This window comes from Electrophorus electricus, chromosome 8 (assembly GCF_013358815.1).
Source record: "Electrophorus electricus isolate fEleEle1 chromosome 8, fEleEle1.pri, whole genome shotgun sequence".
Classification (NCBI taxonomy): domain Eukaryota; kingdom Metazoa; phylum Chordata; class Actinopteri; order Gymnotiformes; family Gymnotidae; genus Electrophorus; species Electrophorus electricus.
Genome location: NC_049542.1, coordinates 26,252,613 through 26,322,198, shown reverse-complemented (window position 1 = coordinate 26,322,198; position 69,586 = coordinate 26,252,613). Strand labels below are relative to the sequence as shown.

Genomic DNA, 69,586 nt, shown 5'->3' with positions numbered 1-69,586 from the left:
AATACTCCTTTCCCCAAATGCAATGGGCAAGCACCTGGTCTTTTCAGGGCTTTGTGCAAATGAGGTTGCTAAATAAATACAGGTGAGTTCTCTGAGCCTTTTGTCTTTCTGTGAGTTACTGTTGTGCCTGTAGGATTAGTCTTGATCCAACCTAACCACAGCATCAAGCAGAGACTGCACTCCCGAGGCCAAGTGTAGCTCATGGCGAGGGAGACACTGAGAGACTGCACAACTGAGCCACCATGTCAGCTGACAGTGGTGGAAGGGGCACATCAGCAGTTAGCATCTCATCACTGTGAATGAAAAGGTCGGGAGTCAGTGGGCTCCTTTTGCCAGAATCCTGTGTAATTTCCCAGCCTGCCACTCCACCCTCGGGCATGATATTTAACTCCTGTTCAGGGACTCTTCCCTTCTCAGTGACACTGATGAATTTGTATTGTTAAAAAGTGTTATGAAAATGTCATGAATATGGAATAAGGTACAACTTACCCGTTCTGGCATTTCAACATACAGTCTGTTTCTAAAATTACAGTCAATGTTTTAAATTAAGTTTTTTTACAAGATTTTATTTAGCCTGGAATTATTCTGATTAATTTGCTTTAAGACAATATTCCTAAACTTAGGAATTCATTCCTAAACTCAGAGAGTTATGCACCAAATAAAACTGTAGAAGTGGAATTCCTCCCCATACTGTTACCAGGCTTTAGTTCTGAACCCCTGGTAGGAGACTCTCAGCACCGCTTACTCACTCTGAGCCTTTTGACAGCTCAGCACGTAACATGGCAGACAGGCACAGACACGAAGGATGAGCCGAGAGCAAAAACTGGCCCCTCCACACGCAAGCATTCCTCTCCACCTGTAGTCCCTGCTAGCTGGGGCGCAGGGAGGGTCACCGCATGCCTGGGATGTTCCAGTGGTGGAGGATTGGAAGCCTGTCAGAACCTGCCCGGCCTACTCCTGTATACCTGTTTGGAGGGGGGCTGTGAGGAGCTGCGGAAGGAATGTGCCACTGTAGACACACCATAAAGGGATCCTGGATTTGGGAGTATCCTGGAGGAAGTTATGAATTTGTTTTTAAATTTACCTTGAAAACATATTCTGGATCATATTAATTTCATTATTTCATTATTTAAATTAACTGTTTAATTGATTTTATATAATTAAATTATTATTACCCCTAATAAGCATGCCAATGGTGAAAGTGTCCAGGACAAACTCCCTCAGGCTCAAAAGGAGGACCTGAATCAAAAGGGAAACCCATCCTCCTTTGGTTAACACTGCCTACATTACATACAGTCTACATCACACACTGCCTACATCACATATGTTCTACATCACACATTGCCTACATCACAATAGGTCTACATCACACAATGTCTACATCACACACTGTCTACATCACACAGTGCCTACATCACATATGTTCTACATCACACAGTGCCTACATCACATATGTTCTACATCACACATTGCCTACATCACAATAGGTCTACATCACACAATGTCTACATCACACACTGTCTACATCACACATTGCCTACATCACACACTGTCTACATCACACAGTGCCTACATCACAATAGGTCTACATAAGACATTGCCTACATCACACACTGCCTACATCACATATGTCATGTCTGGCCTACATCACTTATGAAAGCAGCTGTGTAGGTTGCAAACTGTGTCTCATCTTCATGCATTGTTTTTGCCTTCTATCAAACTCTGTCTTTATGACAGAGACACAGGTGGCTTAATATTTCTCACAGGGTGATGAAGACAAGGTAAAGTGAGAAAACTGCCCTGGAAATGGAATAGTTATATGATAGTACTTGGTAGTTGGTATTATTAAAATGTTTCGTTGGATACAGAGCCTGTTGGGGTTTATTAATTTTGCATAGCTTGCCACTTTATGATATGATAGGAAGTAAGTCACCAGGAAGATTTATCAAACTTCCCCATGAATTAGCATGGTGTTCCAGGATGTATTTGACTCTCTGTACTCATTTAAATATGTGAGTCAGTCCTAAGTGTCTTAGCTGAAACATGTTTGCATGGAGGTGTGTTCCTACAACACAGATATGTCTCAATTAAAAAGCAGGAAGTGAAGACTGGCCTTCTCACGCTCCCACACATGCTGTATGGTCCAACAATGAGTATGACCTTAGTACCATGAGAAGTGAGACTGGTAGCTTCACACTATAAAGGTAAACTGGTATCAGAAGCTCTCTCACAGATGTAAGCTTACAACTCACAAATACATGTATGGCTTTAACAAGTTATGACACATTCCTCAAATAAATGCAGAGCAATTTCTACATGTTTCATAACATTTAGAAATAAATTCAAAATAGCAACATATTTTACTAACAAAATAAAATCCATAAATAAGTAGGAAAACACTCATACATATCTGTACATTCATATCTGTATATTGTTGAATTATAAATATGTAGCAAAGTCAAAGGACAAAACATATATATATATATATATAAATTTTTTTTTTTGTGTGTGTGTGTGTGTGTGTGTGTGTGTGTGTGTGTCTATGTGTCTGTGTATAGATTTGTTCAGATTTCTCAGATGTATAAATACATTTGAGATGTGTAAATCTGATCAAATGTTAAATGGCTGCTCAGACAACACTCTGCATTGCTGCTCACAGGATACTGGTATAGATCTCTTCAGCTGTTTGGTGAGTACCTCAACACTGAGCTAACAGTCAATGCATTTTTTAAGTTTGTAAAATAGGATGAAGTGTTCTTCTATAAGTCTGTTTGTTAATACTGTTTTACATTAATAAACTGGGCTTTCGGATTCATTTGGGTTCCTATGAGTCATGTCAGGTTATCTGGATTTTCCTCTATTATAATGAATGCAAATGCATAAATCAAAGTTTTAATTTACCTTCCATTCAAAGCAGTGAATGCAGAATGAAGTAGCCTCTGACCTCCTGACACCCAGAGGACGTGTGAGGAAAGTCCTGCTTTTTAACACCACAAAAGACATCAGGATAAAATTCTCACCCTGCTATTCTGGGTCTCACACACAGCAGATTTCCTTTCATATAACCCCAGGCTGGACATCTCCACCCAAGCTGGGATGAAACACCACTTGAGGTCTAATGGCACATACACTAAATTCAGATGTATGCACTCACACAGACACACATGCACACACATACATGCACACGCACACACACACATGCACACACAATACACCACACACACACATACACACACACACACACACACACACACTCACACACACAGTGTGTTGAAGAGTAATGTAATGCGTCCTGGTTCTGTTCGAGGAAATAAAGAATATATAGTATGGTGCAGATTGCGATTGGCCTGTAATGTGTACATTTCAAACCAATTCATAAAGAAGCATTCTGCTTTAGCCAGATAGGCTTGTACCTCCTTCTCTCAGGAGGAATTATACCTTAACAATGGACTGCGCAGATGGTTTTCCTTCCTTATGATGGGGGCTAAATAAGAAACTCAACACCATGGCCACATTTCTCACAATGATAAAATTTCCACCTGAGTAGCCTGCAATGTACATTCACGCGACATCTTTCTAGGAAGCATGTATACAGTCACTGGCAAATTCACTGGTACAGCTGTGTTACAGCTGCATGTTCGACTTATACGGCTCCACACCATATGCACAGTACACCTGCTAAAATCTGTTTTATTTATTGTTGATCACTTTCTGAGCAGAAACTACAAGTGGCGCAGTCCCTTCACACAGCCCTAACATTTCCTCACTAATGATTGTCAGTGTTAAGCTTCTATATGTTTATCAGGTAAAGTAGTGTTGCTGAGGGGTTTTAAATGTTCCTGTTGGATTCAGTGTGGTCTGCTACCCAAAGTATCCATGCAACAGCTGTCATGTGGTCAGAAACTGACCATAATGAATGGCTATAGGATAGTTAATAAACTGATTGTGGCAAGAGATGGTTTAGAGTCTAACTGTTAGCCTCAGAGGCAGGTGTTACATATAAAGAATCTGGTAAGAGTACATAGGTGAAGGTTTCCTTTACACTGTGATGCTGTTTGATAGAACAGGAATGAGAACATGAAGCATTATTACAGAAAACCAACGCTGTTATACAAGGTTGTTTCCAATAGTTACATTTGACTGGTCACAGGGAAGCAGAACTGCAGTGGCTTTATGTGTTTGTCAGAGAAGGTGGGCAGTTTCAGGATGGTGGTGTTTATATGAGGAGAATAGTTTCACAGTGGTGGTACCTGTCTGAGGAGGAGAGTGGTTTAATGAAGGGTGTGTTTGTCTAAGGAGGAGAGCGGTTTAATGGTGGTGGTGTTTGTCTGAGGAGGAGAGCAGTTTCACGGGGGTGGTGTTTGCCTGAGGAGAACAGTGGTTTCACAGTGGTGGTGTTTGCATGTTGAGGTCTGCCACAGGGCACAAGGGCAGCTCATGTTCTCCTCACTTTCAATCCCATCATCCCTCTACCACAACACGGTACTGCAGGGGTTAAATTCACCTTCACCAATTTGTCACTTAACCCATGAGAAACAGACCTAGCCGTGCACAGTGGCGTATGTTGGCTGTAAACATAAATTGTGGTTGTTCATGAGGATTAGTGTATCACTGCTTGTCCAATGTACCTTTTATTCCTAATTTAAGGTTCATACATTTAACTCTGTCCCACAGTTCACTAGTGGGTGTATACCTGAAGCAAAATTATGCAAGTTTACGCATTTAAATGTGTAACATATTCAGCTGTCATACTCCACAGAACACAGCAATGAGAAGATCCTCAGGCTATAGCGGCTCAACTTCTAACACAGCACCTGCTAGACTGGATTTCATTCTGATCTGAAGACATATGTAGCAGTCTTCTCTGGAACTACAAATACATATAATAAATATATGTTTAGCAGTTAAAAATTGACTAGATTTCACTGAAGCATTAACACAGAAGAGGGTCTTTATCATTCAGAATAACAATAAGAGCAGGCTATTTTTGCGCATTCTCTACACAAATATAATTTGACCAAAACAAGCTAAAGTTTTTTTTTTCCTTTCGTATTATTAGTATTATTTTTTTATTCATTTGTATGTATTACTAGAGTTGGAACAGAGTGTTTTGCGCCTAGAATAGGCTATAAGCTTCCGGGCTCGTCGCCGACAGCTTAATAGTTCCATCTAGTGGTTAAAGTTGCGTTTAAGCACTTCCATAACAGCCATGTTCTAGATCCGTAGCTTAATATGCGATTCTTCACGGTTAAGGGAATATTATCCCCAGGCATTTAGGTCGCCTTAGCCTTCAGAAGGCGATCACCCACGCATGAAACTGCCATGACATCAGTCCTTCGTTGTTTGCAATGTCTTATTATTTAGTACCGAATTGCAGTATCTGGATTCCGATTTAAAACAAGCAAGAAAATTACATTTACCTCAAAGGTTTTTATGTCTATTTCGTTTGGACATGGATACGGAAGACCGTTTACACTAAGATGACTAGAGGAGAAGAAAGGCTCTTTTCTCATGTTTTTGCACAACAGTACCCTGTTTGAAGTTCCTTTTTAATTTCAAAGAAATGACTTAAACTAATTTCTTGGCATATTGAGTTATCATTTGGAAATGTATCAATGTTTGAGAATAATGATTAGAAAGGTATTTTCTCAAAGCTTTGAACTGGGCTATTATGTTGAAATGTTCATTATTTTGCCTAAATTAATCTCTATTCATTTATTTCAAAATATTGACTTTTATTGTGTCAACGATTTTACTTTTTTTTTTTTTCATTTCATAAAATGGCTATTTTAGACTCAATATTACAGTCGGCTTATCATTTTTATTATCTACAATATTAGCAGATCTACAGGCAAGGAAACCGTTTGTGGTCATATCGTATTCATGCCATCAAAATGACTAACAGTGGTCTGAAGGACAAACAGCATCTATGCAGACAAAAAAACTGTAGGTGGACATAAACCATTAATCAAGCTTTGGTCAACAATCTATTCGACCGTTCACAATATCACAAAGTTTTTATGAAAAGATCAATGAAAAAATACAATATTTATACGTTTAAATTTTTAAAAAATCAAGAAAATGTTACTTTTTTGTATTCATTATTATAAATGATAAATGTCTATTTTGCTGATAGTAACTGATATTTATTCTTATTTCGAGTAAATGTGCTTCCATGACTCACCAACCAACATGGGCTGTGTGTGAAATAGCAAACGTCAAACTTGACGTGTACTGATTCTGCCCAAAAGTATCAAGCAGTGCGCAGTAAGCGAGGGACACACCGCGCATCCACCTGCACTGCGTCCTTACGCATTGAGACCCTTGTGTTCCGCGGAAGACCACACACGTGACGCAGTTCAGGCTAACTGAAGTCGATTAAAGCGCGTCATTTGGCAGCCTCTGTGACGTCATCACGCAGAAAATAAACCCGCTGTGACAGTCTGTTTACGTAATGCTTGCAATGGCCAATATTTCTCTCAGAATAACTAAACGTACGTAACTAGATAAACTTTAATAAGCAGTGGTGTTAGGTACTTAACTTGTAATTGGAAGGTTGCTGGTTCAAACCCCACTGCTGCCAAGTTGCCACTATTGGGCCCCTGAACAAGACCCTTATTACTCAAGCTGTACTTGGTCATAATTGTAAGTTGCTTTGGATAAAAGTGTCAGATAAATGTAAACAAGCTAAATTAACTTTCTTGCTGATTTGTAAACCTTTTCTGAACATGCGTCTTCCACACCATTGATAATTCTCCACAAAATAAATAAATAAAATATGGAATATAATAGCACTCACATCCATAGGTGAAGTCTGACATATTCCCATTGATTTTATGCTCTTGGCTAATCAGCCAGACAGCAGGCTCAACTTACCAAAAAGCTTTGACAAGATGCAATGATTTTAGGGAAAACTTTCATATTCTTCCTGTGAATATGAGTGATATACACTCATATTCAAGTGGCCACATGTTATACACACATGTTATAAACATATTTTGGCTATGATTTTGTGGCAATTTAGCCATGCTAAAATGGCAAAACCTGTCGGAAGGAACCTGTAAATTGTTTTAGAATGTATATATCACGCATTTTGAATCTTGCATTATAAATATTAAAAACTATAATGAATAAAAACTAAAATAAATAAAAACTAAAACAATTTACTCAATTTTTCCTTTAGTTTTACACGTCTTTATAATTTTATCTCTGATAAAGCCACACACTATTAACTTGTGAAATTAAAGAGTATTAAATGATTGTCAAAAGCAAATATGTCTGTTCTCTAAATCTCAGTTCTCTTTAATTTGATTTAATTTAATGTAGTGTAGTTTATGTTTTTACTGAGCCCTGTGTCGATCTTTTTTATTTTATTTTTGCTTTGTTTTGTGCATTCAGTGTGCTAACAAAATTTACAGTAATAATATTTTTTTAAATGTGACTTCATCTTACCATGGAGCAAAGTTTAAGTTACAGTGAAAATGGAAGGGTACTGATAAATACTGATGTACAATATGTTCATGCTTCTATGTTCAGTAAACTTGAATTAATGGTGTCCTCTGGGCCTGTGTCTGAAACATTCTGTTTCTATGGAAACCATGTGTACTACACTGCAATTTTTACTACCTTTGCATGTTTACTAGTTACTCCCCAGTAATTCTCTTTATATATTTTATTTACAGTAACGAAACCTTTATGTCATTAGTATACTTATGCTTATTTCCTTTTACAAAATTAAGGTTTAAGATAATGTTGAGTGGCTCGTGTCTTTCTCACCACATTGTTACCTCACTGTCTGTGATGGGCCCTGAAAGGTGTGACATTTTGTCATAATATTAGTTATTTACTGCATACTGAGGTGGAGTATGCAGGACAAAGTATACAAGTATACCATTTCAAACATGATCATGCGCTTAAGAAAGACAACAACAAAAAAAGACACCCACGCTGTAAGAATAAGCAAACCTGTATCTGAAGGAGTATTCAATTTGTTATCAATAATTCAATGTTTTAAGGAGTTGTTACATACTTCTCACTGTGCTATAAGAGGCATCAGCCAGATTTAGCATGCAGTATCATTTAAAAATTACAAATGTACACATACTTTATCCATGCATCGTGGATTTTCTAAGTGGCTAGGGCAGAGGTATTCCGAACACAGTCCTCCACGTCCCAGATCCTACTGGTTTTCCACCCTCCCTTTGCCTACAACGCAGACGTGACGACAAAGTGGCCGACCAGTTACATTAATCATTTAATCAACTTCCAAGTGATTACAAAACCCAGGAGCGGATTTGGATTTGGATTTGAACGGCGCTGGGGTCGGGGAAGGGAATACTAGTCGGGTGTGGGAACTACAGCATAAGGATTGTTGATACCCACACAGCTGTCACAGGAGCAGACACACGGGACTGTAAACTTTACACTGCCGACTGGTTTCCTCTTCGTAAGCGTAGGTGCGTGTTTTTATTTTTAATTTTTTTTGCATTTTTTTAGCTCTGTCTTTTCAATTTAAGCAACTTCACGCTGTCTTTTATGCATATATATATATATATATATATATATATATATATATATATATATATATAGAGAGAGAGAGAGAGAGAGAGAGAGAGAGAGAGAGAGAGAGAGAGAGAGAGAGAGGTAATCTTGTCATTTAGATGCTAAATCTGGCTAGTCTGTTAACCTAACAGCTGTCTAACAAGATATGTATCTTAGGTTAGTTAGCTAGCTATTTGCTGTCTATTTGCTTCTGTTCATTTGTCTACCTAACCTAGCGTCAGCTACTTAAACTATCAAAGTTTTTCCAGATGTATTTGTGACATGAAAAGGACGCTGAGATTTTAAAATATATGATCGCTAGCAACACTCCCAAATTAGTGACCTATCTGACTAGCTAGCTAGCTCGACGTCAGCTGTTTAGGACGTCGACGCGATGGTCCCATCTGCTTGAGAAGTTGAGCTAACCATGTTATCTAGCTGTAGTCGCAAACCTTTCATTACAGTTTCATATTTTATATTAAAAAGGCTGTTTGATATACGTCTGTCGCAAACGCTGTCAAAACTGCTAACGCTAGCTGTCCAGCTACTTCTGTTCAAGTATTTACACGCAACAAAAGCCATGCTTTCCAGTAATATGCACTAACAATATGGAGGCCTTATATACGATGGCTGTTCCACTTGGTCGACGTCTTGATATCAAGTTGAAAAGTGATTTTCTGTCTTGCTTCTATATGTAAGTATGGCTACTTGCCCAAGGTAATCCATACGCGCTAACTGCCATCAGAATCCTTGCCTTTAATTTTACTCGAGAATTAAAGATTCCCGAATAAAGGCAAAATGTTACTTCATACCTACTACTACGTGTCAGGGAGAGTATCAAGATGGTTATTTATTTATGTGGTTTTTCTACCAACGATCAGATTTTTTTCCACAAAATCAAAACAAACCAACCCAGTTTTTCTTTTTATCGTCAGCTGTGAATGACTGTAGGAAAAGCAATGCTTTGGTATTTCATTAAGACAGAGAAAGTGCAAACAGCTGTGCACTCTGTACAGGAGGCCGAGTTAAGATGGCTGGTTGAAATATGCCATTAGCAGCCACAGCCTAACTATGTGCTGTGTGTGATAGAAGGGATGTATTGAGAGCAACCTGAAAATGTATAACCTTCGAGACTAGTCCTTCCCAATCCACCCAAATTACACACCTGCTTACTCACAGATTAAGCCTGCTTTGTCCAGCACTACAGCAAGCCCATGCCGGTGTTTTTGACAGCCTGTCACTGTAGTTGTCACACACCCTTTAAATTGTGTGTGGTGTCAAATGGCATGTCTACTCTCTTCCAGAGTCAGCATGGCTCGCGGACACCAGAAGATTCAGTCTCAGCAAAAAAACGCCAAGAAGCAGGCAGAAATCAAGAAGTCTAAGGGCCACGACCAGAAGACGGCAGCGAAAGCCGCCCTGGTGTTCACCTGTGGAGTCTGCAGGGTTAGTTTCAAATGGAGCACTTCATTTTTAACTTAATCTCTCAAACGAAGGTTACTTTTCATTTGATTTGACAGGATACTCCAAAAGTTAATTATGTCATTGACTGACTCACACAGACCACCTAACGAGAGTAGAAATATTGGTAGCACATGCCTAGATCCTCTATTTGGTGCTATTAAAGGGAAATGCCACCAATAGGCACACTTAGATTTCTAATTACTGCAGCTGTACTCTGTACAGCTCAGAGGATGTCTGTAAACCTGGTGTTGTGTTCTTCATAGTATCTGATCAAACACACCAGCTATGAAGTTATAGGCTAAACGTTGTTTGCATATTGTCAGCATTTCTGAGGAAACGAGTCATTAATGTAAAGGGTTAAAGAGCACATCAGATGACACTTTGCAGTGTTTGCCCCACCTCTACTGTACCCTGTTCAGTTCCTTGGCTAGTTAAGAAGCTCTTTGTATAAGGGTATTTTCACACAAGTTTTTTCTGAGGCCAGAACCACTTGCTCTCAGAGTTCAGTATGTTTGTTCAAGTGTGAAATCTGTGTTCAAGACTGGGCATGGATCAGAGAACTGATCTCTGATCAGGACTGGAGTTCACTTCAAGTGAATGGTTTGTGTGTAGAGCCGGTTGCATATAAGGTTGTGTGAATGGTTTATTTTGGAACATGACCTCTTTTTTGTATCACTTCACTTTTCAAGTTTCAAGGTGCTTGGTGTGGTACCGTGTATCCCAAAAAATGCTGTTCTTCACCGCTTGAATGTTTGTGTCCAAGGAACATAACAAAAAGTGTTAAATGGATAAACCTAGTGACTAACATTTTGCAAACCTGCTGAGAGAAAAATGAAAAGAGAAAGGTATGGAGTTATGCAATCAATCCATACTTCAGGTGGAATTCTTCTGTATGAATGCAAACCAGTAATAATGACCTCCTCCCACAACTGAGCTCAGAATCAGTCCTGTGTGCATACTCAAATAATCAGGACAAGTGTGCCATATTCCATAAATTTGGTGTGTTGGAGCTAAAATGTGTAGTGTGGGCAAAACCTACATGAATCTATATGGATTTTCAGATTGTTTATATTGCTAGTAAAATGGGCAGATCAAAAGCATCTGCAGATACTGATACATTTACACCATTTGGTAGATACTCTTATCCAGGCCAATTTACAAACATTCTTTGTAGAATGCATCCTAGCCAGTACAGTAGGTTAGAGTCAAGATACCAATGAACTGGAATTCTGGTGAAATACAGAGATCAATGCTGATGCCTAGAAGTGCAAAACACAGTCAACAATCAACAGCAGTCAGTGGAATAAACAATACCCTGCAGTAAGTACTAGATTCGGTTAGTCAACATAGATGCAGGATCAGTGGTCATTTAAATATTCCACAAATAGATGAGACTTCAGTGTGTGTGTGAAGACTGCAAGGGATTGTGCTGTCCAGACAGCCAGTGGAAGTTCGTTCCACCCTCTGGGAGCAGGACAGAGAATGGTCTCCATGCTTGGTTTCCTATAGTGATGATTATAAACCAATTTGGGGGAGAAAAAAAATAGGATGTCTGCCTGCAGAGCCAATATTTGGTAGCTGGAGATCAGCCTATTAGTATGGTCAACCAGCTGTTCTCCAAACTTAGTTGTGTTACAAAGTGTCCATTGGATTGATGTCCATAAGTTTCTTTATTTCAAGAACCTTGGGAATATGCGGCATATTTCTGGTGTGGTTCTTGTCAGTCCTGTACTGCTCCTTTCTTGAGAGTCTTTTATTGTCCATTATCTCTGTGTCCACGTGCAACATCTCCAGCTGCTGCTGGTATGCTACACCAGGGCATCTCTATTTCCCTCCAAATCCATTACCCCGGTTTTCTCACCCCATGCCAGTCAGCCTGCCACACCCACCTACAGGCTGTAATTTAAATGCTACCAGTTCACCTTCCTTGTATAGAATGGTTTTCTAACTCAAAATCCAAAATCTTTTCTACTTGTTTTTATTTTTAACAAATATTATGTTTTTGATGTTTCCAAAGTGATTTTGGGAAGGGGGTGAAAGACTAAAATTGAAAAATCATCCTTTAAATTCGCTTGTTTTTTGTTTAAAGGCTACTCTGTTCAGGTTGATACGATTTTTTCCACAGTTAGTTCTCAGTACATCTGGTGTGTCCTCCTTTGACCAGTTTGCTGCTGTAATAGCAGAGATCAGTCCGTGTTTAGATATGAACTATCATCATTTCCCTGTAGTGTTGTCACAGAACATTTACAGTCTTTTAAAGATTCCCTTATAAATCTGTGACAGCTGCCCTTGTATGCAGGTGATGGCAGGAATGCAGGCTTTCCCAGAATGCATTTTGTTTATCAGCAAACATCATGCGCCTTAGGTGACGTTTTGAACTGGTAGAGCATTGCCATATCACGTTGTCTGGGTTCCTGTGTTTAACAGTCAGAACGTCTTTGTGCATTAAGGTTTAAAGGCTCTAAAGAAATGTAGCCTGAACCTTAAAATGATAACATTTTAGATTAATGAATTAAAAATATTCTGCATTCTTAAAGCTAGACTGGCTACAGCTCCTAAGATGGCTGCTGAAGGAGAAACATTGAAAAGCCACACCTGTTTAAGATGCTGGCCACTTGGAAGAACTCTTCATGAGTATTATCAGATATACTTGTGTGTAGGGCTTCTGCCACTGTGACATGCTGACATACTGTTACCACTAAAAATGGACAGAATCCCAGCCTCACGATGACTCCTGCTCCTGTTTTTTACCCATGTGGCATATTTGGTGGTGGTGGTGGTGGTGGTGGTGGCGGTGGTGGTCTTTTGATGTTAAACAATGTATCAACATTTAAGGCACCATGGAGATGCATACAAAGTTTACAGAGTTGAGCAAAAAACAACAACAAAATCTTTTTTTTACACTAGGACATGTTCATAATCCATTTTCCAGACAAACAAAAAGATACAAAATTGCTAACAATCTTGGCTTTTCTGGCTACATGTAATGGCAGTAGATGTTTTTATTAATTATTATTCATTAATGTGTTTATTTAAATAACTGTTACTTTAGTATGTACTCTGTAAAGGGAAAAAGCTCTTGAACATGTGCAGGTCAATATTCAAATTTATAACGCAATTTAAACAAGCTATTTGTTTTTAAAATAAATGACTATTTACAAGCTGAAAATTGTAAGTGGTATTGCCCTGTAATAGTGAGAAGTCTTAATTTACTCAAATACCCTGTAATTAGTATAAAAAGACAAATGATGTTACTGATCATTAGAGCATAAATTTGATCCCTGTAGTTTACTGCATGTAAAGGACTGGATCAGACATGCCTAAGTATTTTACAGATGAGATCTTAGAGTTTATAAACCCTGTGATAGCTGTTCTTTAACAGCCTGGGAAGTTTCACTTGTTAGGCATGTAGAATACTGAAGATACCTTTTATACTTGAGGTGGACCAATCAGTGCAGCTTACCTTTAACAGATTTATCAAAGCCCAATAAATAATACACTGTAAATCAGAGATTTAAAATCAGTGCATAAGCACACAATTCTTCCCTTTTATGTTCAAAGTAATTACTGTCATTATGAATTGGTTATTTTTGTTTTCCCAATAGGGAAAAGGCCAATTTAAAAAGATCCCACTCATTAGGTGGCTAATTTCAAGCCTTAAGTTGCTTTTCCACAGCATGGTACTGGCTCAACATGAGTTTTCTCACTTTTTATACCAGAAAAAAATGTATCCAAATAAGTTGTTAATTACATAAGCTATTGTAACACAATACAGAATGGCAACAAAAACTCTAGAGCACTGCTGAACATAAACATTAGCACATAACTATGGCACTAACTAGGAAATGTTACCTTCAACATGTCTCACACAGTATGACGTAGTGTAGTGACTATTCTCTCTGACCAGTCAGTAATCTGCAGTGTTTTCACATATCGCCTGATCTTGAGCAGAACCTCAATTGAGGTGATGCCAAAAAAAAGCACCTGGTACTATACACAACCTGATGGAAAACCAAAAATGTTGAGTAGAGTCAAGCTGAGCTGGACCATTCAGTGGAAAAGGGCCATTAATCTCAAGCTCTTTACAGTCACCGTTACTGTTGGAACCTGTTGGAGTTTTGATGTCTACAAAATTAGATGTTCTGCGTAGGATAATCACTTCACAGCTCTGTTCACTGCAGCAGCTGCAATCACAAACTCCAAAAATATAAACCTGCCAAAATCTCTGAAACAGTCTCCCTTAAACTCTCTTGCATTCTGATGCCCCCAGACACTGTGTAACAAACTGATGTTGTTGTTTCTCACCACAGTCACAAATGCCCGATCCCAAAACCTTCAAGCAGCATTTTGAGAGCAAGCACCCAAAGAGCCCCCTCCCCCCTGAGCTGGAAGGCGTAGAGGCCTAGATGGAGCGCAACAGCCACCGACCCCCACCGTGGAGCGAAGACTGTGGACACTGACCTCGCACCCTGCCCCAATCCCCTCCACTGGTACACTGTTTCAGAATGACTCCTGCCCCAGCAAAAACATCAGATCAATGTATTACCTCAATCTACTTGCAGTTTCACACATGGTCATATTGGGATTTCTTTCTCTTCTTCTGGTGTAGACAGAGGTGACTATAAATGATTGAAATGGTAAATGGTTCAATGTTTTAGGTTTTTTACCCATCTAACCACAGTACTTTATCAATTATTGTACAGTGGGTTTAATAAAAGTACATGTGTGATTTGGTGGTAATGATATAGTTATTTGCTCTGTTGGTTTTGCATAAACAACCTGTGGTAAAGACTGTTTGGTAACAGAGTTTCTGTAATCATGACAGCTATTGGAAAATGTTTATAGGTTGTTTCTCTCCAATCGCTGTATGTAGCCAGGGATAACTGTAATTCTTTATGCTGCAGAAGTTTTAATTATTCACTGAAATGATTTCAGAGATATTTCCTCAATATTTAAAATAATATTCATGCTTCTGTGCCCTGATTTCTGCACCAATGTAATATAACATTTTAATAAAGTTTAACTTTGTTTAAGAATCTGCTCTATTTTTCCCTTTAGGTAGGCTATAGGAAAATGCATTTATTTTTTTCTACCTTAGTGAGAACCCAGCCAATGGACTGCCTTTCAATCCCTTATCATTTAAAATGGTGTGACGCTTAACTGGGTTCACACATTTGTCTACAGGACTTGGGAACAGGAGGCTCAGATTTTTCTGGGACAGCGTTGCTGTGCAGCGTTTCCTTGGCAATAGCCCAGTAGGACATGTTTCATCTACAGTATATGGTCTCTTTCCCCCCCATTTGATCTAGTTGAGTTTCCCAAAAACAGAATACATTTGTCAGAAGTGATGAATAAGATGTTAATTGTTGGGGGGGGGGGTTGTTTGTTTTTGTTTTCTGAGTAAACATTTGTGTAAATGTAAAATAATCATCAGGAACAGTCTAGTACTCTGCTTGCTTTCCTTAGCTGATAAATGTTATATTTAATTTGTCCACAAGGTGGCAGGAATCCAGTTGCTTGCAATTCTGGCACATGCAGAAAGCAGCAGAAGCAGATACCACACAGAGAGCTTTAATATTTTTCTTTCAGGAAAAAAAGGCTCTGATCTATAGCGTGTTTCTAATGTGGCATCTTGGCCTGCATACACATTCGTGCCAGTTCATGCCAGTCTTCCTTGAATTACTGGAATTACAAGCCTGACATTGAGACGAGACATATACAGACTTGCTCATGTCACTGTGCAGACTTAGCCAGTCTACAAATCAGTCCTGAATGGCCCACTCATAGCTTTTGGTTCCACATACCTGTTCTTAATATTCCCATTCCTGTTCTTAATATTCGCTCTTACAGATTTATGGCAGAATCAAGTTCACTTTGGAATGTTTGCATATTTCCAGTTTGATATCCTGGTCCCAGCGGTGCCATAGAAATAAGACTTTAAAATGAATGTAATTTTCAGAAATTGTATTAGTAGGCTAATTAACATACTTGTTACTTCTTCCTTTTTTAGCAGCTGTGTCTCACCAAAAGGAAAAATGGGCTGTGTGTGATTTTATGTTGGGAAATATATAAAACAACTGGGAATTAAAGACAATCAGATGCACTGATGTGCAGTGTTCCTGAACAGGGATGGTAATGCCACAATGGATTTAAATTCTGTCTCAGTAGTTGTAAAATCACATGCAAAAAAGACAAAAGAAAATGATCATGCATGCCTACTTCTGCAGGTAACAAATGTGAGAGTTTAAATTCTGGGGCAAAGTTCTTTATTTTCATCTGTAACAAACAGAATTTTCTGTTTTCAAAATTTTTCTTGTGCTTTTCAACATGATTTTACATATGTGGCAGAGCCATAGACAAGCTGCTAGCATACTAAAGGTTGAAGCCATTGTCTTGGAATAGAGATTTCCCACACAGTCTCTCCGAGTACCATCTTGACACATGGTGTGATGAAATCCTTGCCTTGCAGTCTCGATATCCAAGCAAGACCATTCTGCTAGCTGTAAATGACCTCTAAGCCAACAAATGTATATTGATTCTCTCCTATTCTTAGGAATATGGTTGTGTAATTTTTAGATATGAACATGAACATAATTGCCTCCTTCCCTTGAGCTAAATCTATCCTATAGGAGCCGAGGATCTTCATTTTAACACAATTCTAAAAGTTAAGCTCTGATGTAATATATTTACATAACTCATGACAGAATCAGTGGCATTTCAGCTATGAGCAAATAAAATGATTTGTAAATTAAAATAAATTTGAAATGTTAGGGACATTTAGGGACATGTATGTAGTTCAGAGTGTGCATAGTCTGGAAGGAATCAAATCAGTATCTCTTCAGATAATTTGTATATACAAGTGTGGAAAAATCTTTTCTAGGCTATGCATTTGTTTACCCTTTTTTCATGTAATTACACAGGTAATGTGCTGTACATTATGTTATAGTTTTGACTGGAAGGAAAGCGATATATTAATTCTATTGATAATAAAGCAGTATGTGTAAAATGGGTTATTTCATCAACAATTTGGTCCACAGAGAGAACATGTGACCGTTAAAAAATAGAACACGTCCGCTCCCATGGAGCCTGTGTGGAAGATAATAGAAGCATATCTCAGTGTCCTCTGCTGTAAGTGCTGTACTCTTACTGAGTGCCTCCAGCATAGCAGTCTATCTGACTTGTGCTTTCTCTCCTTGGTTATTATTTACAGTAAAAGGTTTATTTTACTGGTTGTATTGTAATCCATTTGGTAAAATGAGAGCTGCCTTCATTACACTGGAACAACAGAGACAAACACAATCGAGTCTTTGCTGAAGCTGGAAATATGTGGGTTGATGACAATTTACACTGGGCAACAATACTGTACATTTTTATGTCCCGCTATGGGGAATAGGTGGACCTTTATAGTATTTTTACACTGGTTTTGAATGTTTTTAGAATTTTTCACGTATGGTTTCTAAGTGACTGAGCAAATAACTGTCATATTAAGTATATATTACTTATTCATAACTTGAGAGAGCTTATTAGATTCTAATTACTGCAGTACATCTGTGACATGCAATGTTTTCTTCAAATATGAAATTATTTTTGAACAAAGACCGAGGATCAGTTCATGCTAAAAAAATGTCATATTGCATAAGGATAACCTGTAATGGTGCTTTGCATAAATTACAATGTCAGTATCTTCTCAGACAGACTGTATCACATCAGAACCTTCCCATCCATGTCATACGTAAAGGAAATTACCTGTGTGGCTGGCCAGCAGCCCTGTGGGACTGGAAGGAAGAGGCTCCTGTTTTTAGAATGTTTTCAGACCACGCAACATCCTTGTTGAAGACAGAGAGAAAGAGAGAGCGAGAGCTACTGTGTCAGCTGGGCTGAATCATATTTTACTCCCCTTCCTTTAGCAAACCTACTCTTTCCTTCCTGCAGATCACTCACTCTATGTGACGAAGAGCCACAATGAGCCAGCCGTGCTTGTATCAGATTTATGGTGTATGCTTGTTTAAAGTTACCGCTTTGTGCTATACTACAATTTCTGTTGCAATCATACTGCTTATACGCACGCACGCACACACAGACACAAAAGGAAAACCGGGCGGATCTTTCAATCTGGTAATGTGTGTCATGGACAGTTAGTTCATTCATATATGCATATTTAGAAATGAATCACGTCCCGCAACATTCAGTGCCCTAGAAAAGTTCTGCGGGGTTACAATTGTACGGTCTTGTCTCTGAAATCCCGCTTTATTGGTCCCAACACTTGAAACATGACGGTCAAGTAAAACAATCGCTGGCTCTTGCGATGCACCCTATTCATCGCCACTCGGTAAAGAAATATGTCGATGTAATATGTTACATTATTAATAAATTAAGGGCGGTATAAATGAGAATCCCGTGGTCGTGACGGACGCTTCTCGAGTAATCGAACGCGCGCCAATCAACAGAAGCGTTGCCATGGTAAGCTTTGACGTCAGTACTCCCAACCCACTCCCTGCTCCAAGAAGTTGTGAGTGGGTGGGAAACCCCGTGGATCTCCGCGGGTCGAGTACTGGCAACTGTGTCAGCTGTGCAGCAGGAACGGCAAGTGACACCCGGCTGAAGGTTGGCAAGTTGTCTCAATTTCAACTATTTTCAGCGCAACGGGGAGGGGGGTCTTTTGTTTCTCACTGCCTTCGTTTACCCAGGTTGTTTGTAGCTGGAACGGCGTCCGCGCATTCTGTATAACACTTATAGTGTTCGGCATGCCAGTGATGGACCCGGAGCTTTTGTGTGAACCTGCCTTTGCGTATCCGAACAATAACGTTATCTAGCTCGCTGTCGGAGAGAGAAAACGTTCAGGGCATTCATTCGTTCGTTTTCCCGGTTTGGTTTTGAAGGGTTTGTTGCTTTGTGATTCGTCAGTTTCATTGTAATTCAAGTGCAAATTGGTAGCTAGCGGTTAGGAACTTGCAAGACAACGGAAGGATGCGTGTGTCTTTCAAACTAAACCTCTCACATAACGGACAGCAAACTGATAGGAATTAGCTTGCTAGGTTAGTTAGCTTACCTAGTATTTTCACATAGTTGACGTATAATATCTAGTTTAACTGGAGGATCAGCATTGTTTCCGTCTGAGTATTTCTCGTCTGTGACAGTATCTTAACTAATTAACGTAAGGTTAGCTAATGCTAGCTAGCCTAGCTTACCTCTCTAGTAACCCAATGGATTTGCCCACACATTTCGACAATTGTTTCATTTTCACACTTGTCCGTTTGCTATCTAGTTCGAATGCCTGTTCATTCGATTGTTATTACGACGAAAAAAATGTTCTTCAACAATTTGGTTATCTAGCAGAAAGAGATAAGATAGCTGGTTGGATGGACCAGGTAGAGCGCCCCCGACCTACTTAAAATGGAGACGAGCCTGTGCCCGTTGGTTTCGGTTTGCAAAGCGTTAATTTCCGGCTCCGCCCTGCCCTCGGGGTCACTTGCGCTCTCGATCACGCAGGTAACGCGTGGGCTGGGCGTGGCAGGCGACGTCATACCCGCATATTCCTGCGCGCCATTTTACCCTTGGTTTTGACGCGCGGTGCTTTAGCTAATTAATTAGTTTTTGGATTTTTTTGGCAGCAATAGTTGTTATTCTTAATTGAGATAGTAGATGGAATTTGATATCGCCGATATACACGGTTTTCTACGTAGGACCCTGTCCTTAACCGCGAAAACAAACTTACCCTAATGGAGGATGCCGCCGCTATAGAATAATTTTGAAGTGGGATTTTTCTTATTAATCGCAGTCTTTATTTTCGTAGGTTGGAGTCCTCGGCCTCGGTCTGGCCCAATTTATTAGTAATTCTCATCTTGATCAAATTTCTACAAATTTTTATAATGTCCGAAAAACCTAGCCTACGTAATTGTTTGCTGATACTCTAATGGTTTAAAAATAAATGGTTGGACTTCCGTGTTTTTATTTAAATTAGATGGTCTCCGTGTCGGCCATCGCAAGCTGTGGCGGCCTATGTAGTTTGCATAAGCAAGCACAAAGGCGTGTTCGTGCTGCCGACAAGCAGTCGGAGTTCAGTGCGAATTAAGTCATTTTCCCAATGCAAGCTTTACTTCATGTGCTGTAGCACCAACTCTTGGCTTCCCTATGTGCTATACCGCCCCCTTGAACCCTCTTCACTTTACTGTATTGAGGAACTATTGACAGTTATCAGAGCTTGTAGTGAATGGTTTGTCCTTCAAGATTTGAAAACTGGGATAACTTCTTACAATCATGTGCCAAAGGAAACACACAATGTGTAATACATTGCTCAGACATTATTTCTGAGACTAAATTTCATGGATAATTTATATATGTGTTTTGTGTTATCATGGCTTCCATCCAGTAAACATTTTGTGTGTGCCTGTTCACTCATCTATTCAGAAAGCGAGCAGATATGGAGAAGAATCAGGACGTTCAGAAGGCTAAGCTGGCGGAGCAGGCGGAACGTTACGATGACATGGCCGCCTGCATGAAGACAGTGACGGAGGTTGGTGATGAGCTGACAGACGAGGAGAGGAACCTGCTCTCTGTGGCCTACAAGAACGTGGTGGGTGCACGCCGCTCAGCCTGGAGGGTCATCTCCAGCATTGAGCAGAAATCAGAGGCCAGTGACAAGAAGCAGATGGCCAAGGAATACCGTGAGAAGATTGAGGGCGAGCTGCAGTCCATCTGCAACGATGTGCTGGTGAGTGTGGGACACTGCTGAGATCCTGCCAGTGGGGTCACAGCCAGGCAATATGCTTTGCCTTCAGTTCTATTTTCAAGTACCAAATCTCAAGTATTCGTTGAAATGAGTATTGATTCTGAGTTTGCTGTTGTAGTTGCTGTATGTTTATGTGCACATGTTTTGTTCTCCTAATCTCTCATTTTCCAGCACTGCAATTGTTATCTGAGTACTTTAGTATTGAGTCTCATACCAGGCATCATGTCCAACTGATAAGTTAATCACTCTGGATAGAAGCTTCTGCCAAATGCTGTACATATAATTCAGTCTTGGTATCAGTACATCTAAACGGATGACTGTAGTGCATTGCTGTAACCAGGGTGGGACTGTATGTTGTGAGTCTGTTGTCATTGCAATGTGAAGCATTTCAGATACTGTGACTGTTTCACGGTCACCTGAGTTATCTGGACCAAAGTCTTTGTGTAGTGAACTATTTTCACTCTGGAGAGCTACTTTCTGTGGCTGGTAGTGAGTCCTGTCCTTCACCAACCCTGAGCACAGACCAGAGCCAAATCCCCAGCAGAGCTTGTTGCCTCCTAAAAGCCACTAAGGCCAGTCTTCCGCTGTAGCTGCACTGGACCCCAGGCACAATGATGTACCATCCACCTAGGCCAAATGTTGGGACCTGTGGATTATAACCCATCCTGCCTGTTGAGATTGGAGATACAAGGAGACAAACATTTGAACATAGAAGAATAAATCTTCTATAAATAATAAACCAAATTATAGAGAAAATGGTACTATCTGTTGCAAAGAAGGGCCATATGGCTATCTATCCATGTGATAAAACAGGGGGTGTGTGTGCACGTGTGTATATATAAACGATTCCGTCGTTGCTGGCTTACAGAGACCATGCTAATGGTTTCTGTCAGCTAACCATATGCCAGATTTGATACCTTTTACATTAAAATGCTCATTTTTACAGTATTTACAGTTGCCTTACTTATTTGTGTACACATAAAAATAATTACTTTTAAGTCATTTTAATATTGTAGAACGTGTAACTCAAGTACTAAAATCAATTAATGGGAGTAGACTAGTTTTTCTGTGTAAGCAGAAAAAAGTTGTTAAATATTGTATAATACATAGAAGAAACTGTTGAAGAATCAGTGTGCCAGATACCAGATTTATTTGCTTTTTACCAAAAAGGTTTTTTTGTTGTTGTTGCAAGGGCTCGATTAATTATTCAATCTTTTATGTATTTTAATAATCATTGAGAAAAAAGATAAAAGAAATAGCGGTGCGTTGTTCTGTTCTGTGGGCTTCCTGATGGGCGGTGTGTGTGATTACAACATGCATAGCCGCCTGCAGTTTTGTTCTGAGCAGTACAGCCGTGCCACCAGCATCACCTCTCTCTTACATAAGCATGCAGGTAATGCCCACCTGAGGTCTGAGGTAAGCCAGTACAGAGAAATCAGCACCACTCACATTGGTGGGCTAAGAACTGATTGTGTGTGTGGGCACGCGAATGTGACTGAGCTTTAAGCTTCCTACAGCAGCAGTCTACGAAGCCTGTGTGTTTACAGAGTCTTTTGTAGTTTGTGTAGAGTGCCATCTCTGTACATCATAACAGATGTAATAAAAACTGTTTGCGCATGTACCCAGTTGAGGTTTATTCACTTCATAGATGGGCCGTAAAAATGGTTTCTTGTGATGTCCTGATTACTTGAATCGGGAATGTATTAAAGTCCTTTGGCAATTCACAGCTTTTGTTTCACACTGCGCATACAGCAAACTATTCTATTTTGTTGTGCATGTGTTTGTGTCCCACAAACAAAAGAGCATTAGCAATGGCCCTTTATTGTTGTTTGTTAGTCCAACCCACTGTGTTATCTGAGTTCAGTGCCCGCCGATTTGTTGTGTGAGGGCTACGGTGGAGGATGGTGGGTGAAAGCTCAAGTACAAATGGAACAGTGATGCCACCTTCCCCCTCAGTCTTTTTCAAAAGCGGGGGCAGAACCTCACGCAAGCCTGCCCTCATAGTGGAGGAGCAGGTGTGGTCTGTGGCTGGTATGCTCCGAAAGGACTACAGAGAGGACTCTGCAAAAGCAGGTTCCAAGGGCTAAAATGTGTGTCTGTGTGCAGCATCTCCTGGATAAGTTCCTGATCCGCAACACATCTCCAGCAGAGAGCAGAGTGTTCTACCTGAAAATGAAGGGAGACTACTATCGTTACCTGGCAGAGGTTGCCACGGGTGAAGCAAAGACCAGTGAGTATCTGGTGGTGCAGTTTCCTTTCCTTCCTCTGATCACCAGACATTACACGTGATACTTCAGAAGATTGAGAGCAATCAGGACACGCACGGCTGTGTTCACTGGATTTTTCAGCATAGTTACTTTATGCTTGTTGTCATACCAGTAAACACTGGTGCTGGCTGGCAAGTGTTGGCTCGTTTCTTGGGTGGGGAGGGACAGGAGTAGGGTTACCGACATTATACAAGTTTCAAATGGCTGAGTCATTCGTTTTGCGCTATTGTGCAACAATAATGTACAATAATGTAATAGTGTGAGTTTGGAAGTGGAGCCTGTGAGGGTGCTGCAGCTGTGCATGTGTTAAAGCAGTAGACAGCCGCCCTCCACTCCTCTTGTAGGGTTTCCGGTGCCCTGGGTAGCTAACTCTGATACACATGGGTGAACACACACCCACACCTACACACACAGACATGTTGTGTCATAGTTTTCTGCTGGTTGAGTCGGCGTTATTGTAACATGTCTTAGCTTGTGCATCCACACCCAAGGCTGAGGGAACAAGGGGTCAAGTGGCTAGACGGGGGTGTTGGTGTATTTAGTGAGCGGGAACAGCCTTTTGGTGGGACAACTGCCACCTTGAGCTGCAGTGTTCCACTGTGTATTAATGGGCCTGTTTATGCCCAGTCTGATCTGCTCGAGGAAAGGTGGTGTTCACTGGGTTCTAAAACTCTGCTTATCTGACCTGGTTTCTCAGCTCTGCACAGCACCCACATATGATTAAGTATTATGTAAATGTGAGTTAGAGGGAATGAGAGAGATTAGACATCTGCTGAGTCAAATGCTCAGTTCGACAGATACTGGATCTTGAAATGTACGATCTTTAATCGTATGTTACCTGGTTTGCTTGTAAAAGAGATAAAAATGGTCATATAAACAGCTTCTACTATGCATTTCAAATCCAAAGCCGCAGGTAGGCAGGTTCTTACGAGAAGTGTGGTCTTGTCACCAGTATCACCAGTCGCAGCAGTCAGATTAGGAGTGTTTATTCCGACAGCAGTTGAGAAAATGTGCGATTACCCTGGTGTAAATGGCCCCGGGTGCTGTATCTCCCTCTCAGGAGGTAACAGCAGAGATGTGGTCAGGCTGTGTCCAGTGCAGTCATTTGATTGGTTAGCGAGTTAACTCTGGGCTCATTTTAAGGTAGCACCTAATTCAGTTGGGCTCTGAGTACCTTTAATCCAGCTAGTTTGGTCATCTGTGAATTCATCTTTGTTGGATAAGGTATGTCATAATTTCTTTTACTTTTTGATGCATTATTGCTGCAGTTCTGATAAAGGCTAGAATGTTTTTGCTGCAGCATCCAAGTCATCTAGTTTTATGATAGACTGCGGTCAGACATGTTCAGCTTTCTAATTCAGTCTCACTGCCGGTGTGACCATCTCGTACATGGGGAACCCAATAGAATCACGCGACTGGTGTCTGAAGCCTTTTCTGTATTGTAAAGATCAGTATGCTTCACTTCATCAGTGATGACTCCCGATCTGAAGCAAACCTTCAGCACTTTGTCACTTTTGATTTTGAGAAGCACTAGTGATATCCTAAATATATATATTTTTTAAAAACTGTGTACAACACCAATATAAATATATTTCAGTATAGATCAGCTATTCCTAGATAAGTTGTTGTTTTAGAGCAAATTATGCAAATGTTTTAGTTTTATAAGGCAATACTGGTTGTTGGCCAATATATATGTGTGCATTCAAAAATCTGACTGTAATGCAAGTTCATTAAGTGCCTTTTTTATGTTAGACCAGAGGGAGATGCACAGCCTTCCATTCTAGGTCTGCTAGTGTGCATCCACACATTGGCTTGTTGTGGATCTGTGCTGAAGGGCTTTGTCCCTGTGTGGGTAAAGCTCAGAGACTGAAAGAACTGATGGTGTGATGTTAAAAGGCAAAAGAGGGACAAGGCGTTTCTCCATTTCTGAGGAACTGGCACTCCCGCACGGCACATGTTAACGTCTGAGATGTATATAACACACAAACTCATCTTATGAGCTCATGCCACAGTACAGGATGTGTTCTCACCTATGTAAATGCTAACCATAGAGCCACTGAACCACGCTCAGTAGGCCTCGTACAAGGTGGAGGAATTTGAAAAGGTTCAGGACAAAGACACAGAAGCGTGTCTTTAGGTTAAGAAAGGCCATGAAAGAACCAAGCTCCCAGAGCATGTTGTTTAACCCATATCCTGGGTTGGGTGTTGATGCAGTGAGACAGCCCTGTTGGTCTACTTTCGCTGTACCAGAGTGTGAAGTGGTACAGCTACTCTAACAAACCGACAAGGTTATGAGGAGCTTGAAGTGCTTGGGTTTATGGATGTGGGGGGAGGGGTATGTTTCTGAGCATTACAGTGTAGGAATTCATGCATGAATAGAGGCAAACCAATGAGTCATAGGACAGGAAACCACAACACACCAACCCTACATCCTCCACAAAACCCAGTGATGGATTGGTGTAGGGTAACTACATATGACCTTGAAGTCTCTAGAATGTTTTCTTTACAATAACACCAACTCGTTTGGCTTGTTAAGTTACTTTTCTGCAACAATCTAAAGCAAATTGTCAACATGTGTCTGTTAGATCAGCGTGCCCCAAGTCAGTGGTCTGAGTGACATTTATAACTCGTGTCTTGTCTTAAAGAATTAATCAGTCATATTTGCTGTTTGGAGATTGTCTTTAGGATTTCTTTGATCTTTCTTCTTTATGATTTTCTCCCCAGATATCATTTCACAATCCCGGGAAGCTTACCAGGCTGCCTTTGACATCAGCAGGGAAGAAATGCAGCCCACTCACCCAATTCGCCTCGGTCTTGCACTCAACTTCTCTGTCTTTTACTATGAAATCCAGAACTCACCCGTACAGGCCTGCGAGCTCGCCAAGAAGGTAAGGGGGTCCCACACTCTGCCACAAGGCCAGGGCTCGGGTCGGTCACCATTCTGGTTATGCTTGCACAGTTATAGTGGCACACTGTCTCTTTAATTTTACGGCTTTCTGGGTGTAAAACTTACATTTCTGTTTGGGTTGTTTTTATTTTTGTTTTTTTGTTGTTTTGTTTTTTTCCCTTCAGGCTTTCGATGATGCGATTGCTGAGCTGGACCAGCTAACTGAAGACTCGTACAAAGACAGCACTCTGATCATGCAGCTACTGAGAGACAATCTCACAGTGAGTGGGGATTTTGGGGGGTTTTTGTTTTCTGTTTTTGTTGGGGGTTTTTTTTGTTTGTTTGTTTTTTTTTATCCTTTTGCGCTTCTGCTTCCTTGCGTGTGGCTTGGCGGAATATATTGGTCTGTGTTTGTGTGAGGTGGCGTGCGTGTGTGTGTGAAGCTGTTTCTCTCGCTCGTTTGCAGCTGTGGACCTCGGACAATCCTGGAGAAGCCGAAGAAACAGAAGAGGGCAAGGAAAACTAACGTGACTGCCCATCGCTCCGGTCGGCTCTTCAGGAGCGCGGAGAGACCCACTCTCTTCTACTCTTCACCAGCCTCTGCCATGTGTGTGTATGGAGGTGTGTTTGTGTGTTAGTGTGTGCTTGAAGGGTATGTACGTGTTGTGTTTTGCAGGGCAGGGCATGGGGAAGGGGTCAATCTGGAGAACTCATCGGTCCTCTAGAACAAAATAGAGGCAAGGGTGGATTATAGAGAATCGGTTGTATGTGTGCTTCATACCTTCATGAAAACATTAGAGTCTGGTTGATGCATCTGTTTACCAACAAGCCAACATGAAACTATACGTGTGTGTGAGAGAGCCAGAGAGCGAGCGCAATGGAGAGCTTGTTTAGGGGAAGTGTTTAGAAATTGGGCCGGCATGGGCTTTATACTTCAACTTTGTTCTTTCTTAAGTCAAAGGAAATACACCAAACTTCTGTGTAGGAGAGGATGTCTCTGGCGAAGGACAGAGACGGATGAGTTTTGCTCCCCTTTCCCCTGGTTTGTTTCTCTATATGGTGCCCAACACCTTTCTCCCTCCTGCCATGGGGTACAAGGTTAAAGCACATCTGACATTGAGAGCCTGAGGCATTTTGCTTAAACTGCAACTCTGATCTTTTTCAGCAGAGCAGTACGTTTTTCATGGGCTTGCTTATGTAGTTACTGTTTAGGTTTTTGTTTTTTGGTCTTTTTATACTCAGCTAGAATGCATGTGGCTAATGACAGTTAACCAGGGTAAATGGAGGTTGTTGCTACAGTTGTCTTAATTTTCATACGGAACACCGAGCATAATTGTTCATTCTTACTGGGGTGGGACATAATTTCAGTGAAATAAAAAAATGTTAAAAAAAAAAAAAAAAAAAAAAAAAAAAAGAATGTTCAGCGTCTTCTGTTCTCTTCGTTTCACTGGGTTTTTAATGAACCTTGAGCATTTTCCAGAATTCAGTAAAGCACATGGCACGTTATGTAATTTATACATAATGCAGAATTCTGTAATGTATACATTTTGAATTTGCTATTTAAGCATATTGGCTGGCATAGGGCATTGAAAACAAAAGTTTTAAAATGCTGTACTATTAATAGCAAAAAAATGTTAGAAATGGCTTCTCCTCTGCCTGTGGGTTTGTAGCAGTACATACACCTGATTTGACTTTTTGGAAGCACTTAATAAGATGTCATGTATATTACAAAATGGGAAATGCCCCAGAAGAGACTTGAGTGTTAAGTTAACCCAAGGTTGTATTTAATCTTTATCTGGCTGTGTGCTATCCATTAATTAATTACAGGATCTATATTTGCAAACAAGTTTCTGTGGGAAGAGGCCAGTAGCCTTCTGAGGGTTGTCACCCTTTTGCCACACCCCCCTCCCCCAACAAGAACAGGAAGTGGGTGGTATGATCTCAGAGGAATGGTAGCTGCAATCAGTTACTAAGCATGTGCAAAGACTTATGAGCCTTGCACTAGTTTTAGCACTATGAGTAGTATTCCCTCTAGATTGGGGGCTTAGGAGTCAGGTCATATTTGAGGGTAGTTCAGTAAAAGGCCTTATTTGAGAAGTTAACTGCTGTTCCGTTGTGGGTTTTTAAGACGTCAGCTGCTCAGCCAGTGTGGGTTTTTGTACGTTAGGTGTTCTGATAGCATAACCTTTTGGGGGTTCTAAAATAAGATTTTTTATATAAATCTTGGTCATTTAGTTTGAATGGGACTCCTACATATGCATTTTGCACTAAATACATACAGATAGTGTCTGCTGCTAATCAAAAATAAGTGAATGTCAGAACATCCCTTTTAAAATGTTTGCCGCTATGTTCGGGTGAGTCTGCAGTCCCCTAAGCAATATATCTCCGTCTCCTAGCAGACAAGTAGTATCCAGCTACTCTAACTGGAATGCCTCACATGGTGGGGTGAGCTATGAGTGCTTAGAGCCAGGAAGGAGCAGAACATTCTGAATGATTCACAAACCTGACGTGAAGAGCGATTAAACTAAACTGGGTTTGGTGCCAATTGTGAATTGCATTTGAAAGTGCTTTAGGCTTAATCTGGGACTAGGAAACGAACCCAAAGAGTTCCTGATGAAATTTTTAATAAAGGAAAAATCATTTGTAATCCCCATAGCTGTTATGATGGAATGTTTCTGCCTTTTTTGGTATTGTTAAAAGGTCTGCTCATTTACTCGCCTTCCCAGACACATGCATCATTCTTGGTTTAGCATTGAATAATCCTCGATCATTCCAACTGCAGAATAGTTCATTTCACCAAAATAATTCCTGCTGTTGTTTCTCACCGGCTATGTTCTGTTCCTGTATGTCTCTGAAGATTAAACCCTGTTAAGACATGCAAGTGTCCTGATAGGTGGGCTTGTCTACCTGTTCTGAATATCATTTTTCTGAGACATCTTGCACACACTATTAATGGACAGATTCAGGCACACAGTAATCCATGTACTCAGGTGTGGCACCCTAAATAGACAACATTCATTATTGTAAACAGTGAGTCAGAAAGTGGCTGATTGTGACGGAGTATTTGACATGACTCAGAAGAAATGCATGTATTTTTACAAGTCTTGACTAATACTCAGTCTATTAGTCCTCTGTTCTTTTTTGCTAAGTCTGTGCCTCCCCCTAATGGTGAACACGGTGGGATAAATAAATCATTGGACATGATGGAAAGACCTGTGTTGCTACACCAAAGAAACACAACGCCATGGACACTCTAGTCATGAAGGTCAATGATTTAAACCTCTGTTCACTACCGGCGGACGTGTCACCCATCCAAGAAGAAAACTTGTGATCACTGATTTACACTAACTTTAAATTATACCTCTTAAACAAAAGTGGAACTTCTCGGCATGTTAAAGTAACTTATTTTGGTTATTATAGACAATAAAGAAACAGTAAGGTGTTCTTCGGTTACAAGGCTGAATACTAGAAGTTCACTTCACTTCAGGGATCTTTCACATATTGGACAAAAAAAAATAATTGTCTTTTCATTGTAACAGGAAAGCAGATATTTAACATCTATACGGCATGCAATGTAAGGTGAAGAGAGGTCTCAAAAAAAAAACATCGTTATGTCTGCGTCAGCGTTACGATAGACTGAAGATCAAACACTAGGGAAATAATATTCTTACAGTTCCACCAACATTTTGTGCAACTCATACCAGCGCTTTTGCCTCCATGGTATACTTTGACAGGGGATCATATTAATTGTTTAGATCTCTGATTTAATTGGCACGGAATCGTTTCACTTTTTGGACTGTGACACACACACACACATAAAAATTGGGATACACTCCCAGTGCTAACGAGAACTATGTTCGGATAGTTTACGTTCAAACGTTCCAGCGTTAATTTAATTAGAAATTATAAGATTATACGCTATGTATCCTGTAGACCTGCTGGTAACGACGTGGCTATGTCATACCATTAGGCAACATGTTACCTTCTCAGTATCCTCCAATCGGCCTACAGTATGTGAGAAAATATTCAGAACGTATCTCGCCATCATTTATTAAAAAACTAGTAACTATGTCAATAACGCGTAATCATAAATTAATTTTCAACTTTCTATAACTAAGCAAGAATTATTATACCATAAGCACATTTATGAACATAGCTCGTTTACAGTTAAACAAACGTCAGATCGCTCTACACGTTATTTTGAGCATGTTGTGAATTAATGTCCCGGGTAGCACTGAAAATTGTTTACAGACACAAGCATAGTGAAATTCTGTGTTTACGCACCAGTGAATGAATGTGCTTGTGCGTGTATATGCAAGCATAAGATATCATACGCAAATGAAAGTAGTAGGCTATTTATGTAAAAATGTTTAAATAGCCTAATAATAACTGGCAAGGTGTTACATTGTAGTCTCCAATAAATTTGTGCAAGGCATGTGACTTCATATCACCGTTTTATAATCCCATGTGATTAAGACAGATGGTTTCCTTCTTGGAGAGAGAGGGGACCCCTGTCTGCTGTCTCTTATGACACCACATCTTGACCCTGTTACAGTCTCGCCCACTGCAGGACTAGAGCCAGGATTGAGATAGAAGCAGGCCAAGCCAAGTTCCAGTTCCTTGGTGAACTCTGAGGGCTACCCCTGAGAAGTCATGACACTTTATTGTGTCTTGTTTGGTACGATAGACACCATACAATGACCCAGAGGAAGTAACCTGGCAGAGATTATAAAGTCTTTAAGAAACACCACTGGGACAAAATCACTTCTCTCTAAATGCTCAAAACCATCACCAGTTCCCTGCATAAGCTTGAAAAAGGCAGTAACGACTTTACTGAAAATGGGGGCAAAAAAGGTTTTCAAATTTGTTTCATATCATGAGATATCTCCCAATCAATCTATAATAATCAAATATAACCCTGACTTTGTGTTATGAATCAGAATTGTGTCTCCTTTCTTACACAATAACATTTTTCACATATGCTGCCTTTCATGCACTTACAACTTTGTACACATGTAGACCTTACATTTCATGATGTATGATACCCAAAATCATCACATGCAACACCTATGGAAATTAAGCTTCTTCCTGTAATCTACAGATCATAGATCAGATGTAAACCTACCACTATAAGCTTCCCACTACAAACATAAAGTAGTTATGATTTTAAAAAATCTTAACAATTTGAATTATGCTAAAAAAAACATTTTCTTTACATTTTTACTGCTATAAACCCTGTTTAATTACCCATAGTACATATGTCATTTTAAAATAGAAAATTATCACAATCTACCCAAATTAAAAGGGCATAAACTGATAAGAATTAGATTATACAATTCTGCAGTTTTATGAGCTTGTATATTGACTCAGTCATATCTTTTGGAAAGTCAAATCATTTGTTTGGTACTGCTGTTGTGCTGTTATCTTTTCAAGTATATTAATAGTTTGCATACGTGACGTTAATTTCAAGTTTCGATAAACTAAACTAGGAAACTCTACAGTTTTTAGTGTTCACATCCATGTAGAATCCCATTTTCAAAACTCAAATCAAATTAAATAAAAATGTATTTACATAGACAGATGTCACAAAGCAGCTTTACAAATGTCCAAGTCCAAGCCCTCAGTGAGCAAGACAATGGTGACAGTGGCAAGGAAAAACTCCCTAGAGCACGAGGAAGAATCCTGGAGAGGAACCAGGACTCAAAGGCAGGGGCTATCCTCCACTCAGCTGAGGATGGCTTTTGAAGTTAACCATGAACACACCAGTTAAATTCAATCTACTCATGGTTGAAAGACTTTGATCACTGGAAATTTAACCGGTTGTTCTGGAACCAATAACTCTATGTATGTCAGACTGAGTTAAATCAACTCAGAGTTTAAAGTTAAGCTTAAGGTTTTTTAAACCCGCTTTCTGGAATACACCCTGATGTCGCTTTTTGTAATATTGTGATAGGAACCAAAGGGCTACTGAAGTTCTAGCCTGAATGAACTAGATTTTGGGCCTTTGTTTGTATCCATGAATAAGTAGCCCTATATGCTGGATATTGTATGTTAATTTTGTTTTTTTTTTTGTGCTGTCTTTTAGGGTTTTTTTGTTTGGTTTTTTGTGGGGGGGGATTTATTATTTTTATTTTCTATGGTCCTTTATGATTAAGTTTAAACTTTCCTTCTTTGTGGGTGTATCTATCAGTCAGTAAAACTATTTTTTAATTAAGTACAACATGTAAGAGTGCCTTGGGGAGTGAAGTTAAATCTCACTTAAACACCTAGAAAGAAGAAAACAGTTGAATATTGTTCCCTGTGTCTTGTCTGATATGCAGTCACTTTGATCTGTGACTCTTTGGAAATTACTTCTTCTTTGATCAAATCAGATACCATCAAACAAATGTGTAATGTGATAAGTAATCAGAAAGATATTTTCCCCTGAGCAATTTCTGGAAAGGATGTGACCCAGTGCATAATTTAAGATAAACTCTTGAAACTCAGGACCCAGAGCCAAATAAATGAAATAGCATTGTCTCTTGACTATCTCACACCAAGAAAATAGTAAACAAATTGTAAATAAATGCGTTCTTTTAAGTGAATGAAAGATAAAATGTTTGTATTAGCTTAAGTAGGTTGTGGCCCATAAACTAAAAATATTTTGTTATAGATTACTGATTTCCTTATAAATGTTTCAGCCTAATCCAAAATATTGCTATGTTAAAGGAATGTAATTTGATTACTTTCCATTATTTGCTGATTATTGTATGAACTGTTTTTTTTCTGGTTGAAGGTCTCTCCCTTTCTTCTCCAAACAAAAGCAACATACATATGTCCAAACATCTCTGATTTAGTCTCATCAGACCAATGGGCAGACTTCCAAAACTCATCCCCATGTTTTAAATGTTCTTGGGCATTCAGTCTTGTTTTGATTTGTTGCTGTATGAGTTTTTCTTGGGCAATGACCTCAAAGTGCAGCATCATGAAGAGCCCTCATAACAATCTTCCTTGAACCTTCCTTTTCTCTCCAGAGTCTGGTACCTGGCATTTGTGACCACACAGCATGATGATTACTTGTTACATAGAATGTAAGAGTGGTTCCACTAGCTCAGTTGGGCCTTTACATGGATGAATGCTTTATGATGATTTTTATGATGTTGACTTTGGACAGAATTTTAAGGAAAAATTCTCTACATCTCCTTGTGGGGATAACAAATCTGACTAACTATAGATCAAAGTCTATTATTGAAGAAAAAAGCATTATTAGCTATTAATATATTATAGCTATTTTATTATAGTAAACGGATTATTTTTTTAAAATCAAACTAACTGGTCAGAATCGTTCCTTTAATTAAAAGGGAAATGGAAAGAAACTGTGAATTTACCTGAGAAATTAACTCATTTTCTTCACTCTTCTCACTGTCTGAACGCGAATCGTTCGTTCTGATGACGTGCCTCATGATGCGTTCGCGCTGATGACGTAAACTCGGGTATATAATCTGCTCCACTCGCCGATTGCCCCTCCCCGAAGCCCCGGCTGTTAGTGCTGTGTGAATGCGTGTGTGCTCCTGAGCTAGCCTCGGCACACATTATATAAAAAATTTAAAAAACAAAAAAAAAATTTAAAAATCTTAAAAACACTTAAAAAATCCTTTTTCTTTTTGTAAAAAAAAAAATCGGTGAAGCAGGAGCTGCACGACGCCAACTTACCTCGGTATATCAAAGGAATCCCAGCTAGCTACAACTTAAATCGACGTGTTGCTGTCGAGGTAGTCGAGTTAGCAGTATAGGGAAAGGCCTAGCTAGCTGACGTTTTCCAAGCGACTTTCGAGGTATCGTATTCGCGATCCATATCAAAGTTGTATTAGTTTCTAAAACAGGTGTTTTAAATGAAGTAAAGCTTTCAAATCGACTTTTAAGTCGTTTTAGTTTCATCCGTTTGAATTGGCTTGTGAGTAACGATCGCTGGTTCGTGAACGTCGAAAGAATTCCATCGAACTCAGCTAGCTAAGCTAACTACCTTTTCTTGTGACCGAACAAGTTAACGGAAAATGAACCCCAGCGCACCTAGTTATCCGATGGCTTCCCTGTATGTTGGGGATCTCCACCAAGATGTAACCGAGGCCATGCTCTACGAGAAATTTAGCCCCGCTGGAGCCATCCTCTCCATTCGTGTCTGCCGGGACATGATAACTCGTCGCTCGCTCGGGTATGCCTACGTCAACTTCCAACAACCTGCAGATGGTGAGTTATAAAACGTATTTTATGGCATATTTTAAATGTAAAAACTTCAGTTTTGTCTTGCTTTATTGCTGGTGATAGTATGCGATTTATATGGGTTTGTCTAGCTAGCGAACTTACCTAGGGTAACTTGGCCTACGTACACGCTTGTTAGCGTTAGCATATTGCTAGCTACGTGCTAATGCTAACAAGTGCGCAGACAGCCAAATAAGCTCGTTAGCTAACTGAACGTCTAGATGGATAGGTAGCTAGTTAACTTAGTTGTCGAGTTGAGCGATTATTTTAACAAGTGGTCGTATCTTGGATTTTTTTTCGTTCGGCATTTGTAACGCTTAAACAATAAACGTGGTATAATTTGTTCGGTCACGCGGTGACGCTAGTTTAGCGCCATCGTAGGCAATACTTTCCGGTTTGAGTACCGCATGGATGTCGCATGAACTAGACTGCAAATGGGGCTGAATCTGGTTTTTAAAAACGCTGAGGGGTGCGGAGCAGAGACTGTAAATCCAAGATAAGTTTGTATTGAACATTCGAGAGGGAGTTACCGTGATGAGCTTGATAAAGCGATGCTGTTTTGTGGCCAGACCACTTGAGGCAGCTTTAATTCCGCTCGAGATTTTATAACTACCATAGCTACCTCGGGAAAACTTGTCCCGAGTCAGACTACTGAAATCGTTCTGTATTCATTTTGACGATATGCCTTTAATTTTGCTTTTAATTGTGAATTGATCGAAGACAGCATAAACATGCTCTTAGCTTGACCACTTTGTCAGACCGTTAGATCTTTCTGCATGTGCATTTTATAGTGAACATGCAGCATTGTTCAGGCCTTGCTGGTCGCAAAGTTGCTTGACTAACTGGTTTTTGACTTTCTTGTCCAGGCATCTGATGGTATAACATTTAGACACTGGTGTCCATCGAACTAGATCAGGTTTGTGGACACGTGCTTCGCAGGCGTTCAAGTCAAAGTAAAGGAAGCATATCGGTCAAGTGACTCCAGTGTAGGGAGAGTGCGCACTCTAGTGGACCAAAAGTCTAGTTGTTGCCGTGTCTTAATTGTCATGTTTGTCTGGTGTGGGTTTTTATATATTTTTTCCTCTCCCCTCAAGCTGAGCGTGCTTTGGACACCATGAACTTCGATGTGATCAAGGGGAGGCCTGTCCGCATCATGTGGTCTCAGCGAGACCCTTCGTTGAGGAAGAGTGGAGTTGGCAACATCTTCATCAAGAACCTGGACAAGTCAATCGACAACAAAGCCCTTTATGACACGTTCTCTGCTTTTGGCAACATCTTGTCCTGCAAGGTAAGACATGCTGGTACTCTTCGTGCTGGAGTGTTCACTTGGTTGATTTTGTGCACGGCTGACAGATGCGTGACTGATTTGCATTTGCCCCTCTCCCCAAGGTGGTTTGTGATGAGAATGGTTCAAAAGGGTACGGCTTTGTGCACTTTGAGACGCAGGAAGCGGCGGAGAGAGCCATTGAGAAAATGAACGGCATGTTGCTCAATGACAGAAAAGTGTAAGTGAGCTTTGAGTGACTGTTTTTCAATCTGACCAGGGTTTGGTGACTTGTTCATTAACGTGTAGAAACTAACCAGCGTTGGGTTTTGGTGTGTAATGAATTGCGGCACAGCAGTGCACCACAGTGTTTTTGTACCCTGAATGCGATCCTGATTATATAGCTTGTGCATGTCCCAACTAAATATTTTTAACCATTTCAGGTTTGTGGGGCGCTTCAAATCTCGCAAAGAGCGTGAGGCAGAGCTTGGGGCAAGAGCGAAAGAGTTTACCAATGTGTACATCAAAAACTTTGGCGAAGACATGGATGATGAGAAACTGAAGGAAGTCTTCAGCAAATATGGTATTCCTGACATTGTAAAAGTGTTTTCCACCTGCATGTACATGGTGCTTATCTAACAGGGCTGCAGGAGTGATCATTACTGTACAGGTGTTTTTGGTTAAGAGGAGTGGGGTGGTGATTGGGTCCCGTCTTTTTTCAGGACACGCAATGAGCATCCGCGTTATGACAGATGACGGCGGCAAGTCTAGAGGTTTTGGCTTTGTCAGTTTCGAAAGGCACGAGGATGCTCAGAAGGTTAATGTTGCCTATAAGCATTAGATGTGTTATTGATCTCAAAGGGACACATCGTCCAGTCGTGTTGCCACTGCTAACAGTAAATGAATAAATAGTGTCCAGCTAGTCCTGTGTGCATATTGGCCATGTTGGATTTGGTAAGAGCATTTGTTGAATCCCTCCTGCCTGATATCTTCTAGGCTGTAGATGAGATGAACGGGAAGGAGCTTAATGGTAAGCTCATCTACGTTGGCCGTGCTCAGAAGAAGGTGGAGCGGCAGACTGAGCTCAAGCGCAAATTTGAGCAGATGAAGCAGGACCGCATGACGCGTTACCAGGTCAGCTTGACTGGGGATCGTCAGGAAACTTGGCCCTCTGCAGCCCTGTCAAATTCAGTGGCTCACCTTCAGTGGAGCTCACTGGCCAAAGTGGTTGCTACAGTGAGGAGGTAGTTCATGGGCCCTGATATCTAATACTGTAGATGTTGGGGATAAATAGGGCTATCTACACTCTTTCTTGAGCCTTACTTGTGCTGAAGTGTTGAGTATTCCCTAGAATGGTCTTTGGCTGTTAGTGATTGCTGTTTTTGTGAAATATTTTTTAATGCTAATTTATAGGGTGTTAACCTCTATGTTAAAAACCTTGACGATGGTATTGATGATGAACGCCTGCGTAAAGAGTTCTCTCCTTTTGGGACCATCACCAGTGCCAAGGTACAGCCACCACATCCGCACAACTTCTTCCCTGAGCACTTGGTCTCATGCTCATCCATTCACCCTGTCCTCCACCCAACCCCCAGGTCATGATGGACGGAGGCCGTAGCAAGGGATTCGGCTTTGTGTGCTTCTCCTCGCCGGAGGAGGCCACCAAGGCAGTAACTGAGATGAACGGGCGCATTGTGGCCACCAAGCCACTGTACGTGGCCCTGGCGCAACGCAAGGAGGAGCGGCAGGCCCACCTCACCAACCAGTACATGCAGCGGTTGGCTAGTGTGCGGGCCGTGCCCAATCCTGTGCTCAACCCCTACCAGCATGCCCCGCCCTCCGGCTACTTCATGGCGGCCATTCCACAGGTTCGCCTCAGTCGCTTGCTTTTATTACTGTGAACTGATTTGGGCATGTGGGTACTGCCTGTGCAAAGTGGTCTGACTTTCTGTGTGTCTTCCTTAAGGCTCAGAACAGAGCTGCTTACTACCCAACGAGCCAGCTGACCCAACTCCGGCCCAGTCCACGCTGGACGACACAGGGGGTCAGACCTCAGCGTATGTACCTCTGCCATCTCACATGAAGCGTCACATTCATAACTTGATGGATTAGCTCAATGCATTTGCTCCACTGTATTTCAACCTGTTTAATGTACAGGAGTTTCATATTGAAAGCATTGATGCCATGTGATGGCAATTGTGTTCATAATTTGATCATTTCTGCAAAGAAATACAACTGGTAGTTTCTTCATGCTCAGGTTAAACATAAATTTGCACTCAGTTGCATTTTCCATTTTAAAATGGTGGTAGACCATACTTTGTTCTTATAACGCCCCCATCTTCTTGTCCAGACTTCCAGAACATGCCTGCCACCATGAGGCCGTCGGCACCCCGTCCACAGACGTTCAGCACCGTGCGACCTGCCTCCCAGGTGCCCCGTATGATGTCCGCACAGCGTGTTGGTGAGTCCTCATCCTCGCCTGGGTGCCTTCACACACCTACCTCTGTTCACACTGTTAACCCTGACCCTTCTGGTTTCCAGCTCCACAGACCATGGGCCCTCGTGCAGCTACAGCGGCCCCTCCGGCCCAGAGTGCCCCAGTGCGAAGCGTTCCGCAGTACAAATATGCCGCAGGTGTGCGCAACCCTCAGCAGCACATGAGCAGTCAGCCCCAGGTCTCCTTGCAACAGGTGAGCTCGCACAATGCTAGCCAGCCCTAGTGCACATGACCATCCTTGCACTGGGCCTCCAACCCATAGGGGGGGCACTCACTGCATCCACCACTCTCTTCCAGCCTGCTGTGCACGTGCAGGGTCAGGAGCCCCTGACAGCTTCCATGCTGGCTGCTGCCCCCCCACAGGAGCAGAAGCAGATGCTGGGTGAGTAGGACCCGAGCGAGAGGAAGCATCCTTGAACAGGCTCCGTGTTGGGCCCAACCCCAAGCTCTTAATGTGTGTGTTCCTGTCCCAGGTGAGCGGCTGTTTCCTCTGATCCAGAACATGCACCCTACCCTGGCAGGCAAGATCACAGGCATGCTGCTGGAGATTGACAACTCTGAGCTGCTGCACATGCTGGAGTCACCAGAGTCATTGCGCTCCAAGGTCAGTCACCACTTTCTTGCAGGAGTGAAGATTGGTGTATTAAGATGTCTATAAAAGGTCATGAAATGTCCCTGTTCCAGGTTGATGAGGCTGTCGCAGTGCTCCAGGCTCACCAGGCTAAAGAAGCCGCTCAGAAAAATGTGACCAACTCTGCTGGTGTAACAAGTGTCTAGGCTGAGGTAATACTGGTTTTCACTGGTTCATATCAATGAAGGGAAAATCTAAACCATTTGTGCTGATTTCAGGTTTTTCTTTTACAGGGACAGGAAGCTTGCTTCACTGAAGAGGGGGGATTAAACATTGAAAAAAAAACAATAAACATTGCAAAAAAGAAAATTGTTTTAAAAAAGGAAGATACAGCCGGGTCTAGAAGAGGCCCAGTTAATTCTTAAAGAAAAAAAGGTCAGAAAAAAAGAAAAATGCAAAATGAAAAAAAGGGATTTGGGGGTTTTAAAGAAATTCAATTGGGGGTGGGGGTAGTCCTCTAGCATTCCTTTTTATTCCTTTGCTTGGTGTCATCCTGGGATGGGGAGGGGGGGACCTCACCATTCTAGCATTGTGAAGATTCCTGACCTGAAAATATGCTTGCTTCAATAAAAATTAAAGTGGCTGCAGGTTGAGTCCTTTTTTTAAGTTCATGTTTCACAACTATTGTGAAACATGAATTTCTCCATTATCATTCTATAGTTAATCTGGTGGTGTTCTGTCTGCTTAAATGGCTGAGCCAGCAGGGCCTGCTTTCTCCAGTTTGGTGGCTTCTTTGAGCAAAAACCTGTTGTAGCAGGAAATTGCAAAACTAGTATTTGAATGTTTTAGAAATGAAGCCTTTAGAAAATTGAGGGAATGTGTTTAATAGTTGTCCCCTGAAAACTTGAACACAAGTATGCCAGTAATGGCTGTAAATTCCCCCATAAGTTGGAGCCTGTATTTTTAAATGTATGTCCAATGGAGTCTTGTGACTTGTATTGTGAAACTACGTGTACAAGTTCTTAAAAGTATTGTGGAACAACTGCATATGCTTTTCATTTCAGTTGCTGTATCCACTTCCTTTGGCACTTTCTGATTTCATGATGGCCTGTAACTAGACTGGATGCTGACCTGACAAATAGCTTTTGTTCTGCAAGTGATGGAATATTGGCAGTAAAAAAATATTTGCACCTTGGTTTGAGTGCATATTTGGTTTCCTCCATCACTGCTGTTAATAATGAACAGCCTTAAAGCTGTTGAACTTTAGTTGAAAGTAGAAATCAGGTCACAGGGGCTAAAGATAGCTGTTGGTCAGTGTGTGCCAATGTTGCTCTAGTTCTTATCTTAGTGGGCTTGAACAGCCACACCCAGACCACAAATCAGTCCCTTGAAAAGCTTTTTCTTTGACAAGAGCAAGGCTCATTTTTAAATTTCTTGTTTGACTCGTTTCATCTTTTATTCAGCTTGGGCGGTTCCAGTAACAGTTTTGCCTGTTAATTACATATTCCTTCCACGGAAATACCATTTTACTCTTCCTGCCCATTCATATTGGTTTCTATTAAACCAATTATAATATTTTAAACACAAATGGTAAACCTGGCTTTTAGCTGCCCCCCCCCCCCCAAAAAAAAACAAAAAACAAAAAAAACCATACCTTCAGGATCTGTATGTTTTGATCGTTTGACATTTTTCAATAGACTTGCAAAAAGATTTATACAAGCCTTTGTCTAGTTGCTTAAGTAGAAATTTACAGAATTCCAGCACCGGTTTTAACTGTTCCCTTAGGCAAGGGCATATTTAGCCACCGTTTGGGCCGAGCACGGAGGACCTGGCAGACTCATCTGTTCTGGGATTCCAGGATGAACTCAACTGAATATTTTCCGGTCCCTCTTGTATCACTTCCTGTTCGGAAGTGTCTGTGCTGATGCACAAAGCCCGGGAGAGTCTCTCTCGGTGCCCGTCTCGTGCACACACAGTATTAATACACTAATGTGTCACTTCCACCCTCTGTTGTAATGAGTTATTTTCGTCGTAGTGATTTTGTAATGGGGATAAATATGGATCCCTTTCTTCGTGTAGCTAACCACCACCTTGCTCTAACTTACATCAGAGGTGGGAAAGTAAAGGTCTTTCTAAACATTTGCTTGGTGCATTAGCTCTAGCCAGCAAGTAGAATCAGTAAGTGAAATCTGAGTTAGTTTGATGTGGCAGCAATTTTCTGATCATGTCTGATTCTGAATTTCTGAAACTTCTACTGTTAGGTTGATACCTTCCAAAGCACATTTATATTGCACATTGCACAAACAGCTGGCAATTTAAGGTGCTTAAAAAAAAAAAAAAAACTTTTCTTTTTTTTTTTTTAAATAAAGCTCATAAGATCACGTTATTTGCAAAATGTCAAATATGCTACAATAAAGTGCATCTGCACGTAGCTACATTTGGCGTGCAGCTATGCAGGACGCTGCTCCAATAACTTGCTGTCTGTCCCAACTCTCATAAGTGAGTGGTTTCCCACACAGAGCCTACTACGATAGTGTAGCACTGTGCTCTATTCTGTTTTTCTCTTGTCTCAGAAAATAATTCTTAGAATTACTTATCTGTAGTAAACAAATTTTTGCAAATTGGGTTTCTGCTACAAGGCTGCTGGTTCAAATGGGTTAATATCTTTAAAACTGAAGTACATGAGATGAGCAAGTTCCGAGTATCAAGTTTTTAATGGTGCCTAAGCACTGACTGAATGCTTTATTCTAAGTGTGGGTTTAAACTAGTGTAACTGAGAACAGTTTCAGATTTTAGGCCCCTGTGTAATCAGTATAGGCTTTGGAAGGACAGGCATTCGAGGTAGACTAAATGAATGGATCTGAACCATACCAGTGTTTCCTTCGTTTGGTTGTGGTTTGATGACTTGTTTTCGCTTGAAGCGTTTGTTTTCACAGCGAAACGGTATGAAATGTGGATGTAACAGTTGTATCGCTTTCTTTTAATCGTGTTTGAAATCAGTCAACAGAATACCACACACAGTTGGATAGATTGCAATAAAGTAAAATATTGGTACTTTAAAAATAATTAGTAAAATAAAAGTAGAAGTATAAAATGAAAATGTATCATCCACAGTATCGGAGGGCTCCCCTTTCGTCCGACTAGGGGATCCTATCCGTTCGCTGTCCGTTATGTCGGTCTACATCCCTAACTTGGCTAACTTACTAAACCAATGCGATGCCTCTCGGGTCATCAGATCTCAGGAGGTCGCACACACCTGACGGTCGTGGCAGGAGATGTTCAACGAAACGCACAAAATGTGTATTAAAGTCTTTTTTTAATGTAACGGAAGGAACGAAGATCATTAACATCATAAAAGTACATTTTTAACATAAATGTACTCCTTTAAAATAAAAAAAAAAGTCTTAAAAGTTTGTTAATGTAGCGTGTTACTAGCCAACTCTGCACACACATCATCACTTTTGCCAATCTGTGGCTGTGTGCTGGGCCTGTCAGAGGTCCATTTCTCATCTACATACCTGACTGTGCTAACCCAACCTTAGGTTCCATAACCTCGTGGTCTTTGCCCACAAATGACTGTGGGCTGGGTGTACTGTATTATTCAACTGTATGTCTTGTATGTGCTCAATAGAAATGAAACCTTCCACACTGTTCAGTTGCCAAGGAGAACTCACACAGCAAAGGAAAGCCAATCAATTTACTGTTTAATGCATAACTGAAAATAGCCAAGTGATTCATGCCACACACACACAAACATAGTTTTAACAATATATTGAAAAACAAAATCCAGATGTCTTAGATGATTATTGCAAATTTAATTGGGTCAAATATACTCAGTTATATTTTTGTCACATTGTTATTGCAGTAATGAAAAATCTGCATGGAGGAAGCCAACGAGAGGAAGCGTGCCAAGTGCCAGGTACTGTTGGAGATGTGCAGAGGCAGAGGCTGGAGGACAAGCTATGAGCCCATAGAAGTGGGCTGTAGAGGCTTTGCAGGTCGCTCCCTCAGCAGAGCTCTCAGTCGACTGGGCATCTCAGGAATGGCTAAGAAGAGCGCCATACAATCTGCAACTCAAACCGCAGAGAAAGCCACAAGATGGCTCAAAAGGGCTGATCCGTGGGTAGTTGCTTGGATGCAAGTTGGGGCTTGATCAACCATGGCTGGGCAAGGGTGTCTGATGTTGAGAGACCTGGAACATCCAATGATTCCAGGTTACATCATTGATATTCTTGTAAATACTTTGTAGCCCAGCCAAAAAAGTCTAAAAAATATTTTTCTAAAGGCCTGGTCTGAAAATAGGCTACATTTGCTATTGTAAGTGGTAGTCTGATACTAGACCATTGTCTAGAATACTACAATTACTAACATACATCTACAAGCTGCTAACTAATGATTAAAATGTGTGTTTGTCTGTTTTATAAGCAAATAAAACTGTTGTGTGTGTGTGTGTGTGTGTGTTCAAAAGTAGAATATATAACTAAAGCATATAGAAAGCAAACTGCCAGCACTGAAATACTTATTACCTTCCAGTCTGATCATACCTTGTACCTAAGTCTTCATCATCTCCTAATGTCTTGTGCACCTCACAGTGACTGGTATCAACACTGAGTCTAGTTATGTTTAAAATGTTGACTGAACACAAAAGATTCACTTCAGCTCGAGTGTAGAGAGGGAATCCCTGTCACTCTATGCTGGATTGTAGGATGTAAAACCAGGCTGAGTCATTCCTTGTTTACACCCTGCCCAGATGACCATAGCTAGAAATGATCTTTAAGGATAAATACCTAATCACTTTTTGCCCTGCCCCCTCCTTCTGACATCAGGAAGGAACCAATGACTTTACAGGAGTGAAAACTGAAGCACATGTGATTACCTGAAAAAACAGTAAAGAAATGGGAGATGGTTGCATTATGCTCACCAGTTCTTCTCCCTTCCTTTAAAAAGAAAAAAAAAATCGATTGCTGGGGCTAGTGTTCTGTTATACAATCCCCAACAGCAGATTAGAGTTACACTGTTGAGCCCACACAGCCCCTCATTCATACTGATTGCGCAGCAACTGAACAGCACTGCCATTACAATAGGCCCCAGTGACCTCTGCATGCCATGAGAAATAATCTCTCTCCTGACACTCGAAACAAAACAAAAATGTCCATCCTAAATGTGCTGGACTACTGAAAGTTTGTATGTGGTCCTAGACAGAGAGGCCACTCGCTTTACAGCTGATTGTGGACCTTCCCGTTGGAATGTTTTTTAGACTCCTGTTTCCACTGAAACACCCCTGCCAGGTATGTCAGGTATGAATGTTATGTAAATACAGGAACATGCAGGTAGAGCTGTGCACTGGTGCTTGGCACATTCTCCCTGTCATGTATGTACCATGTTTGATTTCCTCTCTTTTTTTTTCATTCTTTCATTTTCTTACACTGGAAGTAAAGGCCTAATCGCAGGGCAGTAGATTTATGGTAAAATAGAAGTACAGCCCACAGTGTGATCACACCACAGGGACTGTGAAATGAAGGTCCTCTCTCTCGAGGCCATCTGATAGGTGTGATAGGTTAGGGTTAAACTCTCAAGGAGAAAGGTGCTCCTGGAACAGGGTTGGGTATGATGTGCAGCGTGGAGATCAAAGGCAGTGCACATGCACACAGTACGGTGCAACTGTGCAGTTCTAAGAAAAGTCTGAGTGGCAATGATAAAAATAACTGACAAACCTTTCAAAGCCTTCCAAAAATCAAACCTAAAGACAAAACCACATAAGCTTTAGGGTGCAGTCAGACAAGACAGATGAAGAGCGATTAAAACTTCAAGTCAATAAGTGCTGCTATTAAATGTATGCAGAAAGAAAACAGCAGTGTTTCTGCAAATGATAAGCAAATCATAAACAAAATTTAAATAATTTAAAATCACAAAACTATAACAACTTTGGTGAAAAGCCACAGCCAACCTCCGTAAATCATTTAAAAAATATACATGCTGCTTCATTGTGCACTTAAATTTCAGGTTTGGAATTATGGTGATAATTTCCATATTAGGCTATGATTCACATTTATAGATGTGTAAATTAATTATGAAGATATTTAAAGCGATTCTATATATGTGTAAATTAAGTCAAATTGTGGATCATGTATGTCATATTTAGAAAAACGTGAGATATTTTATGAAATGTGATAGATGAAACTAAATCAATTTATCAACAACATGGAATGTGTATATTTATCTACACAGTTAAGTGTAGATTCCGCATTAACTAAGCTCACGTTATAATTAGAAAACAGAGTTAACGTTCTAGTCATTCGATAGCCTATGAGGCAGGAAAATAAACAAACTTTAAGCTGTCGCAGTTGTGATCTCAGTCTGTTTAGGAGCCGTGCCCTTTTAAGGACACCTCTCGCGAGATCGCGCTGGAACGTTTCATGAAAAAGGGGAGTCGGAGTGGCGCGTGAGTCAGCGCGAGGAGGCCACGGGACGGGCAGTTGTTGACTCGACCCAAGTTTCCACAACTGTGAAAGCAGTCTCGTTATTCACTCAAACCTCGGTTGGCGTCGATTTTATTTGCGTGGTTTGGAATGAAATGCTGTTTCGTGGGTAGCTCTAAAGGTAAGGCTTCTCCGGCAAAGAAATATTTTCGTTTTCCCCCCTTTTTCGCGTTAGCCCAGCTATTCTCATAACTTCGAGTATGGCTAAGCTAGCCGAACGTCGTTAGGTAGCGTCAAACAAAGCAGTAAAAGACAGAAAACATTGCACTTCACAAAGAATCCTCCATGGAGTGTCAAACTGAGTCAACCCGTTTTGATTTAATTGCTGCTTCCTGAAAGTGTTCGCTAGTCGCTAATTAACCAACAGAGATGGCCAGTTGTCTGGGTATTTGGTGTTTATGGGCAACGGTGGCTGGTTTGTCCAGTAGGCCCAGCTATCTTAGCTCGGCTCTGCTTGTTCACTCGGAGTACAGCTAACCTGGCGAGCTGGCTAGCGTAGTTGCTTTTGGTTTGGTAGTTTCGTTTCGGTACAGTGTAAAACATTGACAATTTCACGCCTGCTTGCAGTGATATGAATACATTCTTAACACCACAGTTTAATTGCGTTGTTGGCTTCGACTGAAGTCGTTAATCTGTGGTCGCTGGGGGATCGCTGTTAGTGAGGTTAGCTAACTTTGTAACTGCTGTTAATGTGTTAGCTAGTATATTTATAGCAAATGTCATAAATGATGATTTGTAGAAACGGTGGTTGGCTGTGTTAACTGTTTTTTAAGTTACCGATGTAGATGATGATGATGATGATGATGATGATGATGATGTGGATAATGTTTAGGGTTCTTATGACATTTGCTAATTTCAGTTTGCTGGATTTAGAAAAAAAGCCCTCTTTTAAACAATGTTTGAATCCCAGTGTAAAGTTTGGTTGTTAATGCGTGATTTCATCTTTTCGTTTTCTGATAGTCAGTAAGTTCATGGTCGCGATATAGCAGAGAAAAGCTGTTTTTATTTAGTTTGATCTAGTCAGGGAGTGTTTCAAAAAAGCTAAACTATTCGATGCGCAAATTGGTTAATTTTTTATATCCTGTTCACTCGGTTAACATTTAAGTGAGTGGGTGAGATTTGTGTTTTAGTAGCAATTGTAAATTTGCCAGCTGTCCTAAGTGAAAGTTATTAACTTCTAGAGATTCTGTTTTCTTGGCAGTCTCACGAACTGGTGAAGGAACGAATCAGTATTTGTTTTAAAGCCTGTATGGAAACAGCTTATTTTCTGTTGGGTAGCAATGAGTGTGGCAGTGCGCCTGATTGTTGATTGTGTGTCCATTTCCTGTTCTAAGGAACCATGATGTCATTTCAGTAGGGACAACATAACAAACGATATGAATTGATGAGGATTTATCTTATAATACTTTCAGATGTTTTCATGTTCTAAGAAGCCCTAGCTGCTGAGGTCTAACTCATAAACTATCAGGATTGCAGACTACCATGGTTTGAACCCTGAGAATCATACTTTTTTTGGTAACTAAGTATACCATAAACAAACAAATTTAATTTGCCATATCTGCCTGAGTATAAAGCATGGAAAATGTAGTTAGTTATAAGGACCCCCCTGCCCACACATGCACATACACACAGAGCTTTGTGATCTTAATCAAAGTCTTGAGGTTTTTTTGTTTTGTTTTGTTTTTTTTTTCCTGTAGTGAGAAGTGAGCACTTTATGCCAAGGCTGAGAAGAGAATTGTCATCCGATGTTTACCTACGATTGGTCAACATTACAATAACGTTCCATTTTTTAAAATGCCACTTCTGGCTCTCCAAGGCCTTATTGGTGATTAAATTATAATGAAATTACCTGACCAGGGACATCTTGCATATATATGGAAACATCAGAGTGTTTCACACAAATTGAGATCAGTGGGTTTCATTTATCAATGTATTGCAAAAATGTTTAAAACATGAACTTGGGAGACTGCATTCATAAGAAACACAAATATTTTAGTATATTTAAAAAATGATATGGCGAAAAGATTCGGTGTTTCCTTTTGAAACTTGTACTCTGTTTTTTATAAGGTCATTAAGCCAATATTTGAAAATATAACCTTTTCTGAATATGTATTGACACTCTGTCTGTGTACACGCACATTATATGGCATTGTTTTGTTGACTCAGAGATGCAGCTGTTCTGAGTGCTCTGTCCAAGGCTGTGGTCTCCCCGGTGGCCAACTGCTATGACCAAAAAATGTTTGAGTTTAGATCAAGTCCAATACAGTGTGTGCTGCTCTACTGAACTGATGTACACTGCTGGTCAACGGAAGGTCGTGCTGATAGGGTTTCAGAAACAGGGTCATCGAACTCTTGGCCGAAAAGCAAACTGCTTTGTAATGCATGATTAGACCATTGCAGCCTGCTTCTGAACTTGTCAGTTTGTTTTGCGGTTCACATTTCAGTTCAAGGCTTATGTACATTCATGAACCTCAATTGTGGATATTGTACTGGCCATAAACATTTGCCAACAGAACGTAGCAGTTAAAAAGGGAGAATAGTGTATTATTGGGTGAAAGAGAAAATACTCCGGTGAGACGATGCTGAGTAGTTGAGTAGATGAATTAGGAAAAAACAGTGCCTTTTTGAAGTGGTCTTCATCCCAGCCAGTGTTCAACAGTAACTAGGGCTAAAAGTAAAGGCTGAATAATCTATCAACTGTTTGGTTCGACAAGTGGACTATTTGGTTTATGGGTCGTGCAATTGCTCAAAGGATCCTTTTAGCTATCAGCTTTAGGTATGTGTTTTAAGATTGTGCTAACTAACAATTAAAGATGAATGCTTCTTTCAAAAATTCATTAACTTTCCTACTTATACAAAAAGTAAATAAATTCCAATATCAGTTTTATCTGAAAATTTAAACCAAAGAAAAACAAAGTAGCGCAGTGAACTATACTGCAGCAGTTTTCCTTTAATTAAGTAAACCAAACCATCCATCTAAATTTCCAGTAATACATGAGGGCAAAGACAGAAATGAGACAACCACACAGCTGTTGCAGCTACTCTTCAGGCTGCATTTGATGTTTAAAGACATTTGGCAGGGCCTCAGCTATGCCATTTAAGAAATCTACACTCAAGCCATATTTGTTTATGATTCTTGAATTCTCTGTTGCTTATTGAAATGTTTTAAGTATGTTTCACTTCTATATTTCCAGTTTAATGATAAATGGTGGCATGAGTTATTAGGGTTGTAGCTTTTTTTCAAGAGTCAGATTCGAGCAAAATCAAACAAACCCATAAATCACTTGATTGCAACACTGGGCACACATGCCACACAGGGGATGTGGAATTTATAGTGACTTAGAAAGCATCAAATTCTCTGGGGTGTTGATGCTGAGAGCACATCTTTTAGAAAACATTTTCCAGCCATAAATGTCACCATGAACATTTAATATTGTAAATTTAGGGTATATACAGTACTCCCACTGCTACTGCATTGCGAACAGAGATCTTATTACTGGTAGAGAGAGAGAGGGAGAGAGAGAGGGAGGGAGAGAGGGAGGCGCGTGTGTATACAGCTCATAATGTCAAGCAATACTGAGGTACACTTGTTCTCTGGATGATAAAACTATTAATGATAAAATTAGTTATATAACTAACTTACTGTCATGAATCTTTATCATTAGCATTGGCAAACTAGCTAGCTAATTTACAGAGACGAGTCGTCATCCACAGAGCCAACGTGCCTCCTCTTCAGATGCTCCAGCATAACTGATATGCTCCTATGCCAGGTAAGGTAATCTTTGCAAATTGTTGCAGTTTCCAATCTTTTGGGCCGAGTTATAGTGAAATGCTTCCGCAGTGTTGTTGATATTGTGCTGCTGTTCACTCCAGTCAGCAGCTTTCTGAGTCAGCATGAAAAACACCCCATGATGTCACCAACTAATCCACGGTTCAGTTCGTCATCAGCTTATTTGGTTGTTGACTTTAGTCAATAACATTGATTCCTCGTGGCGCCCCTAATATTTTTGCCATTTCCCAGTGGAGCGTTCCCTGGATGTGTCCTAGCACGAACATGACATTCCCAGAGAACTGACACAAGCTATCCCAACCAGGCAGGTTGAGAATTGGAGCACTGACCCCAAGCACCTGGCATGCAATATTTGAACAAGGGCCTTTCTTCATGTTGGTGCTCCTTTGGGTATTCTGCTGTGATCTGTGCTTCACTCGAGTGTCCCTGGTTATTCTTTAACCTAACTGATCTCAGGTGCTCACCCTCTTCAGTGTGAGGATGTCTTAAGAGTGCTGCTGGGTGCTTGTGCAATATGACGGCTGAGTTTATTGACATGATTCCGCACTAATCTGATCCTGCTATTGGTGAAAGTGCATTATTAAAATATCTTTGTGGCCATATCTCCACTTGTCTGACCCCTAGCAGGTACAGCCAGCATGAGTGTGAATGACTGCATGATCATATTGCCTGTTATTGCATATCTGTAGGTACAGCACAGTGAACACTACCACAAGGAAAGCTCAACAGTCTTAACAACTACATACATACTTCTGGTTCAACTTGAGAAGTGAAAGACTAGTTCATAAGGCTGACGTTTAGGGTAGTTTTTCAAAATTAACAAAGTGTAAGTTTATTCAAATGAATGCTGAAATGAGCATCACATACCAAGGTATTGAACATATATTTAGAGTGTTCACAAGGCCATCTATTCTCTTAGTGCTTTCTGAGTAAAGAGTTACCGTGTTGTCACAGTCTGTCTATACTGGCAAACCAACAATATTACAGCTTTCGGAAACTTATTGGCTGTTGTGTATGGAAAATAAACGGAGGATGTTGCACACCATTTTCTGAGGTCGTTTGGTTTCAGTGTACATGTAGATAAGTGAGAAGCTACATACTTGCTCTCTGAAGTATGAAATATTGTGTGAAAACATTTAGTTGCCTTTTTGGTTTGCATTTCCATATGTTGTGCTGATGAACATGTACAACTATGCAGTTTTGATGACATTCACCTTTGAGAGAACTCTGGAAGCTATAAAAAATGTTTTCAAGGTGTTTGGTGTGGTTTTGTTTGGTTACATATCTTTAATGAGTAGACACAACCATATAAAAGGCAATGCTTGTTTGGACTTTTATTTTGTAAAAATGTTCAATTGAAATTAACAAAAATGTGAGTTATGTGCATGTTTTTATGCTCCTGGTATGTGGGCCTGAGTTCATGCAGATTTAATTTCCCAGGTGCTGTTTCTTTTTTTTGACTTGATTGTTGTAAGACAAGTATGTTTGTGGTGTGTGTTTCCCTTTTCTTTTCTTAATGTGAACCATATATCAAATGCTGGTAACTCCTACTCAAAGATCCTTGGGCTGAAATTTTGGGTATAGATATTGTACACAGTTGGATTTGAACATTAGTACTGCATTGCTTTAAGCACTTGTTACTTGTCTCAATATTCAGCCTCTGATTTCTGGACGAGGAATCTGTGCTTTGAGCCACTAGTCTGGACACCTAGCCACATGATCAACCTCAAATGTGGTTAGCCAGTGCCAGTCTTGCTTCATTAGCTTTGTTTCATAGCATGGATATCATTGTCTTAAGTAGCCTGTGTTCTTTTCTGGTTAAATTAAGATGGTGCTGGATTACATTTTATCAAAATAAGAAAAAATGAGCTGTTCCCTTGACAGATTTGGAGGCTGGATGGTCTTGTTTCCCCTTTTGGCTTGGCAGGCGCAGACTACTCAGATTAGTCAACAGAGAGCTCCACGAGTAGTGCACTTTGGGGTGGTGGGGGTGGGTCTGCTCTCTTCTGTCCAGCTAAAGGTCTGAAAGTACATTCAGTGTTGCAGGAAATGCTTTAGCATTCTACGCCTGCTTTATTCACACTGCTCAAGGGCAAACCTGGGTGGGTGTATGGAGGTGTATTCTCAATACTCCTGAGAAAGTGAGCAGTTTTCCTCAAGCAACAATCACTTGTTTGTCGAGTAATGAAGTTTGTGGCAAGTGTGAACTTTTAACAGTGTATACACAAACTTCTGATGTAATTTTTAAGGTGTAGAGGGATGAAATGATTTACCATAGTGATTTCAAACAATGATGGCTTCTCCTCTAGAGCCAGCTAACCCTACATAGAAGTACCGATGAGATTTACAGGTAGCAAATCTGCCTTTCAGTTGTGTAGGTTCACCCGTTTCTCAGCTTGTCCAGTAGGAATGTCTGCATTTTCTGTAGTGTGTACTGTACAAGTATTTACAGGTATCTGTAATTGGAACAGTATGAGGTGTTTATGCAAGTACTGGAACAGCTATGTACAGACGTACACTCAGTAGCACAGGACTTTTCCAGTTTCCATCTTGGCACTCCTCTTTTTCCTCCCCATCATATTTGCATCATCATCTAGCACAGCCCATGTTCCTGTAGCCCCTCAGAAAATGCAGAGCATGACTGCATGTGTCTGTCTGATTGCAGGCCTCACCCAGGGAGGCCTTGCTAGTGTGAGAGTGCTGGTGTGTCTGGCAAGGTCATGCTGCCAAGCTAAAGTGCTGGCCAGGAGCGTGCTTCGTGGAGAGCGCTCGACACTGGCGGGAGAGCCTGTTATCTCCTTCGCGTGTCTGTTGAACATAATGCAGAGCAGTCATCTGTTCCTGTCCTTATCTGTTTGTTGTTCGTTTATTTCAAGGGTTTGCAGCTTTGGTTGTGATGCCTGCATGCTGAGATGGGCTGATTTCATCATAGGCGCTGCACTGGAGACCCAGTTCTTGTCAAGATGCATCTGACCTTTAGTCAGAGGAATGAATGAATGCATTGAAGGGAGATTGAATGCGGGTATCAGTCTGCTCTGTTCCCTGAGAAGAGGAGAACGCGGGGAAGCCGTCCATATGAGTCTTTACTAATATAATGGGAAAGATTTGCTCAACTGTATTGTCTGCTCCTTTTATATAAGAGCTTGTTTAATATGGCATAGAAGAGGAATTTTCATTTAGTAATGGATTGAGTCTAGCTAGCCGCAGTTCAATCTATCTGATGTTTCAGGTAGTACCAATTTAGTGATGTCTGCTAGTCCACCTTTGGACCCTTTTGGGATGGTTGCAGAGATAAGAGGTAGGTTAGCTGAAGTTGTGGTCTCCTTCGTGTTAAAATATTTTTGCAATAAGTTAAATGTTGGTGTACTGTGGCATGCAGGCATTTGTTCCTATATAAAAACTGACTGTATATATTTACTTCACCTTTTATGTCAGTTAGTTACTTCCATGAACGCTCGTTCTACGTTCAGCTCGCAGTAGCCTGTATTTGAATCTCTTAATGGTATTTTAGCAAACCTCTGCAAGTACCATCATTTTGTGTGTTTGTGCACTTTGCTTAAGGTGCTTTTGTTTAAAAAAAATACACTGGCTAAGTAGGGCTATCTGATGAAACGTTAGGGGTGTTGGTATGTGCGTGTGTATTTGTTGGTACGTGCTTGACATTTTATGATGTTTACTTAGCTAGCATTAACTACTACAGTTATACAAGTTGATCTTCTATGCTAGCTAACACTAGCTAGTAAGCATGTATTGACACTAGCAAACATTTTTTGTTCCCTGACTTTTTAAAAAAATTATATAATTTTTTTTTAAATAAATCTGCTTATCTGAGCAGTAGCTACAGGAAGTCAGCTAGTTATGTTTGTAGTTTCCACAGTGATGAACTTTGAAGTCAGCAGTAGGCACCTAGTGGCCTGTTCTACAGTTAATCACGTAATTAGGAAAGTCTCTAGTGGTATGGGCAGATTACAGCCAAGAATGGCTGTTTTGAATAATGTAGGTATAGGCTTTACTGAAAATGGTGTTTAGGTTAACATTCTAGGTTTGCTGGCTTGTAATGTGGGATGTTCATAATGAAGCTAACATTTTTACAAAAATGCTCAAATTTAATCTTGCATGTTTGACTCAGCACGCAAAGAAACTACTTTATTCTACCTTTTATACTGATTTATAGACTGGTGATGTTTTATACAGGCATGCCTTAAACAACTATACACACATTTGATTCTGCCACAATTTAACATTGCGGCATTAACATTCATTAAAATAATTCAGTTAATTGCTGTGAACTTTATGAAAATACCTCTTTCAGGACAAATGGATTGGGTTATTTTGATGTAAAAACCCATAATTGGCCAGCTTCCTTCACATTTGCTGTACTTTTCATATTTGTACTTTCATTAACAAATAAGACTGCAATTTATTTTCTAAGACATGTATTCAATTAAAGTCCCAGTTCTGCATCATAAATATGGTAAGGCAGCATTTAAGTGTCAAATTGAGCTATTTTATTTCTTTATTAATAGGTGGCCCCTCATCCTTCCTTTTGTTCTTTTAATTGTCTTCCTTCATGTACTGCTGACTTGGCCAGGGCTCTTTTTGTATGAAAGATTTTAATCTCAATGTGAAAACCCTGGCTAAAGAAATGCTTAATAATAGTTGATCACTTTCTGATGTTGACATACTTTGGCAGAAGCCTTCTTGCTTATGTTGGCTGCTTTCTAACATTTTTAAATTAATGGTAGAGTTTCTTTTGCTAAGCAATTTGAGAATGGCAAACCCTTCTCGTTTTTAACATATTTCACCACCACCATAGTTAACAATAGTCATGCATTCGTTAAGGTTGCATCTGGGGGTGGTGTCATTATCGACTCAATGCATCATGTCATCTCGCACGCGCACATAATGTGGCTACAAAAAATGTTTGTTGGGGGTTTGTGTTTTTCTGTTTATTTTGCAGATATGTGACCTTTTATACATTTACAAATGTGCACACAATAGGTGTGTTAGATTTTGTAACTTTTCAGTTGTGTATAATGCTGTACAACATTGGGCAAACAAAGAAAACTGAGTGTATTTGTCTGTACTCTGAACCTGCTTCTGAGCTTTAAGATGTTGTTTTTCATGTTCTTAGATTATTCTGTTTGAAGAATTGCCTTCAAATGCAGCAAACATTAGTGGTATTGAAATGTTTATTTTTTTAACCGAATAATTGCATAGATGTGTGACTTATTCAGAAGCAATGGTAAAGCTTTGCAATGCAAAGCTCTAAAACTGTATTCTATCAGCATAACTGTTTAAGTAGCCTTTGTCTTTCCTGGTTAATGGAGATCATGTGAGGGTAAACGTACTAATGTTATACAGACAAGAGTAGCATACAGAAAGCACTAACTGACCTGAGTCAGTTGTAACCACTCCGGCATATGCCAAGAGAAACCACAGCCACTGGAGTTAAAGCCTGACCGTGGCTTAACAAATCCAGCCTGTTGGACATAAAAGATGGGAACTTGTATGTTTCTTTATTTGTCCTGTGGGCCTGTGATCTGTTTGGAAACTTAAGGAAAATCTTGAGGAGCATCTCCGCAGCAGGAGATGAGGGTTTCGTTTCTTCCTTTGCTCTTGAAATGCCCCAACTCAGGAATTTTGTTTGCTTTGAGCAGCAGCCTGCTTGCATTTCCAGACCATGAGAGTCGGAGTGTGGCTGGGAAGGGTGTGCATGTGTGCAGTTGATGCAAGACCCGATTGGCAGTGTGCCTTTCATTATGCTAATCTTTTTTTCCTCATTTTGTCTTTGGAAATTTCCTGGAACATGTCCCTGTAGTTGGGGCTGGGGGGAGGCAGACAGAAGTCCATCCTGGATTGGCTTTGGTCTGTTTCTTCATTCCAAAAGAGAGGAAATTGTATAAATTTGTATTTGTACCCATGTTTAACATCTGCCAGCCTACAAATAGCTTTAACTTTCAACTACTGTGAAGTTTTGTATTTATTTACATTTACCTGATGCTTTTATACAAAGCGACTTACTATTCTGACTGAACATAACTTGAGAAATTGAGGGTTAAAGGTCTTCTTCAGGGCATCAACAATGGCAACTTGGCAGTTGTGGGACTTGACTAGTGATCAGAAGGTTGCCAGTTCAAGTTCCTTAACCACTGAGCTACCATAATTGGATTATAAATCCCAATTATGCATGTGCGTATTACCAATATTACTTTGCCTCTGCAGTTTCTACTTGCCCCAGTGCTGTCAGGACATTCTGGGATGCATCACTACATTTCTGCATTTTATAACGTAGCCTTGCTTGACAGTGATTGTGTCAGCAGTATATGACTGGCGATACGGCTTTTCGTGTGTGAGTGAGTAAAACCCAAGTGGTTATTTTTCGGGTATGGCTCCCTGCCCAGGTCTCTATAGTCTGTATTGGAGTAATGGCAGCAATATGTGACCTCCAAGACCAGTAAGCCTTTAGGTGCTTGACTGTCAGTATTAGGCACTGGGTCACTGACTGCCGCCTGCCCTTGGTGCAGAATGCAGTGAATCGTAGCTGATAAATCGTGAAAGTGTCATGTGTTCAGCTATACTGGGCTGACTGGAATTCTGTTTTTTGATTCTCTCCATTTCCTCAACATGGTACTCGGTCCATTCCAGTAGTGTCACTACAATTAGACAAGCTATTAATTTAACAAATATTTCACAACAGCAAGTTGGTAGGTGACAGCCACTATATTTAAATCTATGGGTTGATGAATGCCACATTTCACTTTCTTAATGCATGTTGGAAATGTGACGCATGACTCATGGTTGTTATTGCTGTTTAGACCAAAGAGAAAACAACCTTTAAAAAAAAAAAAAAAACCACACAAACCTATCCTGTTGAGAAATATAGCCAAGAAAACATGGCAAATGACTTGTCAAAAGTTTAGCTTTTTTTTTTTTTTTAAAGCTAAACTTTTGACAAGTCATTTGCCATGTTTTCTTGGCTATATTTCTCAACAGGATAGGTTTGTGTGTGGTTTTTTTTTTGTTTTTTTTTTGAGCTGCATTTATTGTAGGTTAACATATAATTAATTTAGCTAACCTAATTAAAGTAGCTTGCTCAACACTGCACTCAGTTATGTAAAATCCATGGACTTTACAGGTATCACCCAAAATTTGCCTCTTGTATTAACCAATATTATTCTACCTGTGTTCCTCCACAGACCCTGTCGAGAGCCCGTCAGGTGCCTTTGAGGTGTCGTGTGTGGGCCAGCTTGAGCCAGTCGGCCCAGGGGGGCGGCTCTTGGAGGGCTCGGTACCATGCCGTAACACCCTGCCCCCACCTCCCCCTCTATCCCCTCCCTCTCACTCCTCCTCTTTTCCGGGCCTCCCTGTAGCTGCTCCCCTGTGCTCTGCCGAGATGAGTCTGCAGCAACACGCCCAGGGCTCTGAGAGGGACCTGCCCTCTGCCACCTCCTCCATCAGCCTACCCACGGTGCGGAAGACGCCCAAAAAGAGGCGCCTCTCGTTGCGCTCGCTGTTCCGTCGCCGACGTGGGGACCCCAAGTCCCGCAAGTCCCGCACCCTGACCAGCGGCGTGGACGGCATCGCCAGCGTGGAGAGCGTGCACTCAGAGGTTCAGCAGCACGATCGCTCCTCCTCTTTCTCTGCCCCTGGCATGGCTGCTTCCTCTACTCCCTCAGGCTCCACCTCTTGCTCCTCCTCCTCTGAGCTGCTGGAGTGCCCCTTGTGTCTGCTGCGGCACGCCCGTGACCGCTTCCCTGACATCATGACCTGCCACCACCGCTCGTGTGCTGACTGCCTGCGGCAGTATCTGCGCATCGAGATCTCGGAGAGCAGGGTGAACATCAGCTGTCCCGAGTGTTCCGAGCGCTTCAACCCCCATGACATCCGCATGATCCTGGGAGATCGCGCACTCATGGAGAAGTACGAGGAGTTCATGCTCCGCCGCTGGCTTGTGGCCGACCCAGACTGCCGCTGGTGCCCTGCCCCGGACTGCGGGTTAGATGCATGCGCACACACACGCACTCCCCAAGGGAAGATTTTACATGTTACACCATGCATCCACACCTACCCCCTAAGGGAAAATTTTTACAGATAAAACCAGTGCAACACACCCATGCACACGGAGTTCAAAAAAATACAGCATTGCAACAGACAAAAATGCCTGGAGTGATCAGATCACTGTTTGTCTCATTGGCCCTTTTTACAATTGGTCCTTTCATGCATCTTGAGAATCAGTATTGTGTCTGGTTAGGGAAAGTCCTGAGATGCATTTAAACACACCTGAGATGCATTTAAAATCACTCGATCCACTGCAGGTGATCTGAGACCCGTTTAAGATTAATGTTAACACAAGTTTAGTCCCATTCATCTCCCGAGCTACAACTGATAACCAAAACCCTTCCATATCACATGAAGTAACTGCAGGAGTGCAGAAAACTGTGCAGGAAACGATTCTAACTTGGAGGAATTTTAAAACTCCATATAAAAGTGCAATTTTCGAAGCGTCCATCATGGGTTTACATATCACATGAGAAAAGAGAAACAACATGAAGTTAATTGTCAGGTGATATGAGCAGATTTGTGTTTTCCATCCTAAGAAGCAGTCTGCTCTCAATCTGGCTATTCAGGTACATTTGACTACACTAATGTAAAGGGAAGTAGATAAAATCTTGTCACAATGCAGTTGAGATACTAGAAACATGAGCCAACCAAACGATAATATTTGGTGCACATATTGACCACTTTTGATCCAATCCCTCTGTGATAATGGTCTGTTGGAGTCGTGAGATGGCACACAGGATGCAGAAGACGTTGCTCAGCCAACTTTAGGTGTGGTGCTCAAATCAGGGTGCAACCTTTTGCACGTCATTGTAATTGTAGTAGGAACCTGTTGCTATAACATATTTTTAACCTTTTAAACTGTCAGCTATCAAGCCCGGTCCTGGATGGCTGCCTGCTCGGTAGGGTGCGTGGGCTAACAGGCACTTCCTCTCTGACACAGAGGATCTAATCACAGGATTTTTTCAAACTCCCTCCCAGACGTCACCACAAAACAGATGAGCACATAGGAAGAGAGCAAGCCCTACACTCAGAGCCAGGCAATACTTTGTTGTGTCATGCGTCTTGTATTGGGATTATATCCTGATAAGATTTTCACTTAGTATATAATAGTCAAATGTATATCCCATTAATATTGAACTTTGTTTAGTGTGAAAAATGCCCATACCACTTCACACCCAAATTCTGCTGGGGTTCCTCTCTCTATGCTATACATTTATTTAACAATAGCCTCTTCAATTACTGTAATTTTATGTTTTTGACCTAAAGAAACAATTCTTTGAAAAAACAAATCCTAAGAGAATTTAAGTCATTGTATGTAAAACAATTGGATCAGTTAATTGATCAGTTCCTTTTTTAAATAATAAAATGATTTGAACACAATCCACAGAATAATTTGACTTCACAGTCCTGATGATGATGATGATGATGATGATGATGATGATGATGATGATGATTTAACCTGCCATTCACTGCCCTGGTGTTTCTTGTCCTTTTTTCTTTTGTTAGCATGAGTGGAGAGGATCACAATATATAGATGTAAAAATAGGTTCTGGTACCCGACTCTGACCAGACTGTGATACACCACTGCCTGAGCGTGTTTAGGCTGTCTGCCTACTGCTGTTGGGTTCAGAGAATTATGGTAGCGTCCTGGTGCAGAGCCAAAGAAATGAGCCTGGTTTTCAAGGGTCACTTGCTGACAATGCCTTTGTTTGTTTTTTAAATGCTGGCTTTAGTACCCAGCATGCAGGGCAGTTCTGGAGCAGTGTTATCTAGTGGTAAGGATGTGGTGATCTAAAACTCTTGGCATTTATTAGACTGAAGCCTGTGAGCAGAGCATATCTGGGTGACCTATTGAAATCTCACAGTTGTCCTCATTACTCAACGTGAAGCGCGCCCATGTGTGAGTGCCGCACATCCGGATGTAATGCGCCATTGTATTTGACTCTTGTGCTTGAGCCAGTACGAGTCCTGTTGTTAGTCAGCGTGTAGACAACTCTTGTGCAGCTCTTGGCCCCTTACGTGCATTGATTAGAATGACCACAGAGTGACACACTTCATGCCTCTGCACAGCTGCTGCTACGACTTGGCGAAATCTGCACTGTGCTGCACACACAGGCTGGCATAAGGGGCACCCCAACACATATAATAAAAAAAGAAGAAAAACACCACACTAATTTATTTCAACCTAATTTATTTCAACCTTCTCTTCATGTCACAGAAAATGAGAGAATCTGAGGAGTATCACGCACAAGTAGTTGCTCAGCTGGTTTTTACAATAAGCAACATTCTTCAGATTATTATCTTGTGCTGGGTATGATGGCGTGTTAACATGCACTATTCTGAACGCAAATACACTGTTGCATATACAATTTCAAATAATCCTCCCATTACAGCTGCTCCTTTCTTGAGCTCTGTACATATCCTGTTTTGCTTTATTGCTATTGTTAGCTTGTTTTAAAGTAAACTGTTCTAACTTGTACAAGCCAACAGAACATGCACCAAAGCTTTGAGAGCAGACTCTGATGTTTAATTTGTTATGATTGGTGTGCCAGATTAGTGGTGTTGATTCTTCTCTAAACCCTCTGGTCCCTGTTCAGCACATCTCCAGGTTTGTTGGGGCTTGTCTCCTTGTCAGCTCCCACTGTTTCTCCCTCTGTCTCAGGCTCCGCTGTGTTCCTCTGGGCCTCTCCTCCCACCTCAGCCTGACTGCGCACAGCGGGTGTGGTTAGGAACCATGTGGAGTTCTGGACGCCCTGCCGATATGCATCTTCCTGCTGGGAACAGCAGAGGGGTGTGAGCGTGTGCACGTCAATCCTGTGCTCTTGGCACTGAAGCCATAATACAATCAAATATTAATGATGTTGCAGGCCGTGTGCAGGAGGGACTGTATGGTGATATTTCACATTTCAGTTCACACTAATGGACTTGTGTTTAGTTCTAGACAGCGCACTAGTCATGCAATTTTTGGTATATTGAGTGAATTTGTAATTTTCTTGGTTTTGTATGCAGGTTTAATGATCTTTTAGATTATCAGTAAAGTGATGGCAAACATTAAATGAATATTAAGCTTGCCTGTTTCTTTTTTTTTTTTTTTTTCCCATGTTTATAAATAACATATTTGTCAGAGGTCTGGGACTCCGCCCGCCTTCATTAAAATGTATGGAGAGGTGTTCAGTTACAGCCACCATGACCTCACAGAGCCAACTGGAAACGGTGATCAGGCAGCCTCCAGTGTTTCATCCCACGATCCTCATCTCGTATAAACTGCTAGCGTAGATTCCCCTTCAGTCTCATGCGTGGAGTTGGACCTGAACGCCTCAGTTTCCCACTTCATGCGTCTTTAAGAGAGAAAAGAACAAAAGCAAGGGGAGAAAACGAGTGCGTTATTAATAGACCACAAAGCTGGCATGTTTTGAGAACCAGGTGCTCTCCAGTTTCACTGTCCTCCTCCTCCTCCCCCCCTGAGTGTCTCCCTCAGCCATGTTGATTACAGCAGTTGCTTGTGAACATTGTCCAACTCTTAGCAAAGCAGTGAGCTCATTTTTCCATGCTGGGAATGAGTGGATCATTTGATGTTTCTTACCCTGTAATGGTGCATTCAGTATGTTGCCATTTGTTTGGTCAGTGAACTCACCCTTACACTCTTCATTACTAACTTTACAGAGTTAGGAATTTATATTTTTTGTTTGTTTATAAACCCAATTGTCAATTTGCTTGCTAAAACGGTGCTCTAGAACACAGGATATTTTAACAGTAAATATTTTGCTGAAAGCTTTGCTAACCAGTTGTGCCAACCTCCATAAACTTTGTGTGTGCATGGTCCTGTGTGACTTGGGACTCCACATTTTGCTGAATTGTAGCATTAAGTTTTCTCTCCAGTAGAGACCTGTGGTGATGGTGTGCTTCTTTGTCTCTGACTTGCCAAACTCATTGTTTGTCTGTCTTGCTGCAGTTCAGCTCTGCTCTCCTTTTTATCCATCATTGTCATAGTTGTTTAAAGGTTTTACATTTTAACATGGTATTGAACTGAAATTCCTGCTGTGCACAGTCACTGTTTACTCAAACATTTTAAATTTGATCATATACCCCAACCAGGGTGTGAATCCCCACATAGACAAAGTGTGTGTGTGTGTGTGTGTGTGTGCGCGCACAATATAATCTATATCTCAAGGTCATCAGAGGGAAAGAATGTGTAAGTGAATTATAGTACAGCATCAAGGTCCATGTGTTGGGTGGATATCTATTAAAAATATAGAGTTCCTCATAGACTGTGGATTGCACCCTTCACAAACCTAAGCCAAAGTATTTTGAACAATACATGTGTAAAAGAAGGGGTGGAGGATATATCATTCACTACTAATTCAGATTTTACAATTTTCCCAGTAATTGTCACATTTTCAGTGGCAGGTTTCGGTAATGCTAACACTTTTTTTTTTTTTCTCATGCTGTGTCTCACATGAGTACCAACTGTGACTGCGTGTCTCCACCATCTCAGGTACGCAGTTATAGCGTTTGGCTGTGCGAGCTGCCCAAAGATCACGTGTGGTCGAGAAGGCTGCGGGACAGAGTTCTGTTACCACTGCAAGCAGCTGTGGCACCCCAACCAGACATGTGACACAGCCAGACAGCAGAGGGCCCAGAGCCTCCGGCTACGGCCCTTCAGATCCTCCTCACTCAGCTACAGCCAGGAGAGTGGGGCTGCAGGTAACACACACACACACACACACACACACACACACACACCCCTCACTCAGCTACAGCCAGGAGAGTGGGGCTGCAGGTAACACGCACACACACACACACAACTGTCTGTGTGTGTGTGTGACACTTCCAGCAGACGACATAAAGCCGTGCCCGCGCTGTGCGGCCTACATCATCAAAATGAACGACGGGAGCTGTAATCACATGACTTGTGCTGTGTGTGGCTGTGAATTCTGCTGGCTTTGCATGAAGGAGATCTCAGACCTGCACTACTTGAGGTCAGCGGCCACCGCACCCCTCAGTCACATAGCGTTTTGATTAAAGCTGCTGTAAGCTATTTTAAGAACTCATTGGCCAAACTGACATTATAGCTAATAATTGCTTTAAAGGGTAACAGGAACTACAACACTGATTACAGTAGCTCTATTAATTATATTCTGGATCCCTGATGTAGTAGAGTCATACTTATTTTTGTTTCACTCCTAACATTCCTGATGCCCGTTACTGGTTTGGGAACTAGCTAATTTGTAAGTGACAGGAAAAGCAAAGTTTTTGGATGCGTGGATGAGAATTTGAGGGTGAAGCTGTGAATGATGTGAGGTGTTCACCCGATGAGCAGTGACTGAGCCGTGGTACCCTGCCCCTCCTACAGCCCGTCGGGGTGCACCTTTTGGGGCAAGAAACCCTGGAGCAGGAAGAAGAAAATCCTCTGGCAGCTGGGCACACTGGTGGGTGCTCCGATTGGCATTGCACTGATCGCTGGCATTGCCATCCCTGCCATGATAATTGGCATTCCTGTGTACGTGGGTAGAAAGGTGGGTGCCTCATCCCAGGTTCGGCCCGTTCCACACACTGCCTACACTGAACTCCATTTCAGTTCAGTCAGCTGGGCAAACCGCTAGAAGTTCAGTTTGTTTGCCATCACACGTGCTGATTCAGATCATGTGACATTTTGGAGATTTTTGTTTGGTTATAGTTGGGTGCTTTTGAAAGATGCATATTTGTTCCAGTTTGTTGAGTAGCAAATTCCAGTTTTTTTTTCTGATCGGTCATGACTGCGCACGTTGCTGTCTAAATAAACATCCATAATGGTGCAAACATTTTGGTGGAAACCAGTTTTTTACTGGGCCTAAGTATGATTCCTAACTTGGCCAGCTACATTAAGTTAATGGACTTATATTATGTAGATTGTAAGGCAGATATATTTTTACAAATTTTTAAATACTTCAACACCAGGGTTGCACTAAGAATTTAGCAATTTCATATATTTACAGATTAAGATTAACCACTAGACATGCAGACACAAGGAATTAAGCATTCTGGAAAATTTAAGGGTAAGGAGTTGTGCGACCAATAAATCTAGTTACTCCAGATTCTTTTTGTATGACGCATTTTAACAGAAATTCCCTTCTGTGGTTAGTTTTCGCCTCAGCCCCAAAGTTTCGATACAAGTTTCCGGATTTCTTGTGGGTCAGTCAGATGTGCTCATCTACCTTTTTCTTTTTTCTTCTATGTTTCGTTTTGATGGTCTTTCTTTCTCTTTTGCTATGATTTATCATATCAAAATATTATATATTTATCATAGATAAATATCATATTTATCAAAAAATGCAAAGCTGTGGACATAGTTCTGATATGTTCTTGCCTTCCTCAAAAAAGGCGGGTTTTAGGAGTGTCTTACTGTTTGAGCTGTGAGTGGGTGATGCAGTGGAGAGATTAAATATATATATTTTTTTTCTGTGTTGTGTTGACCCTGGTTCTGTGCCCGGTGTTGTTGGGCAGCATGCAATGATGCAATTTGGGGACATGAGCTGTATTGGCAGGTGCTGGGCCACCCAAACAGCTGGTCCCTGCTCACTACTTCACTAGTCACTGCTGGAGTTTCTTTTTAGTACCAACTGAGCGATTTCCCAAGCTAATGTTGTTTATTAATTCGCATGGCTTAATCGTCTGTGGTGCAGCTTATTTTAGTGTCTGCTGCCCACATAGTTTGTAAGTCAGATAAGTGTCTGGTGAAAGTAGGAATGCAAATGCCACATCAGTGTGGGGTAGAACACTATTATACGACGTGTGTATGTGTATGAATGGGAGAAAGACAACGCTGGGGGGGGGGGGGGGGGTTAAATGTTTTTGTTGATTTTTCCTTATGGCCACTACTTTAGATTCACAATCGCTATGAAGGGAAGGACATCTCAAAGCATAAGAGGAACCTGGTGATTGCAGGTGGAGTGACGCTGTCTGTGATCGTGTCGCCAGTAGTAGCTGCTGTGACTGTAGGTAAGCTGGCTTGACCACCCTCGTCTACAAATCGTACAGCAGGGCTGTGCTGTGGTCAGGCTGTACAATTTAGATTGGCTTCTTAACCGAGCTTAGCTCAGAAAAATAACAGTCAGTGGTCTTATGAATCCACCACCTGTTCAACTCTGAATGTTGACTTTGTGTGTGTGTAGGTATTGGAGTGCCCATCATGCTGGCCTATGTCTACGGCGTGGTGCCAATATCGCTGTGTCGTAGTGGTGGCTGTGGTGTGTCCGCGGGCAACGGGAAAGGTGTGCGCATTGAGTTTGATGACGAAAACGACATGAATGTGGGCAATGGAGCAACTGCAACTGGTGAGGGGGATGGATGGACACACACACACACACACGCCTCTGACCCCATATCCCATGTTGGCTACATTACAGGCCTGGCCTTTGACCCCATATCCTACATGGGATGCAGTAGAGCCCTCTGACCTTATATACCACAATGAACACAGTATGGGCATGTGATGCTGAAACTCAGTCCTCTGATCATATAACCCACACTGAAAAGCCCTTCTCTAAATATCAGGTGCTCTGTGCCAGATCAATAATTCGACTTCTGTTACACCCAGACCTGGTGACACCCTGTATTAACTTTTACCTGAGTCATTACATCAGCTTCTGAGCTGTGTTGATTGTCATCTGCTGTGTTTTGTCCATTGTACTGTAGTCCAAATGTACTACGGAACAAGAAGCCTGCTTGAGAAGTTTAGCTTGGTCAGACCAGTACCACACCCACTTATTTTGCATCGCTGTTACTATTTAATCCTTTGCCGTAAAATAAAAAAAGCATGTACAGTTGTGGTGAGCCCTTACTGAGCCGGATCAGGAGCAGGAAATCGGAGCAACGTGTCTGCTCTAAACACTCCTGCCTCCTGTGTCTGTCTGCTCCACTTCTGTCTGTCTCCCTTTCTCCTTTGTGGCTTGCTTGGTTTTAACAGAACATCAATTGTGGGTTTCTTTCCTCTCTTGGCCACACTTTTCTGCTGCTGTGGCTCGTTTGATGGCTGTAGACTTTCCTTGAGCCTGTCCTTGCACTGGTAGTACCAGGAACAAAAAACAGTCTGGAACAAATATGTTCCAGACCCTGTCACCCAAGGTGTAACACTAACTTTTTTTTGTACTGTGTGGGGGTTTGTTTCCCTTTAAATTTTTTTATTTTTCTCTCTCTTTTTGGCTCAATTGCTGGACCTGGCACAGTTTTTGTATCTTCTCTTTTTATGTAGACTGAAACAGTGATTGGACATTACAATTTAACATCACAAGGTGTCCCATGTTCTCATTGGACATTAGTTGTCATAGCCCTATAATCACCTCTCCTCTGCAAGCACGATGGCCTGCGTATTCATTTTTGTACATTTATGGCATTTAGCTGACGCTTTTATCCAAAGCAACTTGAGCAAGTGAGGGTTACAATTGCAGTTTGGCAGTGGTGGGGCTTGAACCAGCAACCTTCCGATTACAAGTCAAGTGTACCTTAACCACTGAACTACTACTGCCCACTGATGGTGCAGCGCCTGTGGATAAGGAAGCGCTAACTCTCCCTTTGTGGACAGACACGACGTCTGTGGCAGAGACTAGGCACAACCCAAGCATTGGCGAGGGCAGCGTAGGCGGCCTGATGGGCAGCCTCAGTGCCAGCGGGTGTCACATGGAGCGGGTCGGTGCCATGAGGGACAACCTGAGTGAGAACGCCAGCACCATGGCCCTTGCAGGAGCCAGCATCACCGGCAGTCTGTCAGGAAGCGCCATGGTCAGCTGCTTCAACAGGTCAGGAGAGTGGGGCACAGGGCGTAGGGTATGCTGGCGGTCACATTAGCCCATGTCCTTCTGCACTGGTGGTTTACGTATTTTTCTCTCTTGTAACGCACTTGAACAGGACATGAAGTGATTCATCAGTACAAGAGGAGTTAAATCAAGTGTGTTAGAGCAGATAATACAAATATAATGGTCTGTAAAATAACTGACTAAATGATCTACGTTTTAAACTAGAAGTTGAAAAATGTTTGAGTTGTAGCCACACTGGATACAACTCAAATGTGATTTGAACACAGAGCAGTGCAAAATATTTTAAAAACAGCCATGCATTAAATCAAGTTTTGCACAAAAAAAGATCAGATTATAGCTATTGCCAATCAAGACTGTCACTCCTCTCTGGGTAGAGTTGTATTTAAAGCACTGCAATGTCCTATTAAGCATGATCTGTGTATGCAGTGTGTTGGCAGTGGTGTTTAGTGTGTGATTTTTCTCTTCCAGGTTGGAAGTGCAGGCTGATGTGCAGAAGGAACGCTGCAGTCTGAGTGGAGAGTCCGGCACAGTGAGCCTGGGGACGATCAGTGACAGCGCCAGCACCAAGGCCATGGCTGGCTCCATCCTTAATGCCTACATGCCCCTGGACAGGTTGGCAACGAAAAGACCTGCCCTCGCCCAGACACGTGCAAAAGAAAACCAAAAAAAATCCCTGAATAGTTTCACTGGGTAAATGTGTTTTCTTGTCAGAGGGTTGAGATGTACTACATTTTCCAAAGGGGTTTGTGTGTGTGTGTGTGTGTGTGTGTGTGTGTAAAATGCAGAGAGGGCAGCAGTATGGACGTTCAGGTGGATGTGGAGTCCAAACTTGGAAAACTTCGCCACCACAGTGGCAGCAGCAGTGTGGAAGATGGTAGCACAGTGGGGCGGGGGGGTGGTCCCTGCCCCTCCAGCTGCCCCCACGAGGGCAAGTGCAGCTCTTCCCACTGGGTCAAAGAGCCCTCCACCTCCTCATCTGGAAAGAAGAGCAAAGGCAAGATGTGCAAGAAAAGCGGTGGCACCAAGATCAACGAGAGCCAGGAGGACATGGATGCGCAGCTCCTGGAGCAGCAGAGCACCCACTCCAGCGAGCTGGACTCTCCGTCCCTGAGCGGCAGCCTGCCCTCCGTCACTGACTCCCACTGTAGCCACATGTCCGAGTTCAGCTGCCCTGACCTGGACGCCTGCCGGCCGCACTGCTGCACTCACGAGCCCCAGGCCCGGCCCACTCCTGTGCCGGTCAGCCCCCTCCCTGAGGTGGAGCATGACCGCCTGGAGAACTGCCCCACCCCTGGGCCCCTCCCCCTGGCTGGCACCGTCTCCTCCCTCCTCACCCCAGGAGGTGCAGAGCGACCTCTGTGTCACATGGTGGAGGAGAATATGAGCTCCACTTGCAGGGCGGAGCTGGGGCCCAGCGCAGGAGACAGAGACCATGGCAAAGGCGTGATGCAAGCAGCCAGCCCTGTGCGAAACTCCTGCATTCAGACGGAGATCTAACACTGCCAACCCAAATGCTAGCTTTTGTAAGCTAACCTCACGTCCTATTTGTGGCTGAGGAATGCACACACACCTGTTTTCTTTTTATATATATATATATATATATATATATATATATATATATATATATATATATATATATATATATATATATATATATATATATATAAATTTTTAAGGAACCAAAAAAAAAAAACACTCAATAAAAAAGGCTTGCATCTTGGATTTTGTGACTGCTTTGGTTTTCCAGGACAGCTGGCGGATGTGGCAGCAAGATCTCTCTTTCTGCTGTGACTGAGGGTTGGGAGATGGGCCATGTGTGTCTGTACGACTAATGCTTGAGCTAGAGGCAGGAGTGTATGAATGTGGGACAGCAGATTGTGGACTGATGGGTGCTGACATGGCGGGTGATCACACACGTTTTAGTGAAGATTGCTGTGATCGAGCGTTTTTGATTGAGAAGCAAGTTAGAACATACAGCCATGTAAACACACACACAGACACTATCTCAGTAATATACACCGTTATGTCAGTGATCGGAGGGATCCATTTCTGTTCAGAAGTCTTTAATTTCAGCAATTGTACAAGGGGTTATGATGCTTTCATAATGGTGTCAGTATAATGAAAACCTAAGCGGGACCAGGAAAATTTGAGCGTTTTGTCACCATGTTGAAGATATGAATGATTGATTGATTTGATTTTGTTTAATGTTTATTTTCCATTTTGGGAAAGATTGTTGTGTGGTCCGTAGAGATGGTGAGGTGATGATGCACCGTGCCAGCGCCTCCTTCTGGTAGAATGGGGAAATGCACCATTTGATTTATTCAGACACACATTCAAACTTTGTCAGGAGATCTTTTCTAACGATAGTTGTTTGCTTTCACTTTGGATGAGGTTAGTTGTGTTGGTCTGTCAGATCCCAAGGAAAATTCATTGGCTGTTTAATGATGTATACTGTTCATTTGACAGTTCAGAGTATCGTGGAATCAAAAGGATAGATTCACTTTAATCCATGTAACCGAGTCATGACATCACCTTAAAGGCTATGATGGTAATCACAACAATGCATTCAGGTTGTTTCAAACACCAAGATTAATTTCTTGGTATTTCTTTTTGTACTTTGTTCACTCATGGTGCCTTTGGGGGGAAAAAACTGAAAAAATCTGGTTTACTTTCTGTTCCTCCATTCTGTGTCTAAGAATAAAAAAAAAAAAAAAAAAAAAGTTAAAACAACCGAATGAAATGAATGTCATTCTGCCATCAGCTGTGATTGTTCATTTGTTTGTCTGTCTGTGGTAGACATCATTGTTGGAGAGCCTATAGAAGCCATCTACCAAAGCCAGCACTGAGGCTGCCAGCTCAGACCAACTGTATTGGTGACTTTAGACCTAATCTCTCTGAGGGCTGGAACACTACGCCTGCAAAACAACACACACAGAGCAATCTGTGCGCTGCATACAGCGCATGTGCCTGCATCTGGTGCACCACAGAGACCTAGGAGCCTGAACAAGACTTGGCACTGGTCACTGCTGTACAGCTGGGCCTGCAATCATGGTGCTGCTCAGTAATCACTGGACTGGTTCTTGGGCACAAGCTGCACGTCCCCCCTGCATGAAACCCTTCTTTTAGCTCACTTCTGTGTGAGGTTATTTGGAGACTAGTGCCACATCTAATTTCTAATTGTTCACAGCTTATGGTATTTGTATATTATGTTTCATAATAATTGGCTTTATAATATGCAATTTAATGCATATCTAAATTAAAATAAAGATCTAGGTATTTGTGTTGTTGGATCATAAGGGGGGAAAAAGTATATTTGTTTATTAAAATCTAATCAAAGATATCAAATGTGTAATTTACTTTCTTCACTAAACACACAGCACTGCTGAGGCAGAGGTGTTTTTACCCCAGTCTTCAAATCCAAAAATCAAAAACTGGATTTATCACTGTTGCTTTATTTATATCCCTGAAAGCGTGCAGGTGTCAAGGTTTTCCCCCAGCTGGTAGGTGTGACCAGGCACTCACTGTCCAGTTAACCAACCATGCCTGGAAAAATTAAAACCCAGACACCAGATTTGAGGATCTAAGCAGAAGCGCTCTGCTCTAAGGTTACAGCTGTTACTGTCTGTGATTCACTTAAAATTTAGGTCAACGGTGGGGGAGAACTTGTCCCGTCCTGCACCAAGAAGGTGACACTCTGGATACCAGTGCTTTTTGTTTTTAGAAACCTTTATTTTGCCCTTGCTAGACTTCCTAAAAGGTAACGGTCATTCAACATTTCTTCATATCTATTAAAACCTGGATTTCCCTCTTGCCCCCTTTTTACTTTTTGCCATTTTGCAGGTGACCACTTTCTATAGCCTGGTTGCTTTAGGAACTACCTGCAGATGCAAAGTATTATTTTAGATTAAACAAAACGTGATGCCAGTAATGTGAACTGGAGTTGGAAGGGTTGAATAAAATGATAGCTTGTTACTTTGAGAGACAGGGCTTGCAGTAATTCCAA

The 69,586-nt window shown here is 41.3% G+C and overlaps 5 protein-coding genes, 1 long non-coding RNA gene and 1 other non-coding gene across 13 annotated transcripts in view; 5 read left to right on the top strand and 2 right to left on the bottom strand.

Moving 5' to 3' along the window:
- Positions 1-8,310: 8,310 nt before the first annotated feature.
- Positions 8,311-15,041, top strand: znf706 (zinc finger protein 706). 2 transcript variants are annotated; one of them, XM_027022890.2, is made up of 3 exons: positions 8,311-8,456; positions 9,846-9,987; positions 14,316-15,041. In XM_027022890.2, the coding sequence occupies exons 2-3, from the start codon at positions 9,853-9,855 to the stop codon at positions 14,409-14,411; spliced, it is 231 nt and encodes a 76-aa protein (XP_026878691.1). In that variant the 5' UTR covers positions 8,311-8,456; positions 9,846-9,852; the 3' UTR covers positions 14,412-15,041. The 2 variants fall into 2 exon arrangements, with proteins under 2 accessions (XP_026878691.1, XP_026878690.1); XM_027022889.2 differs by lacking the exon at positions 8,311-8,456 and adding an exon at positions 8,680-9,235.
- A 3,467-nt stretch (positions 15,042-18,508) lies between these two features.
- Positions 18,509-27,245, top strand: ywhaz (tyrosine 3-monooxygenase/tryptophan 5-monooxygenase activation protein, zeta polypeptide). Of its 3 annotated transcripts, none has more exons than XM_027022893.2 (6): positions 18,509-18,609; positions 20,413-20,716; positions 22,841-22,964; positions 25,726-25,889; positions 26,074-26,169; positions 26,355-27,245. In XM_027022893.2, exons 2-6 carry the CDS (start codon positions 20,426-20,428, stop codon positions 26,412-26,414), a joined length of 735 nt encoding a protein of 244 aa, XP_026878694.1. In that variant the 5' UTR covers positions 18,509-18,609; positions 20,413-20,425; the 3' UTR covers positions 26,415-27,245. The 3 variants fall into 3 exon arrangements, with proteins under 3 accessions (XP_026878694.1, XP_026878696.1, XP_026878695.2); XM_027022895.2 differs by lacking the exon at positions 18,509-18,609 and adding an exon at positions 18,735-18,885; XM_027022894.2 differs by lacking the exon at positions 18,509-18,609 and adding an exon at positions 19,814-20,287.
- Positions 27,246-33,392: 6,147 nt separating this feature from the next.
- Positions 33,393-39,105, top strand: pabpc1b (poly A binding protein, cytoplasmic 1 b). Of its 2 annotated transcripts, XM_027022892.2 has the most exons (16): positions 33,393-33,702; positions 33,912-34,114; positions 35,221-35,414; positions 35,516-35,631; positions 35,834-35,973; positions 36,113-36,207; positions 36,387-36,524; positions 36,804-36,899; positions 36,986-37,258; positions 37,357-37,447; positions 37,741-37,851; positions 37,932-38,080; positions 38,185-38,269; positions 38,361-38,491; positions 38,572-38,670; positions 38,752-39,105. In XM_027022892.2, the coding sequence occupies exons 2-15, from the start codon at positions 33,922-33,924 to the stop codon at positions 38,662-38,664; spliced, it is 1,905 nt and encodes a 634-aa protein (XP_026878693.2). In that variant the 5' UTR covers positions 33,393-33,702; positions 33,912-33,921; the 3' UTR covers positions 38,665-38,670; positions 38,752-39,105. The 2 variants fall into 2 exon arrangements, with proteins under 2 accessions (XP_026878693.2, XP_026878692.2); XM_027022891.2 differs by having other exon boundaries at positions 33,393-34,114.
- Positions 36,563-36,698, top strand: LOC113585432. Its single transcript, XR_003411507.2, has one exon. It is a non-coding gene; the product is annotated as a small nucleolar RNA SNORA5 (small nucleolar RNA).
- A 4,146-nt stretch (positions 39,106-43,251) lies between the features above and the next one.
- LOC113585419 lies at positions 43,252-44,829 on the bottom strand. Its single transcript, XR_003411506.2, has 3 exons — positions 44,788-44,829; positions 44,173-44,198; positions 43,252-43,334 (listed from the first exon to the last, which is right to left on the bottom strand). It is a non-coding gene; the product is annotated as an uncharacterized LOC113585419 (long non-coding RNA).
- Positions 44,830-44,879: 50 nt separating this feature from the next.
- rnf19a (ring finger protein 19A, RBR E3 ubiquitin protein ligase) lies at positions 44,880-67,172 on the top strand. 3 transcript variants are annotated; one of them, XM_027022885.2, is made up of 10 exons: positions 44,880-45,058; positions 55,927-56,725; positions 61,287-61,495; positions 61,629-61,770; positions 62,145-62,307; positions 63,655-63,769; positions 63,943-64,104; positions 65,352-65,565; positions 66,052-66,195; positions 66,369-67,172. In XM_027022885.2, the coding sequence occupies exons 1-10, from the start codon at positions 45,028-45,030 to the stop codon at positions 67,078-67,080; spliced, it is 2,691 nt and encodes an 896-aa protein (XP_026878686.2). In that variant the 5' UTR covers positions 44,880-45,027; the 3' UTR covers positions 67,081-67,172. The 3 variants fall into 3 exon arrangements, with proteins under 3 accessions (XP_026878686.2, XP_026878687.2, XP_026878685.2); XM_027022886.2 differs by having other exon boundaries at positions 61,626-61,770; positions 62,145-62,220; XM_027022884.2 differs by having other exon boundaries at positions 61,626-61,770.
- An 894-nt stretch (positions 67,173-68,066) lies between these two features.
- Positions 68,067-69,586, bottom strand: part of spag1a (sperm associated antigen 1a) — a 13,115-nt gene continuing 11,595 nt past the window's right edge. Inside the window, exon 8 of the mRNA XM_035528957.1 lies at positions 68,067-69,586. This exon is cut by the window's right edge and continues 475 nt beyond it. The gene's annotated coding sequence lies outside the window, so the exon portion shown is untranslated.

What these genes read in the sequence shown, in the direction of transcription:
- znf706 (XM_027022889.2), top strand. Translation starts at nt 9,150, where the DNA reads ATGGAGGCCTTATATACGATGGCTGTTCCACTTGGTCGACGTCTTGAT. An exon ending in TTTCTGTCTTGCTTCTATAT is followed by an intron (nt 9,236 to 9,845) that starts GTAAGTATGGCT and finishes ACTCTCTTCCAG; the next exon opens with AGTCAGCATGGCTCGCGGAC. An exon ending in TCACCTGTGGAGTCTGCAGG is followed by an intron (nt 9,988 to 14,315) that starts GTTAGTTTCAAA and finishes TTCTCACCACAG; the next exon opens with TCACAAATGCCCGATCCCAA.
- ywhaz (XM_027022894.2), top strand. Translation starts at nt 20,106, where the DNA reads ATGTGCTGTAGCACCAACTCTTGGCTTCCCTATGTGCTATACCGCCCC. An exon ending in CACGGGTGAAGCAAAGACCA is followed by an intron (nt 22,965 to 25,725) that starts GTGAGTATCTGG and finishes TTTTCTCCCCAG; the next exon opens with ATATCATTTCACAATCCCGG. An exon ending in TACTGAGAGACAATCTCACA is followed by an intron (nt 26,170 to 26,354) that starts GTGAGTGGGGAT and finishes GCTCGTTTGCAG; the next exon opens with CTGTGGACCTCGGACAATCC.
- pabpc1b (XM_027022892.2), top strand. Translation starts at nt 33,922, where the DNA reads ATGAACCCCAGCGCACCTAGTTATCCGATGGCTTCCCTGTATGTTGGG. An exon ending in GGACCATCACCAGTGCCAAG is followed by an intron (nt 36,900 to 36,985) that starts GTACAGCCACCA and finishes CCCAACCCCCAG; the next exon opens with GTCATGATGGACGGAGGCCG. An exon ending in TCATGGCGGCCATTCCACAG is followed by an intron (nt 37,259 to 37,356) that starts GTTCGCCTCAGT and finishes GTCTTCCTTAAG; the next exon opens with GCTCAGAACAGAGCTGCTTA.
- rnf19a (XM_027022884.2), top strand. Translation starts at nt 45,028, where the DNA reads ATGAAATGCTGTTTCGTGGGTAGCTCTAAAG. An exon ending in CAATGGAGCAACTGCAACTG is followed by an intron (nt 64,105 to 65,351) that starts GTGAGGGGGATG and finishes CTTTGTGGACAG; the next exon opens with ACACGACGTCTGTGGCAGAG. An exon ending in GCCTACATGCCCCTGGACAG is followed by an intron (nt 66,196 to 66,368) that starts GTTGGCAACGAA and finishes TGTAAAATGCAG; the next exon opens with AGAGGGCAGCAGTATGGACG.